The sequence below is a fragment of the Natator depressus genome, chromosome 6 (assembly GCF_965152275.1).
Source record: "Natator depressus isolate rNatDep1 chromosome 6, rNatDep2.hap1, whole genome shotgun sequence".
NCBI classification, from domain to species: Eukaryota; Metazoa; Chordata; order Testudines; family Cheloniidae; genus Natator; species Natator depressus.
The window spans coordinates 14593924-14663524 of NC_134239.1; the positions used below are offsets into that span (position 1 = coordinate 14593924).

General features: G+C 50.8%; 3 protein-coding genes and 1 long non-coding RNA gene across 7 annotated transcripts; 2 read left to right on the forward strand and 2 right to left on the reverse strand.

Annotated features, from left to right (window-relative positions):
• The first annotated feature begins 829 nt into the window (after positions 1-829).
• LOC141988677 (MLX-interacting protein-like) lies at positions 830-46557 on the forward strand. 3 transcript variants are annotated; one of them, XM_074954561.1, is made up of 17 exons: positions 830-1344; positions 23561-23667; positions 24109-24191; positions 25623-25736; positions 26492-26533; positions 27894-28056; positions 28522-28617; positions 30479-30516; positions 30889-31351; positions 31884-31927; positions 32217-32304; positions 43383-43459; positions 43837-43953; positions 44323-44450; positions 44912-45035; positions 45480-45609; positions 46289-46557. In XM_074954561.1, exons 1-17 carry the CDS (start codon positions 1028-1030, stop codon positions 46408-46410), a joined length of 2253 nt encoding a protein of 750 aa, XP_074810662.1. In that variant the 5' UTR covers positions 830-1027; the 3' UTR covers positions 46411-46557. The 3 variants fall into 3 exon arrangements, with proteins under 3 accessions (XP_074810662.1, XP_074810663.1, XP_074810664.1); XM_074954562.1 differs by having other exon boundaries at positions 25647-25736; XM_074954563.1 differs by lacking the exons at positions 45480-45609; positions 46289-46557 and having other exon boundaries at positions 44328-44450.
• Positions 1374-13331, reverse strand: LOC141988357 (uncharacterized). The gene is made up of 3 exons (XM_074954140.1): positions 12665-13331; positions 11924-12077; positions 1374-1395 (listed from the first exon to the last, which is right to left on the reverse strand). Exons 1-3 carry the CDS (start codon positions 13248-13250, stop codon positions 1374-1376), a joined length of 762 nt encoding a protein of 253 aa, XP_074810241.1. The 5' UTR covers positions 13251-13331.
• A 2853-nt stretch (positions 46558-49410) lies between the features above and the next one.
• On the reverse strand, positions 49411-55091 carry POLD4 (DNA polymerase delta 4, accessory subunit). Of its 2 annotated transcripts, none has more exons than XM_074954564.1 (5): positions 55002-55091; positions 54330-54534; positions 52526-52633; positions 50783-50894; positions 49411-49576 (listed from the first exon to the last, which is right to left on the reverse strand). In XM_074954564.1, the coding sequence occupies exons 2-5, from the start codon at positions 54523-54525 to the stop codon at positions 49552-49554; spliced, it is 441 nt and encodes a 146-aa protein (XP_074810665.1). In that variant the 5' UTR covers positions 54526-54534; positions 55002-55091; the 3' UTR covers positions 49411-49551. The 2 variants fall into 2 exon arrangements, with proteins under 2 accessions (XP_074810665.1, XP_074810667.1); XM_074954566.1 differs by lacking the exon at positions 55002-55091 and adding an exon at positions 54880-54916.
• On the forward strand, positions 51310-57133 carry LOC141988679 (uncharacterized). Its single transcript, XR_012639807.1, has 3 exons — positions 51310-51512; positions 52910-53097; positions 56837-57133. It is a non-coding gene; the product is annotated as an uncharacterized LOC141988679 (long non-coding RNA).
• Positions 57134-69601: the final 12468 nt, after the last annotated feature.

Sequence of the window (69601 nt, forward strand, 5' to 3'; positions counted from 1 at the left end):
GCCCCTCCTGGCTAGTCAAGGCTGTGGCCCCACTGAAAGCACTCAGGTTTTGGGAGGTGGTCCCGAGTGCCTGAACCCCACTAGCAGGCATGTGCAGATGAGCAGAATGTGGGTGGGGAGAAACCGCTAGGCCAAGTGCTCCTGGCCTGGGATTTTGAGGGAGTCAAGTCACTGCCTATTTGGAAGCTAAGGGTCAGATTGGAGGGAGGGGAATAGTGTGTATGTGGGGGGTCTATTCAAGCTCCACCCACAACTCCAAGCTCCACCCAGTATCCCAGTGTAGCTTGGTCCTCAGCAGTGAAATAATTAACACTGTCACTGTCATTAGGTTCCAGAGCTAACGCTCCATGAACTCTGTCCCTCTTAACTCCCTGCACAAAGGGGCCTGACTCAGGGGTTCTGGGTGGGGGAAGCCTCTTCCATCCCCTAAATCCACTAACCCAGGGGCATGGTGCTGAGTGGACCCTATGCCAGGGCCCCTTGCACGGAGCTGTGGGGCGTGGAAAGGGGCTTTGGGCAGACTGGCCCCTCTCCCCAGCTCCACTGCGTCCCACAGCCTGCAGGGCTCAGGCACACAGAACCCCTTCCCTCCGCCTGCGGCCACAAAACTACACCTCCCGCAGCCCGAGCGCGCCGCCTGCCGCCTGCCAGCACCTCCCACCGGCCGCGGGGCAGCTCGGGAAATGTAGTTCTATTCGACGGCGTCTGGGCTCAGGCGCCATGTTGTGTCTGCCCGGACGAGCAATCAGTGCGTGGGAGAGTGTGACGGAACTACAATTCCCATCGTGCCCTGCGCAGAGGGGGAGCTGCTGCTCATGCGCACGAGGTTTCTTCCTTGTTGCTATGGGAGCCTGGAGCTGGGGCCTGGCCCAGCTACAGCTTGCGCTCCACCTCCTGCCAGTGACCAATTTTTTGGGAAGGATTAAGCCCCCACCAACAGTCTGGTTGCCTTGGCAACAGGGGCGTGGTGCTTTCGTGATTGTGGCATTGCCAGGTTGTTGCTAGGGGCGTGCCCTGGTTGCCCAGGATGTCGCGACCCCAGGTCATCCACAGTGGCCACTTCATGGTGTCGGAGCCGCATGCTGACCCCGAGCTGGACCCGGGGGGCAGGACTGCGATGGGGAGCATGGCGGAGCGGGTGGGGGCTGTGGAGCTGGGGGCTAGTGGCCGGAGGGAGGGGGCTGGGGCAGGCAAGGGGACCGCAGTGCCCGGGGACGCCTACGACTTTGACACAGTCAACGCCTGCACGTGCCGGACCTACCGCTATGGCCCTCGTAGCAGCAGTGCCCTCAGCATCGACGCCTCTCTCACCAAGCTCTTTGAGTGCATGACGCTCGCCTACAGGTGAGAGGGTGGAAAAACGAACCCTGGTGCTAGTGCCCCGGGGTGTGGATCCTGCTCGGGAGGGCTGGGGGTGTGAATCATGGTATTAGTGCCCCGGGGCACAGATCCCACTGTGGGCAGGAGCTGAGAGGGTGAGTTCTCACTGTAGTGCCTCATAGCCTGGATCCCAGTGGGGAGGGGGGGCTGGGAGTGTGAATCTCCAGTAGGAGTAGCAAGGTTATTTTACCTCTGTATTTGACATGGGTGTGACCTTCTGGAATCCTGTGTCCAGTTCTGGGGTCCACAATTCAAGAAGGATGTTGATTAATTGGAGAGCGTTCAGAGAAGAGTCACAAGTATGATTAAAATATTAGAAAACATGCCATATAGTGAGAGACTCAAGGTGTTCAGTCTGTTTAGCTTAACAAAGAAAAGGTTAATTGGTGAGTTGATTATTGTCTATAAGTACCTACATGGGGAACAAATATTTAATAATGGGCTCTTCAATCTAGCAGAGAAAGGTAGAACATGATCTAGTGGCTAGATGTTGAAGCTAGACAAATTCAGACTGGAAATAAGGTCTGAATTTTTGCCTGTGAGAATAATTAACCACTGGAACAATTTACCAAGGCTAGTGGTGGATTTTCCATCGCTGGCAATTTATAAATCAAGATTGGATGTTTTTCTAAGAGCTCTGCTCTAGGAGTGATTTTTGGGGCAGTTCTCTGGCCTATATTAAACAGGAGATCAGACTAGAATGATCTGGCCTTGGAATCTATGAATCTATACACAGGAAGCCATTTGTAAGCGTGACACTTCCTCACTGCTCTAACCTTTGCTCTCTTCATCATGCTAGTGCTGTAATTTCCTGCTCCAGGCCTCTGTGGTTTGTATACACTCAATACATCAGCTTTGCATTAGTATCTGCACTGGCTTGCGTATGTGGCAGCACATGGCATTGTACTGAAGAAGGGCTGCCTTTGCTCTGCCATTGTCAGATCAGGGAGTGGGAAAGAGCATCTCTTTCACGGGGCTGTATAGGTGGTTGCACAATGCTTGGATAAGTCAGACAGCATTTGTAGGCCCCTGAGAGGGAAGGAAATCTTTGGTGCAGATGCAAACAGTTCTGTCTGCTAGATTTCTTCAGGGCACCCCATGCTGAGCCTGACTGTACATTTCCACCCTTTCAAAGCTTTTGCTTTAAGTTTAAGCTTAACTCTGAATTTGCTGCAATCGCTATGCTTGGCTTGTGGTTTTTTTATACTACAATATTCCTTATAGGGTGTTTGTTAAGTTACCACTGGAAACCCTCAACCGTAACAGAGATTTTGGTCAGGAAATTTCCATAATTTTATAAATAAGCCTAAGGTACTCAGTGAGAAGCCAGGGGTGTTGATTTTGAAAATAGCAGTAATTTACAGTTAATTAACAGCCCTGAATCCCTCCTCCATCCTCCAGAGCCCGAAGTATTTGATTTTTGTGTACGGTGTCAGTGAAAATTTAGAGGACTGTTTAGCTGGATTATTCCAGGTTTCAGAGTAACAGCCGTGTTAGTCTGTATTCGCAAAAAGAAAAGGAGGACTTGTGGCACCTTAGAGACTAACCAATTTATTTGAGCATGAGCTTTCGTGAGCTACAGCTCACTTCATCGGATGCATACTGTGGAAATTGCAGAAGACATGTATATAATGTCTTCTGCAATTTCCACAGTATGCATCCGATGAAGTGAGCTGTAGCTCACGAAAGCTCATGCTCAAATAAATTGGTTAATCTCTAAGGTGCCACAAGTCCTCCTTTTCTTTTTGGATTATTTCAGTTTGCACTGAGAGCATAGGCACAGTTTGGGATCTGAGAGACAGGGAATGACTTTGCGGGTGTTAATTGACTGTGAATTACAGCTAATTGGCCAGTTAGCACCCCCTGTTTCTCCCTCCCACCCCCCAAAACATCTAAAGTATTTGGTCATGCCCTAAGATCCTCTGGATGGGAGGGCTGAAGGGTGGAATATCTCTCTGATCCACTACTTTTTAGCCACCCCACACAGACTCGCTGCCAGTCACATACTTCCCCCCACCCCCTACACAACGTAACCTACTGCCAGTCACATACCACCCCCGCACCTCCTCCACAGCCTAACCCAGTGCCAGACAAATAACACCCTGACCCCGTGCACAGCCTAATCCCACTGCCAGTCACAGTCCACCTCCATCCCCTACAGAGCCTAATCCACTGCCAGTCACATACCACCCGCACCCTCCTACACAGGCTAACGCACACTGAGTCACATACCACCCCCCATATCTCTAGATAGCCCAACCCACTGCCAGACACATACCACCCCATCCCATTACACTGCCTAACCTACTCCCAGTCACATACCACCCCCACTGCCTACACAGCCTAACCCACTGCCAGTCACATACCATCCCCACCCCCTACATTGCCTAACCCACTGCCAGTCACATACCACCCCCCACACGCTTCCCTAGCCCAACCCACTACCAGTCACATACCACCCCCACCCCCTACACAGACTAACCCACTGCCAGTCACATACCATCCCCCACACGCTTCCCCAGCCCAACCCACTGCCAGTCACATACCACCCCCACCCCCTACATGGCCTAACCCACTGCCAGTCACATACCATCCCCCACATGCTTCCCCAGCCCAACCCACTGCCAGTCACATACCACCCCCGCCCGCTAGACAGCCTAACCCACTGCCAGTCACATGCCACCCCCACACCCCTCCACAGCCTTACCCACTGCCATTTACTTTCCACCCTCCACATCCTAGCCCACTGCCAGTCATATATTACCCCCTACACAGGCTAACCCCCTGCCAGTCACATACCACGACCAACACTACCACACACAGACAACCTGAAGTCTGCATTCCTGGAGCTGTGAGAGTGTGGAGCTGGCCTGGAGAAGACAGGCTCCATGCCCTGGGAACTCTTACATAGTGCACTGTGGATCTGGTCAAGGGTTTAAGAGGAGGTGGAGGGGTTGGGAGAGAGAAACTTTACTCACCCAGGTCTCCTGCATGAAATTCAGGGAGGTGTCCTCTGGGCCATCTGTTCACTAGCTTCCCGAAGCCAGTAGGAGACCAATGGAGCAATCAGCATGCATGATGCCATTGCCTGAAGTTTTTCTTAACTTCTTGGGGTCCCAGCCACATATCTGTGAGCATCTGTGGCTCTCCTTCCCCACAAACCTCACTAGGGGGCATGGTGCCAGCTTCCTATTTACAGGTATGACAACTTGGAAAACTTCACAATGGAGTTCAGAAGCTTGGTGCCTCTCAGTTCGTCTCTACTGGGCTCATGTTACAATCCCCTGTGCTGTCCCATCCCCCCCCACTTCCTGGACCAGAGAGAGATCAAATCTAAAGCCATACAAGTGCTTTAAGAACAATCAGATGACTTTGATCAGCCTCTGATTTTTCCAGGCATCCTTTTGCCAGCTGCTTAGTGAATCCACTGCAGTTTGGGTGAGGGGAGCCTCATTTAGCTGGAACCCACTCCCCTAGCAGATTGAGAGCTAAAATTTCACTTACAGGGAATTTCCAGCTTGGGAAAGGAAGGTGGGTGAGGAAAGCTTGTCGGTGCCTGCTGTAGAGCAGCTCCCTGAATCCACCAGCCTCTGGCAAGCCTGCAATACCTTCCAGGCATCGGCAGGCCTCACTCTCTCTGCACAGGTTAGATTCACTGTTCCAAAAGGAATAATACACAGCGGCTTGTCAGATTCAACTCAGGATCTCCACTCTACATAACACACAGCACTTAGATATGGTGAAAACAAGAATAAGCTTATTATCATAGAATATCAGGGTTGGAAGGGACCTCAGGAGGTCATCTAGTCCAACCCCCTGCTCAAAGCAGGATCAATCCCCAGTTTTTGTCCCAGAACCCTAAATGGCCCCCTCAAGGATTGAACTCACAACCCTGGGTTTAGCAGGCCAATACTCAAACCACTGGGCTATCCCTCAAAGAACTGAGATTCATGTGACAGAGAGAGAATACTGGAAACAAACCGACTTATAAAACAAAGTCATAACACATTTTCTAGAGACTGATCTTAACTAACAAGGCGTTTCCCTATCTCCTACATGGTCACTTACCCCGGCGTTTTCAGCTAGTTTGGCTGAGACCCTTTCTCATAAAATCAAACTCACTGGTGGCTTGTCCTCACAGGTTGAAGCAATGCCAGGGTGTCTCTCTGTACCCCCAAATACATCCAATCAGACCTTCAATGTTCATCTGAAGATAGTGTTCCACCCTTGCTGTTCACCTTTTCCTGTTAATTTCCTGCTCAGATCTCCGTAAACTATGGATTAGCATTTTGTTCAGATTTTAAATGGACATTCATTGCCAATGATACAATCCTCAATTTGAAAACGACTAGTCAGGGTGAAATAAGCATTTCTTCCCTCCTGCCTGCCATGAGTATCTGGGTTACCTTTTGGTGAACTGTCTTAAGTCATAGACAACATAATTTTTAGTATATGTACATAGCTCTTCACATATTCTCTGTACATATATCTCACAAATGATTGGCAAGACCACTGTGACACAGGGTTTCATTAGAGACCTTATATGACATTCTTTTGATGAACCCAGGGGATCCCTGTATTCCTGGGTGCCCCTGTGCCCCCGACAGTTGGTATGAAGAAGTCTTTGGGTCACATCTCCCCACTTTCATTGATCCAGTAGGGTCAGCCAACTGCTGATCCATAGGCATCAGTGCAGAATCCTCTTGCCTGGACAATGTGTCTGCCACTGAATTTTCTCTACCTTTAAAGTAATTTTTATCTCTATACCTTTTGCATCATATAAATGTTGACAGGTTTCCACACACACCCCTTTTTGCTTTATGACCTACCCCCCTAGCTCTCATTTTTGGATGTGTGCATTTTTGGTGCGGTTGGCCATTTTGAAAAAAAGGCTTTAATTTTTTTTTAATTTAATTTGTCCTTAATGCATTAGAACAAGTGAAAATATAGCTTTGATGTCTTTTCCTCATTTTTAGAGGAAAAGATGTTTTTTTACACATTTAGTGCAATTCTCAATACTATCAAGTAAACAGGTATACAAAGTCTGAATGACAGATAGAGAAGTGTTAACTTGCATTTTGAGAGAAAAATAATTTTAACACCGTATATTTCTAAATAAAGACACTACATAATTTACAAAAATCTTAGTACAGTAATGACAGAATTCTCTCTCTCTCTCTGTATAACAGGCATTTTTAGAGAAAAATATTTTATAAGCAGTTAGTCAATTTTAAATAAAACCTTAAGGTCAAAGGAATAAAGGGAAAGCTTTATATAGAATAATGCATTTTTAGAGAAAAATATGGCTTTATGCATTTATTGTATTTTTAAAAGTCATTAAATAATTTACAAAATCTTAGTAACAACAGAATAAAGAAGTGTGTGTGTATATATAAAAACATACATTTTTAGAGGAAAATATTCTTTTTATGTTAGTGCATTTCTAAATAAAGTCATTAAATAATTGTACAAAGAGGAATAAAGGAGACGTATTAATACACATAAGCATACATTTTTAAAACAAATAATTGTATGCAGTTAGTACAATTCTAAATAAAGTTGATAAAACAATTGCACAGAAGTCAAAGTATTAGCGATAGAGAGAGAAACTATACCCAGATAGCTTGTTACATACTCCAAGGGACAGACATGAGATAACCAAGAAAGTTTTAAAACAGAATGAAAGGAAAGAAGATAGAGAAAAGCATCTCACCCCACAGACTGTTTCTGTCCAAATGGCACAAAAGTTCGTTGGCTGAGCCAATCAAAAGATATTCTTTAATCACGGGGTGTCTTAAGGAAACATATTGCATAAAATATTAAAATGCATCCCATTTTCCAGAAGCACGCTGAGCACAGCACTTTATGGATTTATCCACTGATATTTAATTGACCCGTATTTTCCTGTCATGGTGAACACAGTACTTTACTGGTTGTAACATATTAAAATGTAAATTAGAGGTAAAATACCAGTCAAAAGAGCATGCGTGTAGATTTCTTTTGCAATTAGCCATAAATTTAGCAATTAGCCTTATTTGGTTTGAACCCTGTACCAGGAATAAAATTTTCTCTTTCTTGGTAATGCCTTTAGCATTTGTCTTTAAAAAATGGAAGACTGAGCCTGTTGACTTAGAGGCCTCTTAAATTTTGTAAACTTTTTGAAGGGCTTATTAATAAATAAATAAATAAATAAATAAAGGGCAAACAACACACAAATACACAGCACCACTCACCCCTCCCTGCCACCTTGTTTCCCAAAAACAATTAAATATACAATGAAGCCAACTTGTGTACGATTTTATAGATAAACTTCTGTAAGCATACTCAAACCAGTTTTATATTTTATAGATAAGTCACCTTCCCACACACATTTTCATACTTGTTTTTTCAGCATTATTTTACACAAAATACACAGAGCCTAACGTAAAAGAAATTGAATGGTGTAAAATTGGTTAACTTTTAGTCAAAGATAAGAATGCTATTTCTCCCCCCACCGCAGCACAGAGCACTTAGGGTATGTCTACACTACAGAATAAGGTCGAATTTATAGAAGTCGGTTTTTTAGAAATCGGTTTTATATATTCGAGTGTGTGTGTCCCCACAGAAGTGCATTAACTCGGCGGAGTGCTTCCACAGTACCGAGGCTAGAGTCGACTTCCAGAGCGTTGCACTGTGGGTAGCTATCCCACAGTTCCCGCAGTCTCCGCTGCCCATTGGAATTCTGGGTTGAGATCCCAATGCCTGATGGGGCTGAAACATTGTCGCGGGTGGTTCTGGGTACATATCGTCAGTCCCCCCTTCCCTCCCTCCCTCCCTCCGTGAAAGCAAGGGCAGACAATCGTTTCGTGCCTTTTTTCCTGAGTTACCAGTGCGGACGCCATACCACCGCAAGCATGGAGCCCGCTCAGGTAACCGTCACCGTATGTCTCCTGGGTGCTGGCAGACGTGGCACGGCATTGCTACACAGTAGCAGCAACCCATTGCCTTGTGGCAGCAGACGGTACAATACGACTGGTAGCCGTCCTCGTCATGTCCGAGGTACTCCTGGTCGCCTGTGTGAGGTCGATCAGGAGCGCCTGGGCAGACATGGGCGCGGGACTAAATTTTTAGTGACTTGACCAGGTCATTCTCTTAAGTCCGGCAGTCAGTCCTATTGAACCGTCTTAGGGTGAGCAGGTAGGCAATATGTCCTTCTGCACCGTCTGCTGCCAGCCAAAGATGTAAAAGATAGATGGAGTGGATCAAAACAAGAAATAGACCAGATTTGTTTTATACTCATTTGCCTTCTCCCCTGTCTAGGGGACTCATTCCTCTAGGTCACACTGCAGTCACTCACAGAGAAGGTGCAGCGAGGTAAATCTAGCCATGTATCAATCAGAGGCCAGGCTAACCTCCTTGTTCCAATAAGAACAATAACTTAGGTGCACCATTTCTTATTGGAACCCTCCGTGAAGTCAACCCTGTAAGCCGTGTCCTCAGTCGCCCCTCCCTGCGTCAGAGCAACGGCAAACAATCGTGCATCTGAGTTGAGAGTGCTGTCCAGAGCAGTCACAGTGGAGCACTCTGATTGGGCTAAAACATTGTCGCGGGTGGTTCTGGGTACATATTGTCCGGTCCCCGTTCCCTCCCTCCCTCCGTGAAGGCAAGGGCAGACAATCGTTTCGCGCCTTTTTTCCTGAGTTACCTGTGCGGACGCCATACCACTGCAAGCATGGAGCCCGCTCAGGTAACCGTCACCGTATGTCTCCTGGGTGCTGGCAGACGCGGTACGGCATTGCTACACAGTAGCAGCAACCCATTGCCTTGTGGCAGCAGACGGTGCAGTATGACTGATAGCCGTCCTCGTCATGTCCAAGGTGCTCCTGGCCAAGTTGGCTGGGAGCGCCTGGGCAGACATGGGCGCAGAGACTAAATTTTTGGTGACTTGACCAGGTCATTCTCTTTAGTCCTGCAGTCAGTCGTATTGAACCGTCTAATGGTGAGCAGGCAGGCAATATGGATTGCTAGCAGTCGTATTGTACCATCTTCTGCCGGGCAGGCAAGAGATGACGATGGCTAGCAATCGTATTGTACCATCTTCTGCCAGGCAGGCAAGAGATGAGGATGGCTAGCAATCGTACTGTACCATCTTCTGCCAGGCAGGCAAGAGATGAGGATGGCTAGCAGTCGTACTGTACCATCTTCTGCCGAGCAGCCATGAGATGTGGATGGCTTGCAGTCCTTCTGCACCGTCTGCTGCCAGCCAAAGATGTAAAAGATAGATGGAGTGGATCAAAACAAGAAATAGACCAGATTTGTTTTGTACTCATTTGCCTTCTCCCCTGTCTAGGGGACTCATTCCTCTAGGTCACACTGCAGTCACTCACAGAGAAGGTGCAGCGAGGTAGATCTAGCCATGTATCAATCAGAGGCCAGGCTAACCTCCTTGTTCCAATAAGAACAATAACTTAGGTGCACCATTTCTTATTGGAACCCTCCATGAAGTCCTGCCTGAACTACTCCTTGATGTAAAGCCACCCCCTTTGTGGATTTTAGCCCCCTGAAGCCAACCCTGTAAGCCGTGTCGTCAGTCGCCCCTCCCTCCGTCAGAGCAACGGCAGACAATCATTCCGCGCCTTTTTTCTGTGCGGACACCATACCAAGGCAAGCATGGAGTCCGCTCAGCTCACTTTGGCAATTAGGAGCACATTAAACACCACACGCATTATCCAGCAGTATATGCAGCACCAGAACCTGGCAAAGCGCTACCGGGCGAGGAGGCGACGTCAGCGCGGTCACGTGAGTAATCAGGACATGGACACAGATTTCTCTGAAAGCATGGGCCCTGCCAATGCATGCATCATGGTGCTAATGGGGCAGGTTCATGCTGTGGAATGCCGATTCCGGGCTCGGGAAACAAGCACAGGCTGGTGGGACCGCATAGTGTTGCAGGTCTGGGGCGATTCCCAGTGGCTGCGAAACTTTCGCATGCGTAAGGGCACTTTCATGGAACTTTGTGACTTGCTTTCCCCTGCCCTGAAGCGCATGAATACCAAGATGAGAGCAGCCCTCACAGTTGAGAAGCGAGTGGCGATAGCCCTGTGGAAGCTTGCAGCTACTGGTCAGTTGGGAATCAATTTGGAGTGGGCAAATCTACTGTGGGGGCTGCTGTGATGCAAGTAGCCCACGCAATCAAAGATCTGCTGATATCAAGGGTAGTGACCCTGGGAAATGTGCAGGTCATAGTGGATGGCTTTGCTGCAATGGGATTCCCTAACTGTGGTGGGGCCATAGACGGAACCCATATCCCTATCTTGGCACCGGAGCACCAAGCCGGCGAGTACATAAACCGCAAGGGGTACTTTTCAATAGTGCTGCAAGCTCTGGTGGATCACAAGGGACGTTTCACCAACATCAACGTGGGATGGCCGGGAAAGGTACATGACGCTCGCATCTTCAGGAACTCTGGTCTGTTTCAAAAGCTTCAAGAAGGGACTTTATTCCCAGACCAGAAAATAACTGTTGGTGATGTTGAAATGCCTATATGTATCCTTGGGGACCCAGCCTACCCCTTAATGCCATGGCTCATGAAGCCGTACACAGGCAGCCTGGACAGTAGTCAGGAGCTGTTCAACTACAGGCTGAGCAAGTGCAGAATGGTGGTAGAATGTGCATTTGGACGTTTAAAGGCGCGCTGGCGCAGTTTACTGACTCGCTTAGACCTCAGCGAAACCAATATTCCCACTGTTATTACTGCTTGCTGTGTGCTCCACAATATCTGTGAGAGTAAGGGGGAGATGTTTATGGCGGGGTGGGAGGTTGAGGCAAATCGCCTGGCTGCTGGTTACGTGCAGCCAGACACCAGGGCGGTTAGAAGAGCACAGGAGGGCGCGGTACGCATCAGAGAGGCTTTGAAAACCAGTTTCATGACTGGCCAGGCTACGGTGTGAAAGTTCTGTTTGTTTCTCCTTGATGAAACCCCCCGCCCCTTGGTTCACTCTACTTCCCTGTAAGCTAACCACCCTCCCCTCCTCCCTTTGATCACCGCTTGCAGAGGCAATAAAGTCATTGTTGCTTCACATTCATGCATTCTTTATTCATTCATCACACAAATAGGGGGATGACTACCAAGGTAGCCCAGGAGGGGTGGTGGAGGAGGGAAGGAAAATGCCACACAGCACTTTAAAAGTTTACAACTTTAATATTTATTGAATGACAGCCTTCTTTTTTTTTGGGCAATCCTCTGTGGTGGAGTGGCTGGTTGGCCGGAGGACCCCACCGCGTTCTTGGGCATCTGGGTGTGGAGGCTATGGAACTTGGGGAGGAGGGCGGTTGGTTACACAGGGGCTGTAGTGGCAGTCTGTGCTCCAGCTGCCTTTGCTGCAGCTCAACCATACACTGGAGCATACTGGTTTGGTCCTCCAGCAGCCTCAGCATTGAATCCTGCCTCCTCTCATCACGCTGCCGCCACCTATCAGCTTCAGCCCTCTCTTCAGCCCGCCACTTACTCTCTTCAGCCCGCCACCTCTCCTCCTGGTCATTTTGTGCTTTCCTGCACTCTGACATTGTCTGCCTCCACGCATTCGTCTGTGCTCTGTCAGTGTGGGAGGACAGCATGAGCTCAGAGAACATTTCATCTCGAGTGCGTTTTTTTTTCTTTCTAATCTTCACTAGCCTCTGGGAAGGAGAAGATCCTGTGATCATTGAAACACATGCAGCTGGTGGAGAAAAAAAAGGGACAGCGGTATTTAAAAAGACACATTTTATAAAACACTGGCTACACTCTTTCAGGGTAAACCTTGCTGTTAACATTACATACATAGCACATGTGCTTTCGTTACAAGGTCGCATTTTGCCTCCCCCCACCGCGTGGCTACCCCCTCAACCCTCCCCCCTCCCTGTGGCTAACAGCGGGGAACATTTCTGTTCAGCCGCAGGCAAACAGCCCAGCAGGAATGGGCTCCTCTGAGTGTCCCCTGAAGAAAAGCACCCTATTTCAACCAGGTGACCATGGATTATATCTCACTCTCCTGAGGATAACACAGAGAGATAAAGAACGGATGTTGCTTGAACGCCAGCAAACATACACTGCAATGCTTTGTTGTACAATGATTCCCGAGTACGTGTTACTGGCCTGGAGTGGTAAAGTGTCCTACCATGAAGGACGCAATAAGTCTGCCCTCCCCAGAAATCTTTTGCAAAGGCTTTGGGAGTATATCCAGGAGAGCCGCGAATGCCAGGGCAAAGTAATCCTTTCAGATGCTTGCTTTTAAACCATGTATAGTATTTTAAAAGGTACACTCACCGGAGGTCCCTTCTCCGCCTGCTGGGTCCAGGAGGCAGCCTTGGGTGGGTTCAGGGGGTACTGGCTCCAGGTCCAGGGTGAGAAACAGTTCCTGGCTGTCGGGAAAACCGGTTTCTCCGCTTGCTTGCTGTGAGCTATCTACAACCTCGTCGTCATCATCATCATCTTCTTCGTCCCCAAAACCTGCTTTCGTATTGCCTCCATCTCCATTGAAGGAGTCAAACAACACGGCTGGGGTAGTGGTGGCTGAACCCCCTAAAATGGCATGCAGCTCATCATAGAAGCGGCATGTTTGGGGCTCTGACCCGGAGCGGCCGTTCGCCTCTCTGGTTTTCTGGTAGGCTTGCCTCAGCTCCTTCAGTTTCACGCGGCACTGCTTCGGGTCCCTGTTATGGCCTCTGTCCTTCATGCCCTGGGAGATTTTGACAAAGGTTTTGGCATTTCGAAAACTGGAACGGAGTTCTGATAGCACGGATTCCTCTCCCCATACAGCGATCAGATCCCGTACCTCCCGTTCGGTCCATGCTGGAGCTCTTTTGCGATTCTGAGACTCCATCATGGTCACCTCTGCTGATGAGCTCTGCATGGTCACCTGCAGCTTGCCACGCTGGCCAAACAGGAAATGAGATTCAAAAGTTCGCGGTTCTTTTCCTGTCTACCTGGCCAGTGCATCTGAGTTGAGAGTGCTGTCCAGAGCGGTCAAAATGGAGCACTCTGGGATAGCTCCCAGAGGCCAATACCGTCGAATTGTGTCCACAGTACCCCAAATTCGACCCGGCAAGGCCGATTTAAGCGCTAATCCACTTGTCAGGGGTGGAGTAAGGAAATCGATTTTAAGAGCCCTTTAATTCGAAATAAAGGGCTTCATCGTGTGGATGGGTGCAGGTTTACATCGATTTAATGCTGCTAAATTCGACCTAAAGTCCTAGTGTAGACCAGGGCGTAACCATCTACCCTTCCCTCCTCTTTCTCAAAACAATTAACATAGAATCATAGATTCAAACCAAATCAGAAACTGTTTTATAGATAAACTACCTTAAGCATAATTCCAGTTATGTTTGTTTTATAGGTAAGTCACACACATTCATACTTGTTTTTCAGCATTGTTTTAGACAACACACAGACAGAGCTAACTAACAGGAAATCTAATGGCGTTGACAAAATGAAGAACTCGTTTAAACTGTTTTATGTAAAAAGAGTTGATAACACTTCACTACTTTTTCCACAAACTATGCCTTTTTTGTTGTAACTCTTTCAGAATATATGGTATGGAATGTCGATTAAATAAATTGATTAAACTTGGATTTAATAATTAAAATAAAAGCAGAAACTGGGTATTAGGGAAAACTGTATTTTTGTATTTGAGAGGCAGTGGATACAAACAAAATATTCTTAAAATACCATGTATGTGACATGCCTTAGCAGTAAATATTTTGTATTATTAACTCATGTGACACATTTAGTAAAACAAACAAAATTAAAAGTCACAAAACACACCCACAGAGTAACCCATGTTAACTGTAACATGACAATACGGAGCATTAGGATAAGAGAGGTGGTCTGGATTTTGAGCGACATTTTAACAAATGTTTGAAATCTTTATTTATTGAAACAATTTTGTATCTGGTTTCAGAGTAGCAGCTGTGTTAGTCTGTATTTGCAAAAAGAAAAGGAGTATTTGTGGCACCTTAGAGACTAACAAATTTATTTGAGTATAAGCTTTCGTGAGCTACAGCTCACTTCATAGGTCACGAAAGCTTATGCTCAAATAATTTTGTATCTGTTCATTGTTAGTTGTTGTGCTTTAGCAAGGGTAAACACGTGTCATGCACAAACTCTTCCCAACCTCATGAGGCATTATGTTATCCCTTTTTAAAAAATTTCTAATTACTTTTCACAGTCAGAAAGAGTAAATAAATAACACATACAAAAGCCTCAGGAGGAATGAATATCCATACTAGGGCAAAACTGCGAGACTGGTCCTTTCTGACAGAGATGGAAAAACATTAGAACATAATCAATATCCTTGTCTTTACAGCCTTAGTGATATTTTATAGAATTACCTCAAAAGCAGCAAAAACTTTTGTTTGTTAGTACCCCAAGACACACATTGGGGCTCTAAAAGAATTGCAGTACCTAAACATGAAGCATAAAAAGACTGATGGTGAGAGGGAAGCCAATAGCTACACTGTGCAGCCACAGAGGTGCAAACTTCAAGTGTAAACTTTTTTTCTGATTGATAAAAAAGTCCTGTGATATAATCAAAATGCATCATTGTCTTCACTTTTGTAGCAATTTTTATAGAACTTTCTGCAAAACAAATACTTTTTTCCCCATTTTATTTATCACATTGAAGTAGCTCCAAATAATTAAATTTTCCTGCCCTTACACAAAACTCTGCATTGTATATACTCCTGGGGGAATTTTGTGCCAAAAAGTTAAAAATTATGTGCCAAAAAATTAATTCTGTGCACAATCACTCGTATGTACTTATGTTTTTATGCACAGTATTTTAACATTCAGCATATTTTATTTGTCAAAATAACACAATCTAATCATGCCAGTTTCAATTATTTTGGTAATTTATTTCAAAATACCTGTCAGCAAGTAAGATTCAAGAAATGTTTTTTGACAAATAAATTCCTTACTAGGCATATTAATACAGAACTCTGAGTAATAATTCATTTAAACTACAATACAGAAACATATTTCTCGCAGCCCTCAGAAACAGTGCAAAGGTTTGGGGGAATCAGGGATAATGGAGGAGCTGAGGGAGAGGGAAGTAATTGCTGGGAAGGAGCCTGGGAGTGAACATGGAGGTTGTTGGGTGTGGGTGGGAGAAGTATGGAACAGGTTTTTTTTTTTTTTTTTAGGGGAAAGGATTGTTAGGGAGTTGGGGAGCCTTCCCAGGCAGACCCTGGCTGATCCCTAGCCTCCCCCATTCAGTCAGGCACATCTTCTCCTGTCCCCATGTGTCCCTGCTTCCTCCTGTCCCCATGTGGTCCTGCACCTCCTCTCCCATTCAGCTCCTGGCTCAATATTGTCACCCCACTAGCTTCTGTGCCCCTGCCCCAGTCTATTCCCCCACTAGCCCTTCTGCATCCCCATCTGTGTGACCCCCCAGCAGCCCTGTGTGCCCCGTTCGGTCTGTCCCCTCATATCCCGTGCCTCCTCTCCTGGCCCTGCGGGCAGAGTGCTGGGAGGAAGGCAGCCTCTGCCCTGTCCCTCTCTGCGGCTGACTGCTCCAGCCTGTGAGTCAGTTGACTTCTCTTCTGGCGCCACATCAGCCCCTGGTGGGTGAAGGGTGTAATTGCAGCTTTCCTTCACCTCCCCATCAGAATCAATTATTCTGTGGGGAAAAATAATCTGCGGGGACATTAATTCTGCGCTTGCGCTTTGCTCTACGAATATGCATAGTGCCTTTAAAACTGTAGCCTCCATCAATCCCACCCCTGTCCCCACCCCACCTCTCAAAAACATTTTGCTTTTGTCTTAATCAAAGAGGAAGAGATATAGTGCAATAGAAATTACAGTGTTTAAAAGCTACACTGTCCCAAACTTTAAACAATGGTATTTGCTTGGGTTTAAAGTTTTGCCTAAATGAGATGCCCAATATATAGAAAACCCCAACAGAACAAAAACACCTCTAAAGGCAGTTTACAAAGATGGGACATAGGCCTATTAATAGGCTTATCACTTGTAAATTGTTAAGAAAGCTCCTGTCAGGGTTCCCTTCCCACTCTGAACTCTAGGGTACAGATGTGGGGACCCACATGAAAGATCCCCTAAGCTTATTTCTACCAGTTTAGGTTAAAAACTTCCCCAAGGCATAAATTCTTCCTTGTCCTTGGAACAGTATTGCTGCCACCACCAAGTGAGTTAGACAAAGATTTAGGAAAAGGACCACTTGGAGTTCCTGTTTCCCCAAAATATCCCCCCAAGCCCCTTTACCCCCTTTCCTGGGGAGGCTTGAGAGTAAACCAGGTGAGCACAGACCAGACCCTTGGGTTTTTAGGACATTAAAAACCCCAATCAGATTCTTAAAAACAGAACTTTTATTATAAAGAAAAAAAAGCAAAAGAAACACCTCTGTAAAATCAGGGTGGAAGATAATTTTACAGGGTAATAAGATTTAAAACACAGAGGATTCCTCTCGAGGCAAAACTTTAAAGTTACAAAAAACAGGAATAAACCTTCCTCTTAGCATAGGGAAAATTCACAAGCTAAAACGAAAGATACTCTAACACATTTCCTTGCTATTACTTACTATTTCTGTAATTTTAGATGTATCATTCAGTAGGAGCTGGACTACTTGCTTGGTCTCTCTCTTTGTCTCTGGAGAGAACAACAGAAACACAAAACAAAAACCTTCCCCAACAGATTTGAAAGTATCTTCTCCCCTTATTGGTCCTTTTGGTCAGGTGCCAACCAGGTTATCTGAGCTTCTTAACCCTTTACAGGTAAAGGAGGGATTTTGTGCTACCCTTAGCTGTATGTTTATGACAGCTCCAGATTCCAGTGTACATATAAAACCTCTCCACTAAGGATTTTTAGGCTTGGTCTGTGCCTAAAATTTAGGTTGATCTAGCTGTATTGCTCAGGGGTGTGAAAAAGTCACGCTCCTGAGGGCTTCTCTGTGTTTAAAATACTGCAGTGGCACAGCTGTTGCGCTTCAATGAAGATGATACCTATACCAACTGGGAGAGGTTCTCCCTGTTGATGTAGGTACTCTGCCTTTTCAAGAGGCAGTAGCTAGGAATTCTCCTGTTGACCTAGCACTGTCTACACCGGGGATTAGATCAGTTTAACTTCATTACTCAGGGATGTGTATTTTTCACACTCCTGAGCGACATAGTTATACCAATAATATTTATTATTATCACAGGTTCTTCCCTTCAGGCAGCTACACAGCGAATTGTTTTTGAGTATGGGATTCATGAGACACACAACAGATATAGATAAATGCTTTATTTAACATCCAAATAAGTCCATTCATTAATATAACCAAACAACATGAACCTCCAAACAGAGAGATAGCTTTTAGGATTATGAACAAACTCATATTCCTAAAATGGAGGAAAACAAAGATCGAAGGAATCATCGAGCACATCAGAGAACAGGTCCTGTTTCAGTTGACATCGTTTTGGGAAGCCCATCTACCCAAGGGCTTAGGGATCGAGTAGTCAATAGGCAGACCGTGAGCCAAATCTGGACTGCCAGACATTTATGAACGGACCCCAAAATATTTGTATTTACTTATTATCATCATTATTGTTGTTATTTTTTATTATTTTCTCTGGAGGTTGGATCCTGACTATATCTTGACCAAGAAATTTGGACCTTGACAAAAAAATAATTGACTACTGCTGGCTTAGGGTAAATCTTTAGATCTTTATACCCTTAAGTTATATAACCCACATGGATCTATGGCCATATGTGACCCTTTCCATGACCATAATAAACTTAAACCTGCCTTTTGTCCAGGTGTGGTGGTCTAGGTGACCATAATTAGGTTTCTGATGACTGACCCATTTTGCCGCTTAACATCATTATAATATAACTTTTAAGCAATATAGCAAACATTCAGGACAGGGTTGTAGGTCAACAATCTGTACATGCATTTCATCATGATATTGTTAACCACTGTGACACCAGCCTTTATTTGAGACCTCACATGACATTCTTTGGTGAATCAGAACACACATACCAGACAAAGGAGATTCTTGTAACACCTGTGTACTCCCTTTGTGCCCCATGCCAGTTGGCATGAAGAGATTCATGGCTCACACCTCTCCTCTTACATTGATGCAATAGGTTGGTTGGTTCAGAAGCCTCTTGTCTGGACAAATGAGTCTGCCACTATATTATCACTATTAAGACTGGACTTGTCTTTTAGACTGGGGTATAGGCCAGGCAATGATGGATTCCACTTCCAAGGGATCTGGTGAAATTTGACCCTCCTACCCAATGCCCCAAATGAGGGACTTTGACTGTTCGTATTTTGCATTTTGATACTTTCACAGTGAGACGTGCATTTCTGAGTTTCGTTAGCATGATTCCCAAGTGGTTTTTATGATCTGACACTCTTTCAGACTGCTCCCTGTGCTCCTCTCTCTTTCTTGTTCTTCTGCATTGCGAATCCTTCCCTCCACTCTTTTTGCCCTCTGCTGGGATCTAGCAAATGTGTTCTTCCTTGGAGGTTTGCCAGGTGTTTAGCACTGATAGCCCCTCTCTCTGCGAGGGCTGTGCAGTGCCAGGTGCTTGGAGAACAACCCCAGGGCACTGATCAAACTGGGATTCAAAATATAGTTTCTAATGCTTTCTCATGTTCTGCTGCTGCAGTAAAAACGCCTGCCTCGCAATCTCATAGAGTCATAGACTTTAAGGTCAGAAGGGACCATTATGATCATCTAGACTGACCTCCTGTACAACGCAGGCCACAGAATTTCACCCACCCACTCCTGTAATAAACCCCAAACCTATGTCTGAGCTATTGAAGTCCTCAAATCATGGTTTAAAGACTTCAAGGTGCGGAGAATCCTCCAGTAAGTGACCCATGCCCCACGCTGCAGAGGAAGGCAAAGAAACCCCAGAGCCTCTGCCAATCTGCCCTGGAGGAGAATTCCTTCCCGACACCAAATATGGCAATCAGCTAAACCCTGAGCATGTGGGCTAGACTCACTAGCCAGACACCCAGGAAAGAATTCTCTGTAGTAACTCGGATCCCATCCCATCATAGACCATTGGGCATATTTATCGCTAATAATCAAAGATCAATTAATTGCCAAAAATTAAGCTATCCTATCATACCATCCCCTCCATAAACTTATCAAGCTTAGTTTTGAAGCCAGATATGTCTTTTGCCCCCTCTGCTCCCCTTGGAAGGCTGGTTTCAGAGTAGCAGCCGTGTTAGTCTGTATTCACAAAAAGAAAAGGAGTATTTGTGGCACCTTAGAGACTAACAAATTTATTTGAGCATAAACTTTCGTGAGCTACAGCTCACTTCATCGGATGCATTCAGTGGAAAATACAGTGGGGAGATTTATATACATAGAGAACATGAAACAATGGGTGTTACCATACACACTGTAACCATAGTGATCACTTAAGGTGAGCTATTACCAGCAGGAGAGCAGGGGGGAAAAAACCTTTTGTAGTGATAATCAAGGTGGGCCATTTCCAGCAGTTGACAAGAACATCTGAGGAACGGTGGGGGTGGGGTGGATAAACATGGGGAAATAGTTTTACTTTGTGTAATGACCCATCCACTCCCAGTCTCTATTCAAGCCTAAGTTAATTGTATCCAGTTTGCAAATTAATTCCAATTCAGCAGTCTCTCGTTGGAGTCTGTTTTTGAAGTTTTTTTTGTTGAAGTATTGCCACTTTTAGGTCTGTAATCGAGTGACCAGAGAGACTGAAGTGTTCTCCGACTGGTTTTTGAATGTTATAATTCTTGACGTTTGATTTGTGTCCATTTATTCTTTTACGTAGAGACTGTCTGGTTTGGCCAATGTACATGGCAGAGGGGCATTGCTGGCCCATGATGGCATATATCACATTGGTAGATGCGCAGGTGAACGAGCCTCTGATAGTGTGGCTGATGTGATTAGGCCCTATGATGGTGTCCCCTGAATAGATATGTGGACACAGTTGGCAACGGGCTTTGTTGCAAGGATAGGTTCCTGGGTTAGTGGTTCTGTTGTGTGGTTGCTTCAGGCTGGGGGGGCTGTCTGTAAGCAAGGACTGGCCTGTCTCCCAAGATCTGTGAGAGTGATAGGTCGTCCTTCAGGATAGGTTGTAGATCCTTGATGATGCGTTGGAGAGGTTTTAGTTGGGGGCTGAAGGTGATGGCTAGTGGCGTTCTGTTATTTTCTTTGTTGTGCCTGTCCTGTAGTAGGTGACTTCTGGGTACTCTTCTGGCTCTGTCAATCTGTTTCTTCACTTCAGCAGGTGGGTACTGTAGTTGTAAGAATGCTTGATAGAGATCTTGTAGGTGTTTGTCTCTGTCTGAGGGGTTGGAGCAAATGTGGTTGTATCGTAGAGCTTGGCTGTAGACAATGGATCGCGTGGTGTGGTCTGGATGAAAGCTGGAGGCATGTAGGTAGGAATAGCGGTCAGTAGGTTTCCAGTATAGGAAACTTCACTCCTCTGTTGGTTAGAAACCTTCATCTAATTTCAAGTCTAAACTTCCTGATGGCCAGTTTATATCCATTTGTTCTTGTGTCCACATTGGTACCTCACTGACATACTCAAGTACTTGCTGAATTAAAAATCCTGGATTTGTCACTGAGCTCCATCAAAGTTTGCTGCCACCTTGAACCACATGACACTGGGGAGGAGATGGGGGTTGCCCCGGTCCACCAGGAGGGAGCATCAAGCAGCACTGGAAGGGGAGTGGGGACTGGCACGTTTGGGCCATGGATGTGGAATTCATTATTTCAGGACATAAACCCTTGCTAGCTTCAATTTTGTGGTGCTCATGCCATTTTGAGCATGTCAGGAATAAAGCCAAGCAGGCAGAGAACTAAGGATGCTGGCCAGGAATGGACACATCTGTCCTCCCGCAGAACATTGTCTGCCTAACATGGCAGTACCCAGCCAGTACCTGGATAGGAGGAGTTTACATCCCCCTATAGAGCCGGAACCTAGACAGATTATTGTAACACAGCACATAACCCTTAATGTTTGAGGCCCGTTCCGCATTGTCAAGCTGGATCTCAGGGGCTATCTCCAGCACTGGCTTTCCCTAGGTCTTTGGTTCAGCGCTTGGTGTGCCAAAGAGATCTTGGCTGTCTGGGGGAATCTCCTGAGGGTCCGTGATAGACAGGGTGCCTCTTGATGGCATGGGCAAACAATTCAGCATACAGGGGTTCCGCAGTGGGCACCCTGGCAAAAATCCAGTCCAGCTCCTCACAGTGAGTGCATGTCCTGGGAGGTCTTGGTTTTGCAATTCTGACGGAGCTCCTGGTGATGGGCCTTATCCCAAGAGTGCCCCTTCTCCTGCATATGCTGCCATAGCCACATAGATCTGCATTATGGTGATTCTTGGGTAGATGGAACTGGACATGCTCTCCATCCCATAGAAGTCCCGGACCTCTGGATGGCACCACACGGATCCATGGAGTGGTGTATGGGGTGAGCCGGGGTGTCTGATGGGGGATACTGACCTGTTCTGTACGGGATGTATGGAAGTACAGGGCATAGTTTGCTATAAGGGATTGGGGGATGTGAGCTTGCCACGAGCTGTGATCACAAAGGTGCATATTTGAGGGTATGCTGGTATTTAACCTAGGTGTGTGTGTGTGACATATGGTCAATATGTTCCTGGAGCAGTGGAGGGCATACAAGTCATAGAGTTTAAGGCCAGAAGGGACCATTAGATCATGTGAAGTAATGCATTAAGGGAGGGCTATCTGAAGCAGTGTAGATAATCCAAAATTGGGATGCATCCACACAAATCTTACAGCTCATTCTGGAATAGAGTTATGTCACTTCCAAAGCAGGGCTCTCCAGGGTCACTCCAGGAAACTTGTGGCAGTGAAATGTGGGCACTGAGGAAGGCTGAAGAGCAGCAGAAGGATGTTTTTGATTCTTGTTGTCTTCGTCAGCTGCTCCATATCAAGTGGCAGGGCAAGATTAGCAATAGGGAGATTCATAGTTGAACTGTCACCATCAGCGCAGGTTCAGGCTCAGTGGCTTTCTTGATACAGACATATTACTAGGATGGAAGACCAACAAATTATTAAGTGTGTTTACCAAGGAATGTCACTACATGGCCAGCGGTCACATGGACACCAAAAGGTTTGGTGGCACAGGAAGACTTCTGATGATGGACACAGACTGAACATACAGCTAGACTGTCTTATGGACCTAGGTAGAGACTGAGCTAGGTGGCATGCAATTTGCCTTTGTGGCTTACCCTTATGATGTGGATGATGATAACTTCCAGCACAGGATAAGACATCAGATAATGATGAAAAAAGAACTTGTGTGGTTGGATGCAAGGCAGTCTGTGCCAAAAAAAACTAGATCCATCAAAGAAACATCCCCACGTGGAGAAGCCCTGAGAGTCTTTGCATTTCTTAATGCCCTTCATCTCCTGGGGCATGTCTTCACTGCACAGTTAGCTCTGGGTGATTGGCACCCAGGTTGGCTTAGCCCAGGTGTCACGTCCTCACTGTTTCTGCACTTGCCTGTGTATGTCAGATTGAGTATCCCCTGGTTCTTTGTGCTGAGACACTCAGATTCTTTCCAAGTCAGATGTGTCAATTGCAGCAGAATTTGTCTGTCCTTGTGGGGAATTGTGGGAAGGCATTGGAGGACTATCAGCACTCAAATTATTTAGCCTGCATCCTCACTGCAAAGTGGGTGGGTTCCAGCCCAAATTATACCAGAGCCTGGGTTCTAACCTATTCCCATAGTTGGATCAGCTAGCCTGGGCTTGAAGCATCACCAAACGCAGGTCAGAGGTTTTCCTGTGTGTGGATGGGGAGAAATTGGGCTCTGTACGGGATCCATGGGGTGGTATACGGGATGAGCCAGGGTGTCTGGTGGGGGATACTGACCTGTTCTTTACAAGATCCATGGGTGGTGTATGGGGTGAGCGGGGGTGTCCGGTGTGAAATACGGACCTGCTCTGTAGGGGATCCATGGGGTGGTGTATGGGGTGAGCGGGGGTATCTGGTGGAGGATACTGACCTGCTCTGTAGGGGATCCATGGGGTGCCTGGTTGGTGGGATACTGACCTGCTCTGTACAGGATTCCTGACCCTTCTCCATCTCTGTTCTCTTCTGTCATTGGCTTGCTTCTCCCGTTAGGCTCTGCCCTTCCTTGCCCCCATCCCCCTCTCTCTGGACCTGCATCATTAAAGGATTTTATTCCTTTTGTTTTTCATAGTGGGAAAATCGTGTCCCCCAAATGGAAAACGTTTAAAGGTCTGAAGCTGCTGCCACGTGACAAAATTCGGCTCAATAATGCCATCTGGAGGGCATGGTACCTGCAGTGTGAGTGGGGGCTGGGGCTGCCCAGGGGCACACGGGGCTCTGGAGTCTCCCCAGAGTGGGCACAGTGCAGGCAGTGGTAGGGTGAGCTGACCAAGCAGAGCAGCCCATCATACCAGAGGGGCTGCTCAGTCTCCAGGGCTCTGAGCTGAGTGGGCGAGGCAACGCCACTTTCAGGGCACCAAGAACCTGCTTCACTAGACAGAGCACCACATAAGGAGCTTTCAGCCACTGCCCCACCCTAGAGGGGAAAGGTCCCATGTCCCATTCCCTCGCCCCACCCCCAAGACAGCCAGTCTCCCTGCCCTGGGGCCAGATCAGAGTTGGTGGGCCCCTCGAGGGGAAAGGCCCCATGTCCTATTGCATAATCCCCATGGGAGTGCTCCCTGGTCTGTGGCAGAGGAGGCTACAGCAAAGGCAACTGTTGTTTCTTGCCCCCTGCAGATGTGGAGAGGAGGAAGAACCCTGTGTGCAATTTTGTGACGCCGCTGGAGTGCAGTGACAGGGATGACCACCGCAAACCGGAAGTGAGTGAATGGGGATGAGGGGCAGGGCCGGTGCAACCACTAGGCAAACTAGGCTGTCGCCTAGGGCGCCAAGTGGTTGGGGGCGGCGGTGGAGCAGAGGTAAGCTGAGGCAAGGGGGCGCGGGGAGGGCCGCCTGCAGCAACTAACGGGGGCGGCGCACAGGGGAACCGCTCCCCGCCCCAGCTCACCTCTGCTCCGCCTCCTCCCCTGAGCACCGCCCCGCTCTGCTTCTCTCCCTCCCAGGCTTGCGCGCCAAACAGCTGATTGGCGCCCCAAGCCTGGGAGGCAGGAGAAGCGGCCACATGCTTGGGGAGGAGGCGGAGCAGAGATGAGCTGGGGTGGGGAGCTGCTGCACAAGGCTCCCTGGGCCTAGGGGAGGGAGGGAGGGGGCTGCGGGGAGCTGCCACGGGGGGGCTGCCCGGGTTGAGGGGAGGGAGGGGGCGGAGGGGATCTGCCGCAGGGGGGGTGCCTGAGGGCGGGCGGGGGGGGGGAGCTAGTGCAGGGGCGGTGGGCGGCACAAGGTGGAAGTTTTGCCTAGGGCGTGAAACCTCCTTGCACCGGCCCTGATGAGGGGCACTGCAAGGGGCTCCTCTCCTGCAAGAGACTTTATTGCACCAGTGACGCAGATTACTTCATAGGTCCTCCCTGCCCCCTCCCCCATGAGGGGTGCCCCTCGCTTACCCTGCCCCTCCCCTCTGAGAGGACTCTGACCAATAGTCCTAGGGTCACCTCTCCGCTCCACTCTCCCCAGATTGGGTCTTCATAAGGGCTCTCTGACATTTTTCCATCCAAACTACCTTTGGCAGAAGATGGGTTTTCCACTAATCAGAATTTTCCAAAAAAATTCTCTGCTTTGCAGGGAAATTCTGATTTTTTTCATTGAAAAATGAATGCCCAAAAATTAAAATGTGATTTGGCAGTGCTGCCGTGGTGCCTTGTAGGAATTGTCCCTCAGTGTCTTCCATTGGCTGGACTCCCCAGCTGGATTACATCTTCCATTATGTACCATGGGCCAGGGACTTCCATGATGCACAGACTCCTGTCTCCAAGAGGTCAGGTTGTGATGCATCATGGGAGTTGTGATTCGGTTTCCTCATGTCCCTAGTCTCCATTCTGGGCTGCGCTCCCCAGCGGGACTGCATCTCCCATGATGCACCGTGGTCAGGGATGCCCACAATGCACTGCTTCCTTTGCCAAGAGGGAAGATTGTGGTGTTCATGGGAAATGTAGTCCAACCAAGAAGGCCAGTTTATAAGGGAGAATGGAAGCACGGGGCAATCAAACTACAGCTCTCATGAGGCATGGCCATAGCATTTATTAATTGAAATATTTAATTTTATATCTGAGATTTTTTGGTTTTTGAATTTCTGCTGAAAAATCTGAATTTTCTGTGGAAACTCCCTCCCACCCCCATTTTCCGATTGACCCTAGCCCCACCCTGCCCTTGCCTTGCAGGCCGTGATAATGGAAGGGAAGTACTGGAAGCGCCAGATTGGAGTGGTCATTCGGGAGTATCACAAGTGGCGGACATACTTCTGCACACGGGTAAGACCCCACCACCACCACCCCTGCATTTCTGGTGTCCTCCCACTGCTCTGAACAGTGCCCTGCTCTGCTAGCAGGCCCAGAGGCCGCTGTCCTGTATGCCAAAGCAGATACAGCCCAGGCAGCAGTAGATGCTGTGGCCCCCAGACCTGCTCAGTCTTCAGCCTCTCTGCTGCCACTGCCATCGAGGGAAAAGTTGGCAGCAGTGGGGGCTGGGTTCTGTGGCGTGCCCATCAGGAGTAAAACTGAGCCCCCCTCCCTCTCGGGTGTAAAATGCTTTGAGATCTCTATGCCAAGTAAGGGGAAGAGGGCACTGAGCAGTCTCCAGGTAGAGAGAAACTGCCATTACTGCCCTGCAGTCTAGGGGTGACTCAATGCCCAACTCTGGGCTTCCCTGGAATCCATACTCCATCCATCCATCAGTCCCTTTCCCCATCCCTCCATTACTGGACAGCTGGCTGTCATCTCTGCCAGCAGCCACCCCTGCCTGCCCACAGCCCTCTGTAGATCTCCCCAGCTGCTATAATACTAAGTTGGTGGGACCCCCCGGCTCCTGCACGATTCCCCACTTCCCTCTCAGATCACCCAAATTTACCTCCGTGATTGAGAAAGCAAAGGCTGGCTCAGTGAAATCCCAGCCTGCTGGGGATGGGGAGTGAATGGGCAAACAGCCCCATGCCAGAGGACACGATGCCCTGGACTGGTGGGCAAGGACCATGTGTTGGTTTTAAAGCTCCTTTTTGTTTAATGTTTAGGTCCAGAAGAAGAAAGATAAACCTGAGTCTTTATCCACCCAGGTACAGATTCCTTGCTCTGTCCTTACAGCTTGCAGCACCTCCTGCTGGGAGAGGCTGGCACTGGAGTAGCCCGGAGTTCCCCCCATTCCCAGCACTCCTGCCCCGCTCCCTACAGCACCTCCTGCTGGGAGAAGCTGGGACTGAGGTAGCTGGGAGCTCTCCCCCACAGCCCGAGCTCCTGACCCTGTCTTGGTACATGGCATCGGCTGCAGAGCTAGGTGGGGGACCACGTGGGCCATGGCCTAGCCACGAGTGGCACTGCAACCTGGTGCATCAAACTCAGATTTGAAGGTGGTGGATGGACGGGTTCATAGGCCAGGGAGGTCAGGCTGGTGGAGGGGGGGACGGGGGAAGCACATGAGAAGGGAAGAGGAGTGGCAGGGGGACCAAATCTATGCTGCTGCCCCCATCCACTTTAAATGGCACTCCAAAGCCCCAGCGTAAGATGCATCTGCACGTGTGTTCCCCCTCTGTGGTCCTGCAAGGGCACCCACTCTCAGCTGCACGCTTCTCAGATGCCACCTCTCTTGGGTGGAGACATACATCTCCCTCGCCCTGCCTAGGACATTTCCAGGCTGTGCAGTTCCCTGACTGTGCTGTGATATCCTCCAGGAAAGCAGACTGTCTAAACAGACCAGCATCTGTGCTGGGCAATCTCATTAGAGACGAATAACAATGACATTGCTAGCAGTTACAAGTGATCACGTGGCTTTTCTGAGCAGGCACTTTTATTCTTAAGGTAAAAGCATTACAGAGAAAACATGAAAACAATAACACAAGTTACACACTGGTAATAAGCTTACCAGAGATCACCCCAACTCCAGCAAGGGCTCTGGCCGATGATCAGTCCTCCAGACCTCACCCAGGGATATTTCTGTGGTCACCAGTTCATAGCAGCTGTCAATCAGAACTAGCTCCCCCAGGAGTTAGGGAGTCCCTCCTTTATCCCCTTTGAAGAGACCATGAATGGGTATCAGCCAGGCAATGGGTTTCTCCCCAAGGCGCCACTTCAAAATGGTAACTCCACTAACTTGCATCCCCCCCACCCAAGTATTTCCTAGGAAACCCACTTAACTAAAAGATCAGTCTAGTCTAGCCCATCATTTTAGAGAGTCCTTTGAGCACGTGCCACTTCCCAGGGTTTGCATTAGTCCTGTCTCCCCCTTAAAGGAGTTACATCCTCCCACAGTAATCCGGACACAGCTTTAATAATACAACAACCTTCCAAGACACTTCACCTTAACTCAGCAAGGTTTGTTCAGGGTGCTGCCGATTATTGTCCCATCTGTCACAGGATCTGGGTCACCAGTTATCAGTCTGTGTCTCTCTCCTCCCCTCCCCCCCGCCCCCCCCCGGGCAGGGAGTGGCTCATGCTGCCTCCGGCGAGGGGCTTAGCAGTGAGGCCAAGGGCAGCTGCCCCATGGAGCTCGACCTGGACACCCTGGACAGCCTCATCTCTGACCTGGCCGACACCATCTTCTACAGCCGCAACCCGTATGTGGGGCCCAACCCCCGCAGCCTTGGTGAGCACTGATCAGTGTCCCTAACACAGGGGATTCCCCTCTCCATGCCCCATAGGCATTCCCCTCTCCAGGTCTCGGCCCCCTTTCCCCATCTCTCCATAGAAATTCTTGTCTCTGGATCTCTTCCCCTTACCAGAGGGATTCCCCTCTCTGGATCTCTGCCCTGCCCCCATGCTTCATAGGTGCTTCCTTCTCTCATTTGCATCCCCTGCCCCCCAAGTGCTAAAAGGGGGTGGTCCTGAGCTCTGACCCCCCTCACCCCTGTATCCCCCAGGCATTCCTGTCTCCGGATATCTGCCGCTCTCTCTATCTAGGGGTGTGAATGGGCCCCCCTAGAGTCCTCGTTTGCTGCCTGGCAGTCTAGTGCCTGAGGGGAGCGAGGTGGGTTGGGCAGGGCTCTGCTTTGGGCGGGATGGGAGCAGCTGGTGCTGTGTCTGATCCGCATCACCATACCATGTTCCCCAGCTCACCAAGGCAACGCAGACATGATTCAGCCCACCCTAACCCAGCTGCATCCTAACTTTGGAGAGGATTTCATGGACACCCTGGACCCCACTCATGGTAACTTGCACTGGCCACTGTGCACGGATCCCATCTGGGGTGAGGTTGGCTATCCCGGCGCACGGCGACGGGGGCGGGGGGGTTCCAAACACCATGCTGCCTGGTGATAGAGGGAATCCGCCCGGTGTCCCCTCCCGGGCGCCCTGGGTCAGACCAGGGGCGTCCCCTCCCGGGCGCCCTGGGTCAGACCAGGGGCGTCCCCTCCCGGGCGCCCTGGGTCAGACCAGGGGCGTCCCCTCCCCACCATGCTGGAGCACACTGTTAATCTGTTGCTGGGAGGAATTGGAAATCCCCACGGGCAGGTTGTGCAGCTGAGTGCTGTTCATGGCCTGGCCTGTGACCCACCCACTGCTAGCTCAGCTGGCTGCAGAGACGGCCCTTCCTCCCAGGCCCAGGCTTCTGCCACCTCACACGCTGCAGGCCAGGTGGAGATACCATTGTGGAGAGAGCCGCCCAGTATCTCACCTGAAACCTGCCCCTCATGGGGCGGGGCGTTGTACTCTCTACAGACTGGCCTCTGCAGAGGAAGCTTAAAACTATTCATTGCCCTGAAAGAGATGCCCCCTGCTCTCTCTGCCTTAGGGCAGCTATCCCAGCATGGGGCCTTTCTCCTCTAGTGGGTGCTGAGTTTGAGCCAGCCCCAGGACAGGGCACAGGCTGGCTCAGAGGGATGGGAAATGGGACACACAGGCCCTTTCCTCTCTAGGAGATTCCAGTTCCAATCCAGCTCCAGGGCGGGGGAGTGGCAGGCTTCGGGGGTGGGGAATGGGGTTTGGCCCTGCAGGCCTGGCATTGTCTGACGGGCTCATCAAAGGGAAGTGGCAGGGAGATTGTGAAGTGACTGTGGACAGAGAGCTGCCCCCGCAGCATGGGACACACCAGTGGAACTTCCTGCTGCAGGGCCTTTGCAGGACACCGGAGCTGTACGCCAAGGAGCCTTATCTCAGTCTTTCTCTGTCTCTCTCCCTGCACCTCGCTTGGACCCAACAGACAGCCCGGCCAGCTCTCCCTTGCGGGCTGCCAGCCCCAGCCTCCAGCGGCTCAGCTGTGCCTCCTCTGTCGCATCTAGTGCCTCTGACTCCCTGAAACTTCTCCTGTCTGTCGCTCATGTAGCCGCTGCCAAGAAAGTTTCAGAGCGGGTCCCCCACGTCTGTTCTTCCTGCTTCTGGTCCTGGGGCTGGGCCCAGATGCTGCCCAGGCTAGCTGGATGGCCACGCCCCAACTGCGAACGTCCCTGATGCCAAGGGGCAGCCAGCCGAGACTTTGGGTCCCTGCATGGACCCAGTGAAGTATTTCAGGTCAAATTGAAGCTGTGCATTCTGGGATATGTAGTGTCTCCAGGCCACCTCCCCATATTCAAGATGAGGTAATTGGGCCAGTGAGCCACCATTTCATCAAGGGGTTTGCCCAAACGCTCAGAACTACCATGCACACACCACACCAACCCACAGCTGTCACCCTAGTCACCACTGCTACGGCCCCAGCCACTGCACAGCAGGGAATCCTGTGTACCCTGCAGCCACACGGCTCTGCCGACGCCCCTCAATCCCAACCTGCAGCCCCCTGCTAGCCTAGCCCTGAGCTTCCGCCTACCCCCAGCTCTGCCGATGCCCCTCAGTCCTGACCCACAGCTCCCGCAATCCCAGCTCTGGGGTCCCCCAAGTCTGAGCTTTGTAGCTGCCATTTGTACCAAGTGTTGTGATGTAATTATAATCATTCCTATTATGGTTATTCTGCTCTGATTTATCCAGGTCCTTTGCATTTTCTCTCTCTCTCTTCCCCCTGCCCTCATCTCTCCACCCCCTTTCAGCCTTTCTTCTTTGTCACAAACAGTTCATGCTTTTTCTCTTTCCCTTCACAGATTTCTTTGCTGCCTGTCGCCCCCAGCCTGTGACCCAGGTGAGTAGCAAGTAGCAGCTGCCCTCTGACTGCTCAGCAATGCCCCCGCCCTCTGTCTGCAGAGATCAGCTGGCACCACATTGCAGCCTATGCTTTGCCTTCACTGCAAGGTCTATGACCTCCTCCCTGGTGTCACAGCACCCCTCCTCTGGGGAGGGCAGGGCTGGGTGGTGCAGACCCCTCCCTGGTGTCATAGCCTCCCCTTGCTGGGAGGGCAGGGCTGGGAAGAGCTGGCCCCTCCACCTGGCCTGCTGTCACAGGCCCCCTGCTAGAAGTTCAGGGCTGGGTGGTACAGGCCCCTCCTCCTGGCCTAGTGTTGCAAGCCCCCTGCTGAGGAAGGCAAGGCTGATTTTCTCTCCCTCTTTCCCCCAGGCCTCCACGCTGCTGCCAGCTGCTGCCCCACTGGTCTCTCTGTCCAGCACTTGTGACCCGGACGTGACCACCAGCACTAAGGAGCTGCCTCTCCACAGGAGCTCCCTCACCTCCCTTTCCTTCCCCCTGGATCTGGAGCCCCTCACACCCCTGAACGGGCACCAGACCTTCCTGCCGCTCTTCCCCACCTCCCCACTGCGGGTCAGCCCGCCCCCGCCCAGCCTTCCCACGCAGCACCCCCAGCCCACCCTTGTCTTCTCCGTCATCACCCACACGGCTGCCGAAAAGCCCCCTTCACCCACCCGACACCCTCCTTCGCCCGGGGGCACCTTTGCCATGCCTGCGTCTGGACCCCTGCCCAACGGGGCAAGGTCCCGGCAACTGCAGCACATTGCCCCAGCGCCCACTGCCACCCACCCCCCAGCAGTCCCCAGTGCCTTCCTTACCCGCCTGCTCGTAGCAGGTATGTGCTTGTGTGGGCAGCTCAGCCTGCCTGCCTGGCACTTGGGGAGGGGCTGTTGTGGTGGGATGAAGGGGAGTGGGTGTGGGGAGAGTGGGCACAGGGGCATTGCTTTTAGGGGCAGGCAGGTGGGGATGGGTGCGTGGGGCAGGGGAACTGGGCATGCCTGGGGGTGTTGCTGTCACAGGTCAGTGTGGAGGGAAATTGCTCGTGGGGGGCTGGGCACAAAGGGTTGCTGTCGGGGTGGGGGACCAGGCACTGAGGGGGGGGAGTTGGCAGGGGGCTGAACATAAGGGGTATTGCTGGTGTGGGGGTACAGGGGAGGGCTTTTGGGTGGGGGAGGAACAATGGATTTGCTGGTGGGAGGAGTGGGTGGGGGTGTCCACAGTACAGGGGAGCCTCTCCCCCCTCCCCCCCTCAGATGGCCATCGCAAGACCCAGGGCTGGAGAGACACTGCCCTGGGTGGCTACCTAGGAGCTGTGGTCTCTGTGGGTGAGCCTCACTCCTCCTCTACCCACTTTCTTTTCCCCCCAGGCCCATCGCCACAGCCCCTCACTCCAGCCAGGGACTCTTCCCAGGTAAGAGCACCTCCTGCTGGAGAGGGTGGGGGTGGGCAGTGCAGGCTCCTCCCCCTCTCTGGTGTCACAGCACCCCCTGCTGGGGAGGGCTGGGCTGGGCATCTATAAGCTCCTCCCCCTCCCTGACGTCACAGCACCTCCTGATGATGAGTCATACAATTTAAATCTACACAGGAATCACTCCGCTAACGCTTCTGGGTTTAGTGGTGCCCCACTCTCCCCCAGTGCTTGTGGCTGGGGCAGATTTCTGTCCTCCCTTGCTGACTCCCTCCTCGTCTCTCCCCTCTAGGTCTGCGCCCCCCTGGAGCTCCCTGCAGGTGTTCTGCTGATGGAGAATCCCATCCACCCTCGCTCTGTCACTGCCTCCTCCAGCACTGGTAAGATGGGGGGTGCTGCTGTCAGGCCCCTCATCACATGGGCTCTCGCTGTGGGTGCTTGGCTCTCGGGGGTGACGGGACAGGGGTGATGGGGCTGGGGAAGAGCATCAGGCTGGGGTGGGTATGAAGAGGGAAGGGGCAGGGTGGTGGTTGGCTCATAAGTATCTAGGGAGTGGGAACTTGGTGGGTTCATAGGTGGCTGAAGAGAGGGCGTGTTGAGGGGATAGCATGATGGGGGGCTGGCTGGGGGGACTGGGGGGATGACAAGGTCAGGGGCTGGCTGGGGGGACTTGGAGGGATGGCTGGGTGTACCTGGCTGGAGGATCTGGGGGGACCTGGGGTGATGGCAAGGTGGGGGCTAGCTGGAGACTCTGAGGGGACAGGAAGGTTGGCAGGCTGGCTGGGGGGACCTGAAGGGCTGGCAAGGTGGAGGCTGGCTGGGGGATCGGGGGGAATGGCAAAGTGGGGGACTGGCTGTGGGATCTGGAGTGATGGCAAGGTGTGGGGCTGGCTGTGGGATCTGGGGGGGTTGGCAAGGTTGGGGGCTGGACGGGGGATCTGGGGTGATGACAAGGTGGGAGCTGGCTGGGGGATCTGGGGGGCTGGCTGGGGGGGGCTGGCTGGGGCACCTGTTTGTGTGTGGAGGGGGTTGGCTCCGGGGAATGGGGTGACTAGGGGGTGGCTCACCCTGCATTTCCTGCTGGTGTGGGGCCCGGGCTGTCCAAATTTGGGGATGCCAGCTCAGTGGCACCAATGGGTGATCACACCCAAGAAAGCCAGGTCTGTGGGCCAGACGCTGGTTTGGCCCCAGGCTGGCACTGCCTGGGGCTGATCTGGAATGTGCCATTCTGGGGACGAGGTGGGGAGCCTGCAGTTTTAGGCTCCTCCCTATGGCGAGGGTGGCACTGGGGAGGGTTCACGGCATCACTGATCTGGGGGTGGATCCTGGGAGTGTGGGGCCTAGAGCCTTCTCTCCTCCACATGAACAGACCTAGAAGGGGACTGGGAGCTGAACCCACTTGGGCAGTGTCTGACAGGTTCCCTCAATAGCACGTGCCCAGAAGTGCTGGGGTGGGATGGCTCACCCACGGTGCCCTACTGGGCTCCGGGGAGCAGCATCAGGATCTTGCCCACACGAGTGACCTGAATCATAGAATATCAGGGTTGGAAGGGACCTCAGGAGGTCATCTAGTCCAATCCCCTGCTCAAGGCAGGACCAATCCCCAACTAAATCATCCCCACCAGGTCTTTGTCAAGCCTGACCTTAAAAACCTCTAAGGGTATGTCTACACTATGAAATTAGGTCGAATTTATAGAAGTCGTTTTTTTAGAAATCGTTTTTTATATAGTTGATTGTGTGTGTGCCCACACAAAATGCTCTAAGTGCATTAAATGCATTAACTTGGCAGAGTGCTTCCACAGTACCGAGGCTAGTGTCGACTTCCGGAGCGTTGCACTGTGGGTAGCTATCCCACAGTTCCCGCAGTCTCCGCCACCCATTGGAATTCTGGGTTGAGATCCCAATGCCTAATGGGGCAAAAACATTGTCGCTGGTGGTTCTGGGTACATGTCATCAGGCCCTCCCTCCCTCCCTCCGTGAAAGCAATGGCAGACAATCGTTTCGTGCCTTTTTTCCTGTGCAGACTCCATACCACGGCAAGCATGGAGCCTGCTCAACTCACTGTCACCATACGTCTCCTGGGTGCTGGCAGACACGGTACTGCATTGCTACACAGCAGCAGCCCATTGCCTTGTGGCAGCAGACGGTGCAATAGGCCTGATGACCATCGTCATCATGTCCGAGGTGCTCCTGGCCATCTCGGTAAGGTCGGTCAGGAGCGCCTGGGCAGATATGGGCGCAGGGACTAAAATAGGAGTGACTCGACCAGGTCAGTCTCTTTAGTCCTGCCAGCAGTCCTATTGCACCGTCTTCTGCCAAGCAGGCAGGAGATGAGGATGGCTAGAAGTCCTATTGCACCATCTTCTGCTGAGCAGCCAGGAGATGGGGATGGCTAGCAGTCCTACTGCACTGTCTGCTGCCAGCCAAAGATGTAAAAGATAGATGGAGTGGATCAAAACAAGAAATACACCAGATTTGTTTTGTATTCATTTGTTCCCCCCTCCCTCCCTCCGTGAAATCAACGGCCAACAATCATTTTGGTGAGGTCTGTCAGGGGCACCTTGAAAAGTTGAATGGGGATTCAGTCCTGCCTGAAATAGCAGGGGGAAGGATAGCTCAGTGGGTTGAGCATTGGGTTGAGCATTGGCCTGCTCAGGGGTTTTGAGTTCAATCCTTGAGGGGGCCATTCTGTGTGACAGTTGTTTTTGTTTCTCCTTGATGTAAAGCCATCCCCTTTGTTGATTTTAATTCCCTGTAAGCCAACCCTGTAAGCCATGTCGTCAGTCACCCCTCCCTCCGTCAGAGCAATGGCAGACAATCGTTCCGTGCCTTTTTTCTGTGCAGACGCCATACCATGGAGCCCGCTCAGATCACTTTGGCAATTAGGAGCACATTAAACACCACGCGCATTATCCAGCAGTATATGCAGCACCAGAACCTGGCAAAGCAAAACCGGACAAGTAGGCGACGTCAGCACAGTGACGAGAGTGAGGAGGACATGGACACAGACTTCTCTCAAAGCACGGGCCCTGGCAATGTGCGCATCATGGTGCTAATGGGGCAGGTTCATGCGGTGGAACGCCGATTCTGGGCCCGGGAAACAAGCACAGACTGGTGGGACCGCATAGTGTTGCAGGTCTGGGACGATTCCCAGTGGCTGCGAAACTTTCGCATGCGTAAGGGCACTTTCATGGAACTTTGTGACTTGCTTTCCCCTGCCCTGAAGCGCAAGAATACCAAGATGAGAGCAGCCCTCACAGTTGGGAAGTGAGTGGCAATAGCCCTGAGGAAGCTTGCAATGCCAGATAGCTACCGGTCAGTCGGGAATCAATTTGGAGTGGGCAAATCTACTGTGGGAGCTGCTGTGATGCAAGTAGCCCACGCAATCAAAGATCTGCTGATATCAAGGGTAGTGACCCTGGGAAATGTGCAGGTCATACTAGATGGCTTTGCTGCAATGGGATTCCCTAACTGTGGTGGGGCCATAGACGGAACTCATATCCCTATCTTGGCACTGGAGCACCAAGCTGGCGAGTACATAAACCGCAAGGAGTACTTTTCAGTAGTGCTGCAAGCACTGGTGGATCACAAGGGATGTATCACCAACATCTACGTGGGATGGCCGGGAAAGATACATGACGCTCGCATCTTCAGGAACTATGGTCTGTTTCAAAAGCTGCAGGAAGGGACTTTCTTCCCAGACTAGAAAATAACTGTTGGGGATGTTGAAATGCCTGTAGTTCTCCTTGGGGACCCATCCTACCGCTTAATGCCATGGCTCATGAAGCCGTACACAGGCAGCCTGGACAGAAGTCAGGAGCTGTTCAACTTCAGGCTGAGCAAATGCACAATGGTGGTAGAATGTGCATTTGGACGTTTAAAAGTGCGCTGGCACAGTTTACTGACTCGGTTAGGCCTCAGCGAAACCAATATTCTCACTGTTATTACTGCTTGCTGTGCGCTGCACAATATCTGTGAGAGTAAGCGGGAGACGTTTATGGCAGTGTGAGAGGTTGAGGCAAATCGCCTGGCCGCTGGTTACGCGCAGCCAGACCCCAGGGCGATTAGAAGAGCACAGGAGGGTGCGGTGCGCATCAGAGAAGCTTTGAAAACCAGTTTCATGACTGGCCAGGCTACAGTGTGAAAGTTCTGTTTGTTTCTCCTTGATGAACCACCCCTCCGCCCCCCAGCCCCTTGGTTCACTCTACTTCCCTGTAAGCTAATCACCCTCCCCTCCTCCCTTCGATCACAGCTTGCAGAGGCAATAAAGTCATTGTTGCTTCACATTCATGCATTCTTTATTAATTCATCACACAAATAGGGGGATAACTGCCATGGTAGCCCTGGAGGGGGGAAGGACAAGGCCACGCAGCACTTTAAAAGTTTAAAACTTATTGAATGCCAGCCTTCTGTTGCTTGGGAAATCCTCTGGGGTGGAGTGGCTGGGTGGCTGGAGGCCCCCCACCGTGTTCTTGGGCATCTGGATGAGGAGGCTGTGGAACTTGGGGAGGAGGGCGGTTGGTTACACAGGGGCTGTAGTGGCAGTCTGAGCTCCTGCTGCCTTTCCTGCAGTTCAACCATACGCTGGAGCATATTTGTTTGATCCTCCAGCAGCCTCAGCATTGAATCCTGCCTCCTCTCATCACGCTGCCGCCACCTATCAGCTTCAGCCCTCTCTTCAGCCCACCACTTACCCTCTTCAGCCCGTCACCTCTCCTCCTGGTCATTTTGTGCTTTCCTGCACTCTGACATTGTCTGCCTCCACGCATTCGTCTGTGCTCTGTCAGTGTGGGAGGACAGCATGAGCTCAGAGAACATTTCATCGCACGTGTGTTTTTTTCACCCTCTAATCTTTGCTAGCCTCTGGGAAGGAGAAGATCTTGTGATCCTTGAAACACATGCAGCTGGTGGAGAAAAAAAAAGGGACAGTAGTATTTAAAAAGACACATGTTATAGAACAATGGGTACACTCTTTCATGGTAAATCTTGCTGTTAATATTACATACATAGCACATGTGCTTTCGTTACAAGGTCGCATTTTGCCTCCCCCGACCATGTGGCTAACCCCTCCCCCCTCCCCTATCCCCGTGACTAACAGCGGGGAACCATTCTGTTCAGCTACAGGCAAACAGCCCAGCAGGAACGGGCACCTCTGAATATCCCCTTAAGAAAAGCACCCTATTTCAACAGGTGACCATGAATGATATCACTCTCCTGAGGATAACAGAGAGATAAAGAACGGATGTTGTTTGAAAGCCAGCGAACATATGCTGCAATGCTTTGTTCTGCAGTGATTCTCGACTACGTGCTACTGGCCTGGTGTGGTAAAGTGTCCTACCATGGTGGACGGAATAAGGCTGCCCTTCCCAGAAACCTTTTGCAAAGGCTTTGGGAGTACATCCAAGAAAGCTTTATGGAGATGTCCCTGGAGGATTTCCGCTCCATCCCCAGACACGTGAACAGACTTTTCCAGTAGTTGTACTGGCCGCGAATGCCAGGGCAAATTAATCATTAAACAAGCTTGCTTTTAAACCATGTATACTAGTTAAAAAGATACGCTCACCAGAGGTCCCTTCTCTGCCTGGCGGGTCCGGAAGGCAGCCTTGGGTGGGTTCGGGGGGTACTGGCTCCAGGTCCAGGGTGAGAAACAGTTCCTGGCTGTTGGGAAAACTGGTTTCTCCGCTTGCTTGCTGTGAGCTATCTACAACCTCATCATCATCATCTTCCTCATCCCCAAAACCTGCTTCCATGTTGCCTCCATCTCCATTGAAGGAATCAACACGGTTGGGGTAGTGGTGGCTGAACCCCCTAAAATGGCATGCAGCTCATCATAGAAGCAGCATGTTTGGGGCTCTGACCCAGAGCGGCCGTTTTCCTCTCTGGTTTTCTGGTGGGCTTGCCTCAGCTCCTTAAGTTTCACGCGGCACTGCTTTGGGTCCCTGTTATGGCCTCTGTGCTTCATGCCCTGGGAGATTTTGGCTAATGTTTTGGCATTTCGAAAACTGGAACGGAGTTCTGATAGCACGGATTCCTCTCCCCATACAGCAATCAGATCCCGTACCTCCCGTTCAGTCCATGTTGGAGCTCTTTTGCAATTCTGGGACGCCATCATGGTCACCTCTGCAGATGAGCTCTGCACTCACCTGCAGCTTGCCACGCTGGCCAAACAGGAAATCAAATTCAAAAGTTCGCGGGCCTTTTCCTGTCTACCTGGCCAGTGCATCTGAGTTGAGAGTGCTGTCCAGAGCGGTCACAATGGCGCACTCTGGGATAGCTCCTGGAGGCCAATACCATCTAATTGCATCCACAGTACCCCAAATTCGACCCGGCAAGGCCGATTTCAGTGCTAATCCCCTTGTCAGGGGTGGAGTAAAGAAATAGATTTTAAGAGTCCTTTAAGTTGAAAAAAGGGCTTCATCGTGTGGATGGACGCAGGGTTAAATTGATTTAACGCTGCTAAATTCGACCTCAACTCCAAGTGTAGACCACGGCTAAGGAAGGAAATTCCACCACCTCTCTAGATAACCCATTCCAGTGCTTCACCACCGTCCTAATGAAAATGTTTTTCCTAATATCCAACCTAAACCTCCCCCACTACAACTTGAAACCATTACTCCTTGTTCTGTCATCTGGTGCCACTGAGAACAGTCTAGATCCATCCTCATTGGAACCCCCTTTCAGGTAGTTGAAAGCAGCTATCAAATCCCCCCTCATTCTCTTCTGCAGACTAAATAATCCCAGTTCCCTCAGCCTCTCCTCATAAATCATGTGCGCCAGCCCCCTAATAATTTTTAACAACTCTGCACTTGTCCTTGTTGAACCTCATCAGATTTCTTTTGGCCCAATCCTCCAATTTGTTTAGGTCCCTCTGTATCCTATCCCTCCCCTCCAGCGTATCTACCTCTCCTCCCAGTTTAGTGTCATCTGCAAACTTGCTGAGGGTGCAATCCACACCATCCTCCAGATCATTTATGAAGATATTGAACACAACCGGCCCCAGGACCGACCCTTGGGGCACTCCACTTGATACCGGCTGCCAACTAGACATGGAGCCATTGATCACTACCCGTTGAGCCCGATAATCTAGCCAGCTTTCTATCCACCTTATAGTCCATTCATCCAGCCCATACTTCTTTAACTTGCTGGCAAGAATACTGTGGGAGACCGTGTCAAAAGCTTTGCTAAAGTCAAGGAACAACACGTCCACTACTTTCCCTTCATCCACAGAGCCAGTTATCTCGTCATAGAAGGCAATTAGATTAGTCAAGCATGCCTTGCCCTTGGTGAATCCATGCTGACTGTTCCTGATCACTTTCCTCTCCTCTAAGTGCTTCAGAATTGATTCCTTGAGGACCTGCTCCATGATTTTTCCAGGGACTGAGGTGAGGCTGACTGGCCTGTAGTTCCCAGGATCCTCCTTCTTCCCTTTTTTAAAGATGGGCACTACATTAGCCTTTTTCCAGTCGTCCGGGACTTCCCCCGATCGCCATGAGTTTTCAAAGATAATGGCCAATGGCTCTGCAATCACAGCCGCCAACTCCTTTAGTACTCTTGGATGCAACGCATCCGGCCCCATGGACTTGTGCACTTCCAGCTTTTCTAAATAGTCCCGAACAACTTCTTTCTCCACAGAGGGCTGGTCACCTCCTCCCCATGCTGTGCTGCCCAGTGCAGCAGTCTGGGAGCTGACCTTGTTTGTGAAGACAGAGGCAAAAAAAGCACTGAGTACATTAGCTTTTTCCACATCCTCTTTCACTAGGTTGCCTCTCTCATTCAATAAGGGGCCCACACTTTCCTTGATTTTCTTCTTGTTGCTAACATACCTGAAGAAATCCTTCTTGTTACTCTTAACATCTCTTGCTAGCTGCAACTCCAGGTGTGATTTGCCCTTCCTGATTTCACTCCTGCATCCCTGAGCAATATTTTTATACTCTTCCCTGGTCATTTGTCCAATCTTCCACTTCTTGTAAGCTTCTTTTTTATATTTAAGATCAGCAAGGATTTCACTGTTAAGCCAAGCTGGTTGCCTGCCATATTTACTATTCTTTCTACACATCGGGATGGTTTGTCCCTGCAACCTCAATAAGGATTCTTTAAAATACAGCCAGCTCTCCTGGACTCCTTTCCCCCTCATGTTATTTTCCCAGGGGATTTTGCCCATCAGTTCCCTGAGGAAGTCAAAGTCTGCTTTTCTGAAGTCCAGGGTCTGTATTCTGCTGCTTTCCTTTCTTCCTTGTGTCAGGATCCTGAACTCGACCATCTTATGGTCACTGCCTCCCAGGTTCCAATCCACTTTTGCTTCCCCTACTAATTCTTCCCGGTTTGTGAGCAGCAGGTCAAGAAGAGCTCTGCCCCTAGTTGGTTCCTCCAGTACTCCAGATGAGGCCTCACCAATGCGAAATAGAGGGGAACGATCACGTCCCTCGATCTGCTGGCAATGCTCCTACTTATACAGCCCAAAATGCCGTTTGCCTTCTTGGCAAAAAGGGCACACTGTTGACTCATATCCAGCTTCTCGTCCACTGTAACCCCTAGGTCCTTTTCTGCAGAACTGCTGCCTCACCGCTTAATCCCTAGTCTGTAGCAGTGCATGGGATTCTTCTGTCCTAAATGCAGGACTCTGCACTTGTCCTTGTTGAACCTCATCAGATTTCTTTTGGTCCAATCCTTTAATTTGTTGAGGTCCCTCTGTATCCTATCCCTACCCTCCAGCGTATCTGCCTCTCCTCCGAGTTTGGTATCATCTGCCCTAGATGTTTCCCTGTCTCCTTTGGGAAGTGGATTGGATTGAAAAATTTGTGGATCTATAGGTGGAGGAGGCCTGGAATTACTTCATGTCAAGTTGCAGAAACTATCAGAAGCCTGCATCCCAGGAAAGGGGAAAAAATTCATAGGCAGGAGTTGTCGACCAAGCTGGATGAGCAAGCATCTCAGAGAGGTGATTAAGAAAAAGCAGAAAGCCTACAAGGAGTGGAAGATGGGAGGAATTAGCAAGGAAAGCTACCTTACTGAGGTCAGAATATGTAGGGATAAAGTGAGAAAGGCCAAAAGCCATGTAGAGTTGGATCTTGCAAAGGGAATTAAAAGCAATAGTAAAAGGTTCTATAGCCATATAAATAAGAAGAAAAGAAAGGAAGAAGTGGGACTGCTTAACACTGAGGATGGAGTGGAGGTGAAGGATAATTTAGGCATGGCCCAATATCTAAATAAATACTTTGCCTCAGTCTTTAATGAGGCTAATGAGGATCTTAGGGATAATGGTAGGACGATACATGGGAATGAGGATATGGAGGTAGATATTACCACATCCGAAGTAGAAGCCAAACTCGAACAGCTTAATGGGACTAAATTGGGGGGCCTGGATAATCTTCATCCAAGAATATTAAAGGAACTGGTACATGAAATTGCAAGCCCGTTAGCAAGAATTTTTAATGAATCTGTAAACTCAGGGGTTGTACCGTATGACTGGAGAATTGCTAACATAGTTCCTATTTTTAAGAAAGGTAAAAAAATGATCCAGGTAACTACAGGCCTGTTAGTTTGACATCTGTAGTATGCAAGGTCTTGGAAAAAATGTTGAAGGATAAAGTAGTTAAGGACATTGAGGTCAGTGGTAATTGGGACAAAAGACAGCATGGCTTTACAAAAGGTAGATAGTGTCAAACCAACCTGATCTCCTTCTTTGAGAAGGTAACAGATTCTTTAGACAAAGGGAATGCAGTAGATCTAATTTACCTCAATTTCAGTAAGGCATTTGATGTGGTTCCACATGGAGAATTATTAGCTAAATTGAAAAAGATGGGGGTCAATATGAACATTGAAAGGTGGGTAAGGAACTGGTTAAAGGGGAGACTTCAGTGGGTCACACTGAAAGGTGAACTGTCAGACTGGAAGGAGGTTATTAGTGGAGTTCCTCAGGGATCGGTTTTGGGACCAATCTTATTTAATCTTTTTATTACTGACCTTGGCACAAAAAGTGGGAATGTGCTAATAAAGTCTGCGGATGACACAAAGCTGGGAGGTATTGCCAATACAGAGAAGGACCGGGATATCATACAGGAAGATCTGGATGACCTTTTCAACTGGAGTAATAGTAATAGGATGAAATTTAATAGTGAAAAGTGCAAGGTCATACATTTAGGGATTAATAACAAGAATTTCTGTTATAAACTGGGAATGCATGACTTGGAAGTAACAGAGGAGGAGAAGGGCCTCGGAGTACTGGTCGATCACAGGATGACTATGAGCCGCCAATGTGATATGGCAGTCAAAAAAGCTAATGCGGTCTTGGGATGCATCAGGCGAGGTATTTCCAGTAGATATACGGAGGTGTTAGTACTGTTATACAAGGCACTGGTGAGACCTCATCTGGAATATTGTGTGCAGTTCTGGTCTCCCATGTTTAAGAAGCATGAATTCAAACTGGAACAGGTACAGAGAAGGGCTACTAGGATGATCCGAGGAGTGGAAAACCTGTCTTATGAAAAAAGAAAAGGAGTACTCGTGGCACTTTAGAGACTAACAAATTTATTTGAGCATAAGCTTTCGTGAGCTACAGCTACAGGATACATCTGATGAAGTGATCTATAACTCATGAAAGCTTATGCTCAAATAAATTTGTTAGTCTCTAATGTGCCACAAGTACTCATTTTCTTTTTGCGAATACAGACTAACACGGCTGCTACTCTGAAAACTGTCTTATGAAAGGAGACTCAATGAGCTTGGCTTGTTTAGCCTAACTAAAAGAAGGCTGAGAGGAGATATGACTGCTGTCTATAAATATATCAGAAGGATAAATACCATGGAGGGAGCATTATTATTTAAGCTCAGTACCAATGTGGACACAAGAGCAGATGAATATAAACTGGCCATCAGGAAGTTTAGACTTGAAATTAGACAAAGGTTTCTAGCCATCAGAGGAGTGAAGTTCTGGAACAGCCTTCCAAGGGAAGCAGAGGGGGCAAATGACATATCTGGCTTCAAGACAAATCTTGATAAGTTTATGGAGGAGATGATATGATGGGATAGCCTAATTTTGGCAATTAATTGATCTTCAACTACTAGCGGTAGATATGCCCAAGGGCCTGTGATGGGATGTTAGATGGGGTGGGATCTGAGTTACTACAGAGAATTCTTTCCTGGGCGTCTGGTGGTGTGTCTTGCCCACATGCTCAGGGTTTAGCTGATCGCCCTATTTGGGGTCAGGAAGGAATTTTCCCCCAGGGCAGATTGGCAGAGGCCCTGGGGAGTTTTCGCCTGCCTCTGCAGCGTGGGGCAGGAGGATTCTCTGCACCTTGAAGTCTTTAAACCATGATTTAAGGACTTCAGTAGCTCTGACATAAGTTAGGGGTTTGTTACAGGAGTTGGTGGGTGAGATTCCATGGCCTGCGTTGTGCAGGAGGTCAGACTAGATGATCATAATGGTCCCTTCTGACCTTAAAGTCTATGATTCCCCCAGATGCCAAGTCCGAAGACAGAGCTGAGCGCCTTGGACCCCACACTTTCCACCAGCCCTGCAGCCTCCCCAGCACCAAGGTAACATGGGCCCTTGCCAAACCACCCACACCTGGGCCCCTCCCTGGTGAGCGGGGCGGCAGGGAGACTTTCCAGTGAAAGCCAGGGGTGCTGCGGGGAGCAGGGTAAGGGCTCAGTAGAGGGCCCTGTCCCTCACTGTCAGTGTTAACTCCAGTGTGGCACTAGTGGGTGCTGTGCTGCCTGAAGTGGGGTGGGGGACTTGGTAGGGGGGTGCTTTCCCCTCATAGTGCCGATCCCAGTGCCGCAGCGGGTGCCATGTGTGAGGTGGATAGGCATGACTGCCCCTTCTGTTAGCTCCTGGCTCTGCGCTGTTGGAGAGGGATCAGCCCTGATTCCTGGGGCGGGGCTCACAGCCTAGTTTTGATTGGATCCTGCAGGGCAACCAAAGAGCTGGCTTTACCTCTGCCGACCACGCCCGGCGCATGAACATCAGCTGTGCCTTCAACACCCTTGCCAGCCTGGTGCTGCCGGGCTTGGCCCAGCCCAGTGTTAAGGTACATGCCACGTGGTGCCCCTAGCCATGCCTGCTATCCAGCCCTCCGATCCCACTTCGCGGCCCGGTTCTCCCCAGCAGGGGGTGCTAGAACCCCTGGCTCCACTTTGCTGTGCCTGCCCAGTCCCTCATCCATCCCTCTCTCTCTGTCTGTGCCTCACCCTTGTCCTTCCCCCCTTCTCTGCTCATCCCTGGTCCTCGTCCCTCCCTCCCCATCTCCCCTTCTGCTTGTCCCTTGCTCCCTGTACCCTCTATGTCCATCCCTGCCCTTCATCCCTCTCTGCCCGACCTAGTCCCTCGTCTGTCCCACCCCATCTCCCTTTCTGCCCGTCGGTGGCTGCTGTGTCTCATGCTCGCCTGTTTCCCCCAGCTCAGCAAGGCCATGCTGCTGCAGAGAAGCGTGGTGTATGTAGGGTGGCTGCAGCAGGAGCGCCGGCAGGTGCAGGAGACGGCCCGGCGCCTGCGGGGTGAGATTGAGGAGCTGAGCGTTGCCATTGGGTGAGTGCGGGATGAGGGCGGGGTTGATTGTTGTCATTGGGTGAGTGCAGGAAGTGGATGGGACCTATGGGGTGAGATTGAAGAGCTGAGTACTGCCTTTGGGTAAGTGCAGGGAGGGGGCAGAACCTGATCACCGCCTTTGGGTAAGTGCAGGGAGCTGGCGAGGCCTGAGGAATGAGATTGAGGGGTTGAGCTCTGTCATTGGGTGAATGCAGATAAGGGGCGGGATCTGTGGGGTGAAATCGAGGGGCTGAGCAGTGCCACTGAGTGAGTGCAGAGAGGGGGTGGGGCTTGCAGGGTGAGATTGAGCAGCTTGAGTGTTGCCATTGGGTGAGTGCAGGGGGAGGGGGCAGGGCCTGTGGGGTGAGGTCAAGGAGCTGAGCGCTGCCTTTGGGTGAGTGCAGGGACGAGGTGGGGCTGTGCCCTGGACTAGTTTTACCTTCTCCCCCATCTCACCCCAGGGAGTTCCAGCGCCAGCTGCCCCCCAGCAGGATCCCAGTTGCCCCTCTGTGCTCAGACCCCACAGCCCAGCTGTATGACGACTATGTGCGCCAGCGCACCCTGCAGAACTGGCGCTTCTGGCTCGTATCCACTGGCATGATTGTGTCCAGGGCATAGGGTGACCAGACAGCAATTGTGAAAAATCGGGACGGGGGTGAGGGGGTAATAGGAGCCTATATAAGAAAAAGACCCAAAAATCAGGACTGTCCCTATAAAATCAGGACATCTGGTCATCCTACCAGGGCATCCTGGGGGGCAGGGACACCACAGGGCCCTGGCTGGGAGGGGGCAGGGATGGCTCTTCCCAGGGCAGAGTGGAGGGGTCTCTGGGGGTGGGTCAGGACAGGACAGGGGCTTTGGGGCCAATAGCAATCCCTGAAGAGTTGGGGTGTTCCTTCCTGGGTTAGGGAGGGCAGGACAGAGCAGATGGCCCTACAGGTGGTGGGTGGGGGGCTAAGCCAGCCCTTCTTGGTCCCCTCAGTTAGCTCCGGGGCAGGGGGATTCTCCTTAACTCCCCTCTGCCCACAGTTCAGCATGCTCATCAAGCCACTATTTGAGAGCTACAGGGTGACGGTGACCACCCGCAGTGCCAAGGAGTTCTGCCAGTCAGTGCTGGGCTGGCTGGAGCAGCACTGCGCCCTGCCTATGCTGCGCCCCGGTACGTCCCCACACCCCCAGCAGATCGGGGGAAGGGCCCACTCCAGGGAAAAGGGATTCCAGCCTCTTAAGGAGCTTCTGTGATCCCCTCGGCCTCCAGGAAAACCCCGTCTCCTGAGTTAGGGCCCCCTGAGCTCCAAGAGATGGGCACTTATTCATCCTGCCTGCCTGACGGGGGTGTCCTTATCCACAGGGCACACAGAGGAGATTTAGTAACCCATGTCAGAGCCAATCAGTGGTGGAGATGGGGATAGAACCCAGAAGTCCTGGCTCCTAGACACCCCTCTGCTGTAACCACTAGACCCCACTCCCCTTCCACAGCTGGGACTAGAACCCAGGAGTCCTGGCTCCCAGCTTCCCTCCCCACTCTACCCATTAGACACCACTCCTCTAGCCCAAGCCTTTCTGAATCAGATCCCTACAGTTGGGGTCCAAACCCTAAATCAGGTTGGCTCCGGAATCACTGGTTGCTTTGGAATGTGCCTGGCCTGGATTCAGTATCACCCCCAATCCCCAGTCACCCCCAGGCATTCCTTCACAACCTGATCACTGGGCAGGGCTTTCTGAGCCACCTCCTCTGCCTAGCCTGCCAAACCCAGCTCAGGGTCTTCGGGCTGATAGGATGTGGGTGGGCGGTTTCCATCTGGAGCTAGTGCTAATTTCTCCCTCCCCCACCCCAGCTATCTCCAGCTCCCTCCTACAGCTCAGCAAGCTCACAGCCATCCTCACCCAGCCCTCACGCCTCCCCGAGCAGGCCCTGCAGGCCGTCTGCCGCCCCCCGCACGGCAAGGGCCACAGCTAGTGGGTCCCACTGTGCCGCGCGAGGACATCCCGATGCCGCCTACCTGCGGAGAAGAGAGGATGGCAAGGACTCTGATATCTTCGCCTCCTGGGTGGTGCTCCACCCCACCATGGGCCCAGAAGCGCCTGGACGGACATGCGGGGGCTACAGCGGGCCCTCTGTAACAGCCCTAGATGGGGGAGGCTGGAATTGGGGGGCTCATAGCTGGGCATCACTAGAGTGGGGATCGCTTTAGCCCCCATTGACATGGGAATGGGGTGGCTCAGAGCAGGATCCCCTGCAGCACCCATAGAGAGGGGGATCTCTCAGAGCTGGGGATTCCCCTATACACCTCCAGTAAAGGGGAGCTGGAAGGATGAGTAGAGGGTTCCCTTTAGCACCCCCACATGGGGGCAGGGGGATGCTGGCAGGTCATGGCTCTGTTTGGACAGCGATAGCAGGAGCTGTATTAAACCCCCAGCATGTGGGACTGGCCAGTGTCTCAGATCTCTCCTTGCAGGGGAAAATGGGGGGGAATGGACAAGCAGGGAGCAGCTGGAGACACCTGCCCTCCCCTGCTCGCCTGCCAGAAGGCACTAAAGTGCTGCTAAGGAAGTGGGCCAGCCAGGGGTCTGCCAGTGATTAACCCGGGCTCTCCCTTTAGTCTCAGCCAGCCCCTGCCCTAGGAACTGTCAATGTCTATGGGGTGGGGCCCAGCTACTGCATCCTACCTGCTCTCCTCACCCCCAGTGTCTCAACCCTGCTCCTGGGCCCCCAGGCAGCAGCAGTCACCTGCCAGAGCAAAGCCCCACCCCTGCCCCCTTCAGAACCATTAGCCCCAGGTGGAGGTTTGATAGGCCCCCAGGCCTGGGGGAGGAGAGCATACAAGGAACTAATCTCAATGATTGACTTGTGATAGCTGCCCTGCCTCATGGGAATGTGGCTCCCAGCAGGAGGCACTGCAGGGAGTGGGGCAGGAGCACTGGCTGTGGGGGGGAAGCTCCTGGCTACACCAGTCCCAGCCTGTCCCAGCAGAGGGCACTGCAGGGTGTGGCAGGTAGCACCAGGCAGTGCTAATGGGCCTGGCCTGGCCCCAGGAGGATGGGTTGCTCTGGTTTCCTTGCATGTCTCTCTGGGGTTTCCCCTGCCCTTTGCTGACACAACCACTCTGGTCAGAGATTCAGGCCCACCGAGGTGCTGTAGCTGCTGGCTACCCACATGGGCCCATAGGCCAGCAACTACCCAGCTCTGAGCCCTGGGCACTAGGGCAACAGCTCCCTGCTGGGGTTGGCAATATCCCCAAACCCTGCCGCCCTCCAGGGCTCCCTTGTTGCTGAGCCCACCACTCTGGGGTGCTGGGTCCTTCTACTCCCCTTCCCCCTCACCCAGCTCTGAAGCGCCTTCCTCCCCCACCCCCACCTAACCCCATGATTCTTGCTTGATGGCAGTGCCTAGGGGACTGGCAGGCCTGGGGAGGCAGACCTGGGGTGGAAGGGGGGGGGGAAGCCTGCTCCCTGTCTGTTTCCCTGTGATGCAGAGGGCAGAGGTTGGGGAGAGGGTACATGGTGAATGTTTAACCCCAAAAAGCCCAGCCTGCTCTAGCTTCAGCCCAGCTCAGCCCATGGAGCTGCCCTGGGCAAGGCCAAGAGCCAGCAGCCATCCCCCAGGCCTGCTGGCACAGGGGGCCCTCCATGTGCTACACCCTGCAGGCACAGTCCAGGGCCCCAGAAGGGAAAGCCTCTGTTTCCCATTCCCCAGAGCCAGCCCGTCGCCCACTCTGCATAGAATATCAGAGTTGGAAGGGACCTCAGGAGGACATCTAGTCCAACCCCCTGCTCAAAGCAGGACCAGTCCCCAATTTTTGCCCCAGATCCATAAATGGCCCCCGCAAGGATTGAACTCACAACCCTGGGTTTAGCAGGCCAATGCTCAAACCACTGAGCTATCCCTCCCCCCGTCACTGGATGACAATGCTCTTTGTGTACTGTGAGGTATGGGCTGCTCCAAGTAGCCTGGGCTGATGAGTGCTTCTTCCCTGGGGGTTCCTGCTGGCCTGTGTGTGGGGCAGGGGTTCATGCACTGAGGCTCACTTGCCCCTGTAGCTGCTGGGTGGGCTGTCACTCCTATAGGGCCAGGCCCCAGGCCATGACTTGGTTGTGCTCCAGGCCCACAAAGGCTCCCACAAGACACCACAGTGTGGTTCTAGACTCACAGGCGGTAGAGCTGAACAGCTGTGTGCTGGAACTCACCCACACAGGAAAATGTTCTAGACCAGACAGGTGCACTGATGTTCTGGAGCTGGTGCCTTGGATAGAGAAAAATCTGCTTCTGGAACTGATTAGCAACAGCTCAAAGTCAGCTAGGCAAGCCTGGTGCCAAATGGATCTAGAATATGTGCATTAGCAAGATGGTGTTACAGAGCAGATGGCATAGCCAAATGGTTCTAGACCACATGCCTTACTTGGTCACACCATCGCTCTAGAACATGCACTGTGGGCCTAGATTGCACATGCCCTAGCTGGCTGCGACTGCTTCTCAAATACATGCCATGGTTCTAATTGCACAAGCTAGACAACACAAGGTGAGTGAACATTAGGAGACACCATGGTTCCAACATGGCAGCACTAGTTGTATACTAGGAGGCTCTACAGCACAACGCTAGCTAGACATAAGGGTCAAGACCAGATGCAAACTTCAGTGTTTTGGAGCAGAGATAACAAGAGGGCTCCAAAGGTGGCTGCTTGGCCTGTCCATCTCTAGAGGGACTCTGTATGCATTGAAGTCAGCTGTTTCCCCACAATGCCCACACTTTTCAGAAGAGACACATGGCTCTCCTGCACCTGCCTTGCCCTAGGCTGTAGAATTCACCAGGCCTCAGAGGTTCTCAAACAGGCCCTTTAATCTGGAATACGGCCCTCTCGAGCTGATGGGACAAAGCACGGCTTGGTCTTGGGTTGTCAGGACCTGGGCTTGCCCATCCAATGTCAGCCCTGGGCACCCCATACTGCAATGACCAGGGGACCCTCTCCCCTCCCCCTCCCCTCCCCCCATACAAGCACAGAGCTATTTTCCAATCAGGAACCAGAGTAAAGTGCTGTGGAGTCCAAGCGGCAGCATGATTCCCCCTTCCTCGCTGTATGGCAAGGCCAGTCCTGCCTCATCTCAGAGTGGGTAGTCATGCCAGAGGCTGCAGAGGAAGGCAGAGAGAATGTGGTTACTCCCCAGGGTCCCTGGCTCTGCATCCCACCCCTCCCACTCCCTCCACTGGGCCCAGCCAGGGCTGGAAGGTCCGGAATGCAGCTGGTTCCACGCAGCGCTGCTGTGGTGGGTCTGCAGGAGACAATTTTACGGTTGACTTAGGGAAATGATGCGGCTGGGTCCCACAACTACTGGCTTTCAGGGATGGCCAGCCTGCAGCCTGGGGAAGGGGGGCCCAGATCTTTCACTCTCCCCTCAAACCCGTTCATTTCTTCCTTCTCTTTGCCTAGCCCTCAGAGCCAAGGGCTCTGAGCCCCAAGGCAGGGCTGGGAGGGGGTAGGCACTGGCTGGGAGAACTTCCAAGAAACCCCAAGGGCTGCATGGAGCAGGGCTCAGCTGTGGCACTCTCCCCTCGTAGTCACTGCTGGCACGAATGCTCTAGTGCCGCACTAGGGGGTGCTGTGCTGTAGGGGGCAGGGTGAGGGGCTCAGTCAGGGGGCTCTCTTCTCACAGTCAGTGCGGACACCAACTGTATTGACCTTTGAATCACCCTCAATAGGTATCAGGATTAATGCCCCACATAGGAGAACTGCCCCAACACTCCTATGTGGGAGCTGTGGGTCTAGGCTCTCTGCAGACTCCGGCAGGTGTCACTGCAGGAGGAGCGTTGCTTCATAACTGCGAGGGAAGAGGGTTCATTTTTCCACTGGGAGTTGGGGGGAGGAAGCAGATCCTGAGCCTGCAAAGGGGTGTGGAGATGCCCTAGATCTGCAATGATCATTTGTGGAGCCCTCTTGTTCCTCAGATCTATGCACAAAGCTCCTTCCAAGCCAAACTGCTGGGAGCAAAGGGGGTGGGAGCTGAGTTCCAGCTGATGCACCCAGGAGACTGATCATGTTTCCCCTCACACACATGCAGCAGGGCTCATTTAAGGGAGATTTACTACAATTTCCACAGTATGCATCCGATGAAGTGAGCTGTAGCTCACGAAAGCTCATGCTCAAATAAATTGGTTAGTCTCTAAGGTGCCACAAGTACTCCTTTTCTTTTTGCGAATACAGACTAACACGGCTGTTACTCTGAAACCTATCCCAGGGTATTGACGCTGCTGGGCAGCAGCTGGGAAAGCACCACACACACACACATCTGCAGATGCCCTGCAGCCCCCTGGGAAGGGGCTGGGCCCCAAACCAACCAGTGCATGAAGCTCACGTCTCCCTCATGCTCCAGCAGTGTCTCCCGCACTGTGACAGGGGGGCTCAGCCCCAGGGACTCAGCCCGCTCCCATCGCTGCAGCCGGGTGATCCCTGCCAGCAAGAGAGTGAAAGGTTAATGGGGGGGTAGGGTGGCAGGAGGGCGCAGACAGCTGAAGGCCCAGGTGCCCTGCGCATTGTCCCAGGCACTGCACAGAGCCCGACCAAGATCAGGGCCCCCATTGTGCCAGGTGCTGCACAGATCCTTCCCTATAGAGCTTCATTTTAAAATGGCAGAACAGGCTCAGCCCTGAGCAGGGAGGATGGGAGTGCTGCCCCCTCAATTTTGATCGGGGGGCCAGCCCTGAGAAAATGGGGGGGAAGCTGTAGCTCCTCTCCTCCCCCCAGGGATCGCCAGTCAACCGAACCAAAAAGAGGAAACTTGGTGTTTGGGTGCTGCCATGAAAGGCCTGGCCCATGTCCACGGGGGGGTCTGGAAAGACAACGGGCACCCCAAGGACTGAGCACCTGACACCTCCTTCCCGGCAGGCGGAGCCCAGGAACTCAGCATGGCTCTGGCATCGGACTGACGGGCCAGGCAGCTGGGCTAAGAGCCAGACTTTGGGGAGCCAGAGCCAAACGGGATTCCACCACAGCTTGACTGGGCGCTCAGCTCTGTGACCTTTGCTTCTCTGTGCTGCCGTGAGGACTCCCTGTGCCGCATGCCAGCAGGTTAACAAACCCTGCCCTAGTTGGAAAAGCTGCCCCATGTCACTGGCTGGGGTGCCTGGGGCCCTGGAGAGGGGGACAGTCTCTGACCAGGCATCTGGCTCAGTTGGACTTGCTGGGCAGAGTTCATGGTGCAAAGCAGGAGCCCAGAACCCAGCGTCTCGGAGGCGCTAAGGCCTTGAGGAAGCTTGGGACCCCTTGGGGGTCAGGCACATTGACAGGGGTCCTCCAACAGACTATTTCAAAGCTGGGGTGTAGTGCTCATCCTGTGGATCTGTGACAGAAGGGATGTGGGGCCTTCCCCTATAGGGGGTGCTGGCTCTGTTCAGGCTGGTTGGCCCAGGAGGGCAGAGAATAGGACACCAGCTCCAATCCAGCCCAACCCCAGAGTTCAGGCCCCCAGTGCTGTTTAGCAGCAGTGGGCCAGGTGGCGTGGCATTCATTTCCCACTGGCCCAGGCTCCCATCATCATGTCCCCCAGTATATGGCCTCGTTGGCCACCTGGGGATGGGGAAGGAAGCAGCCCCAGTGCGCAAGGCACAGCGTGACTAGGATGATCCAGGGGCTTCCCCCCATGCTGCCCCAAAAGGGGCCAAGCAGTGAGCTGGCCTGGCAACCCCTCAGCAGGAGCTGGCTGGCCTCTTGGGGAGGCCCTGTGTGGTCCTCACTGCAGTGGGGTCAGGGCACAGTTCTGTCAGTGCAGGGATAGGGGGCCAAGCAATCATGAATGTGTGGGGGGAGGGAAGGAGGTGGGGCTATCATCAATGTGGGGGGTAAAGGGGCAGGGCTGTCATTGTTGTGGAGGGGAAAGGGTAGGGACACACATCGGTTCAGGATGGAGCGGGGTGGGGCTCATCAGTACAGGATGGAAGGGGTGGGGCTCTCACCAGTTCAGGGGGTGGGGCTGTCACCGGTGTGGGGGGAGAAGGGGGCAAGGCTCTCACCTGTGTGGCACAGGGAGAGCTCATTAGTGGCGGGCTCTCACTGGTTCAGGATGGAGGGGGCGGGGCTCTCACCAGTGCAGGGTCCATACTCCCAGCTGAGGTCGAACTGTTTGAGCATCTCCAGCTGGGCCGGGTGCAGGGAGCCACCTGGGGGGACATCAGCTGGGACCGGCACTGCCTCTGAGCAGCAGATGGGAACAGACAGACAGATCAGCATTGCTGTGGAAACAGGCCCACGCCCACCAGCACTCCCCCCCCCCCCCCACAACACAGTCCAAGCCAGGAAATCCCCGGGCCCAGCAGTTCCCCCCAGGGCCAAGTCAGAGGGGTCATGGCTTGAGAACACAGGCCAGTAACTGCGGCTGGCCCAGCTCCCAGTGGCCAGGGGGAGATGGAGTGGCAATGGTTATTATGGGTCTGTCCATGGCTCCAGGTCTGTCCATCTCCCCCGCCCAGATGCTTGGCTCTCCCACAACCCGGATGGTGGGGTATGTTGCAGCGACAACGTCGCCCCTCCCCAGGACTGAACCCAGCTCCAGCTCTGAGAGCACAGCCCACTCGGTCTGAGTCACCGAGCCACCCCAAGCTGGAAGGCTGAAACAGGCTCCAGTCTGCACCCCTGGCTTGACCACTTTGGGATGACAGTGAGTAGCATGGGAACAAAGCAGAGAGTACTCACACCCCCAACCCCTGAGACAGATCTGCCCCTTCATCCCCCACACTGAGACTGCTCCGCTGCTGTACCCCCGCAATGTACCCTGAGACAGCTCTGCCCCCTGCACTCCTCCAGCCCTGAGACAGCGCCACCCCTTTGCACCTCCCAAAACAGCTCCGCCCCCCCCCATACCCTGCAGCTATTGAAGCTGTTCTGCTGAGGGTAACCGGGTGTCCAGTTCTCGACTGGAACACTGAGTTGAAAAGGGGTCCTGGCAGCTCCAGTCAGCACCACTGACCAGGCCATTAACTGTCTGGTTGGTGGCGCCATGCAACGGGGCTGGCAAGCTCCCTGTTAGCCTCTGTGCCATGTGGCTTCCGGAAGCAGCAGCATGTCCCCCCCTCCAACTCCTACACGTAGGGGCAACCAGGGGGCTCTGCACACTGTCCCTGTGCCGAGTGCCACCCCCACAGCTCCCTTTGGTTGGGAACTGCAGCCAATGGGAGCTGTGGGGGTGGTGCCTGAGGAAAGGGCAGCGCGCAGAGACACCTGGCCTTGCCTCTGTATAGGAGCCAGAGGGGAAACATGCTGCTGCTTCCAGGAGCTGCTTGAGGTGAGCGCTGCCCAGAGCCTGCACCCCCGACCCCCTTCCGGGCCCCAACTTCCTACCCCACCCCTGATCCTCTGAACCCCTCGGTCCCAGCCCAGAGCACCCCCTGCATACCAAATTCCTCATCCCCAGCCCCACCCCAAAGCCCACATCACCAGCCGGAGCCCTCATCCTGTGCACCCCAACCTCCTGCCCCAACCTGGAGCCCCTTCCCATACTCCAAACCCCTCGGCTCCACCCCCCCAGCCCACAGCCCTCTCCTGCACCCCAAACCCCTCATCCCTGGCCCCACCCCAGAGCCCACACCCCCCAGCTGGAGCCCTAACCCCCTCTCGCATGCCAACCCACTGCCTCAGCCTGGAGCCCCCTCCCACACCCTCAACTCATTTCTGGCCCCACCCTGAGCCCTCACCCCCAAGCCAGTCCAGTGAAAATGAGTCAGTGAGGGTGGGGAGAGGGGGATGGAGTGAGCAGGGGTGGGGCCTCGGTGGAGGGGCAGGGCAAGGTTGTTTGGTTTTGTGCGAGTGGACAGTTGACAACCCTAGTTCTGCATCCCCCAGCTTGAGATGGCTCTACACCCACCCCCAAGCCGCTTCCAATCCCTGCTCTACCTGCATCCCGAGATCCGGCTGTGCCATCCAGGGCCCCAGCTTTGCCAGGCTGGGGTATGAGCCCATCTTCTGGGGGCCCTGCCCCTCCATGGGCCAGGCATTCACTTGGCTGTAGGGTCCCCTCCTTGGTGTCAGGGTCCCGCTGCTGCCTCTTCACCACCTGAAAGGAGTCGGTGATAAGCCGCTTCCTGCCCATGGCTCCCAGCTGCAGTGGGGAGGGGGAAAGTTGGTCAGTGGAGAAAGAGGGCTGGGCCCTGGGGCAGCTCCCAAGAAAAGCCTGAGGGAGATGCCCCATGGTGGCAAAACTAATGACCATTACACTTAACTACCCCGAGCTACACTCTGCTCTAACCCCTAGACCCCGCTCCCCTCCCAAAGCCAGGCTAGAACCCAGGAGTCCTGCCAGGCCAGGCCAGCCCCCTCCCCGGTAACCCCTAGACCCCGCTCCCCTCCCAGAGCCAGGCGAGAACCCAGGAGTCCTGCCAGGCCAGGCCAGCCCCCTCCCCTGTAACCCCTAGACCCCGCTCCCCTCCCAGAGCCAGGCGAGAACCCAGGAGTCCTGCCAGGCCAGTCTCAAACCAGAGCCCCGCCCCCTCCGTCCGCAGGGAGGGGCTGCGGGCTCCCCTTCCTGCGCTCCCAGCTCTGGGGAGGGGGGACGGGACGATACGATACCGTGGCCGCCTTCCCCGGGCAGCGGCTGCGATCGGCGCCAGGACCCGTCACCCGAGAGCCCAGCGGGGGTCCTGAGGCCCCGCCCCCCAAGGGGCCCCACCTTCCAGACCGGCAGCCAATGGGGCCGCTGCTTTCCCTTCGCCTTAAAAGGGCAAGCACAGCGCCGCGCGGGGAGGGAGAGTGTGGGGGAAGTGGCGGAGCTGCGGGGCACGGGGTAGGGATGGCCGGGCTGAAAAGACGCGGGCACACAGCAGAGATGGGAGCAAAGGGGGGAAGGGATGGGGAACATGGGGGCACACACAGCAGGGATAGAGAGTTGTGGGGGCTCACACAGAAGGGATGGGGCATAGGGCAGGGTGGGCATGACCTTCCCTCCCCCCCATCTCAAGGCAGGGAACGGACCCCAAGCAATCCCCTCAGGAGAGGAGAGGGACTCATGTAGGCCAGTGAATTGGGGCTGGGATAATCTTCCCACCTCCCCAACCCAGTGAGCAGGGTGAATGGTTCAGCAGGGACCCCCTACTTCCCCGTGAACAGTTTAGGGGGAGAAGGCCAGGACCAGACCCCTCCCTCAGTTTGATCTCTAAAATTGAGGGGGATACATGGGGGCCCTGGGTATGGGGAAGAGGGGAGCATGGCAGGGTCTCACTTGGGTGTAGGGGATGCTGGATATGGGGGGGGAGGAGAGGAGTACAGTACAGTGGGATCTCAGGTGCAGGGGGAGGGAAAAATTGGGTCTCACTCTGGCAGTTGAGGATATGGCGGGGGGAAGGGAGCACACTACAGTCTCCAATGCAAGGAGTATGGGGCGGTGGTAGCATGGCAGGGTCTCATTCTGGGGCTGTTGGACTGAGCAGGTGCCTGTCTGGTGGGGGAGGGGGACTAGAGAGGTCCTTGGGGTCCAGGGGGAAGGCAGGAGAGACTCATCACTAACTGGTCTGGGGACAGGTGCCTGATATAATCAGGTGCAACAGTGATGGGCATGCTGTGGGAGGGAGGATGGAGACAGTTTAGGTTCCCTGTTTATGCTGATGTGCTGCTGATTCTTCCCCAAGGACAGGACAGGGAGAAATGGAAACACAGCAGGGCTCTGGTTTTGCTGGGGTACCATCCTGGAGTCCAGTCAGGGGTAGGAGCCTCACTGCATCAGGTGCTGCACAGACACAGATGGTGCCTGCCTTTGGCAGCCAGCCCTGTGGCTAGCACTAGAGAGCGCAGAGTGGGACCATATCCATGGGGATCCCCTGGCCTGCCTGCCTCAGCTCTGTTCCTGGCCTTGCCCCACAGGACCCTGCTACTGCTGGGGAGATGGGAACCCTGGCTAGTCACAGGGCAGAGTTAAGTTTGTTGGGTGGGGGGAGGAAGAGTGTGATGATCTCTATCCCTACTCCTTTTCCAAGATTGATACATTTTGTGCAAAGCACATTGTGTAAGGTATCATTTGAAAACTCATGATTTGCCGATCATTACTGTCCTGATAAATATGTGAGGCAATACTAGTACATAAGATTGCACTATATGATCTTACCAAGACATGTTCCAAAATGTTCTGGAGGGCAGTCGCAAACAAGTTCTCCAAGACAAAAGGCTAGCCAATGCCTCAGCCATGTGTCAACTAGATCAAATGGATCGCCCCCTAATTCAGTGGCTACTCTTCAGCAGGAGAGAGGGTGTGAGAAAAAAATTTAAAAAAAAAAATCTACATTTTAACAAAGAAGCAGCTTCAGGTTCCTGGCCACACAGACTCTGCCTCCTGAACATCAGCTCGAGATAATTACTGTGCAAGGGAAAGGGCAGATGCCCCAAATCATCTCTCCCTTACTCTCTACCCACAGCCTCATCAACACCAGAAGAGCAAAAGAAGCAGCAGTGGACTCGGGTTGGTGGGAGGGAAGATCCTGACTGAAAGGTTTTGTCCAGTAAGACTGCTGGAACCTGTTGTGAGAGATACCTTTGCTTTGTATTCACTTCATTTGTTAAGTTAGCTGTTACAACAAAATAAAAGGCAAAACACAAGTAACAAAATCTGACTTTTATGCGTCATTACTTGTAGTTACTTAAAATACATCTTTCTGTAGTTAAGATGTTTTGTTGTTTTATCTAGATCAGTGTGTTTGGATTGAAGTGTTGGGATAACAAGATTTGTGCACATCATTTTCTATTCATAAATGGACGTTATATGAGCTTGTTTTGTCCAGGAGGGTGCTGGGCACATGTCTGGGACTGGGAGTTTGATGATGTTGCCCTGTTGTGTAATTTGTAAATGACTAGCTATACCACTCATGTAGTATAGGTGGGAGTGATTTACATGTTGGAGGCTGTGAGAGAGCAGTCCAGGAGCGGTTGCTCTCACAGCAAAGCAGTGTAAAAGGCACCTCAGGCTAGAGAATTCAGGGGACACAGCTGTACATCAGTACCCTTCATAATGACTGTAACGGAGCACACACTCACCACTGCAGCACCTCCTGCTCGTTGCGCTGAGAATTGGCTCTGTCCAGCTGTGGAGCACCCTCTGCAGGTGGTGTCTCACCCATCATCTGCCCTGCTGTGCTGTCTGGGACTCGTGTTGCTCCCTGGCTTGCGGCATCCTCTTCTGGACACAGCCCTCCGGCCATGCCCCATTTAGTTCTCTCTCCTTCTGGGGGTATCAGCACCCTTCAGTCTGCACCTGCCCTCGTGGCCAACTGCAGCCCCAAAGTCTAGCCCTTTGCCTCAGGGGCTAGCCACAGTCCATATCAGGCCATGCTCCTCCACAGCCAGGTGCAGTATAAGGTGTGTGTGTTGGGGCGGACATGACACAGGCCCACCCACTACTCTGGGTCCCGGCCATGTCCTGCCTTTCTACTGCTCATGCTCCCTGGGCCACTTCCCTTTGGCCCTTGCACCTTCTCAGCCCTTTCTTTCAGGGGTCTCAGCCTGGCAGGTACCAGGCTGGAGCTTTTGCTCTGCTCCCCTGAGCCTGCCCAGCATTGCTCTAGCTAAGGTGCTATCCCTAGAAGCCAGTCCTTCTTCCTTGCTTATCAGAGAGAAACTACTGTCACCACTGCTTTGCAGCCTTTATATAGGGCCCAGCCTGGCCCTAATTGGCTGCCTTTCTGCCCTTCTCTGATTGGCCAGGTTCAGCACAGGCTCTCGCCAGCCTGCTTTAACCCCTCCTCTGCCAAAGTGGGGCAACTGCCCCACTACAATGTCATAATGGTATAGTTGGTAGGATCTATGCACAGATAGTTATTTTAAATGAAGTGTATACGTTAAGCACTGGTACAGTGATTTTAAGAGCATCTCAAGTATGGTGGCTGGAAATGGTCAAAGAGAGGTTACTGTTTGTTGTTTTCTGTTTGCTTATTTGGGGTGAGGGAAATAGAAACAGGAAAGCATAAAAATGAACACCAGTGAAACAACTGCAAAGTTAGATCTGGTCAGACTGAAGGCAGAAGAGAGAGAGAACACAAATTCCAAAAGTGGCAGGTAGAAAGGAGACTGAAAGAAGCAGTTGGAAAGAAGCTGAAGGAGACAGAGGCAGCTGCTGCATGGTAAGCTGAAGAAGCCTCCCATAGGAGTGCCATGGAGCCAAAGCATCAAGAAACTGAAGCCCAGAAGTGAACCGAAGAGGGAAAGGAAATACAATCTGGAACTGTTAGAAAAGCATGGAAAGATCCTGGAGTCACCAACATCTCTCTCCACTTAAGGAACTCTCAGCTGGGACAAGTTGTGCTGTTACAAGAGTGTGGACTTCAAGTAACCTGTACTTGATACAACCGCAGCCATTTTGTGTACTCAGCTATGATTAGTTAAAAATGAGAACACTACATAGTTAGAAATAATGTGGTTGTTGCCTAAGTAAAGCAGACAAATAGCTGTACAGCTGCACCTTTGTACAAATTTATTTAATTTTTTTTTAAAGAGTGTAAATAACTTACCTTGGATCTGTGTATCTTACTGTTATGACTAGGAGTTACTTTGCTGATAAATAACATTATGAGGTGCGGAGTGGGTTTTTTGTTTTGTTTTTTGCTGTTGCTAGGAAAATGTTAGCCTAGTAGAGGTTACTATAAGTTATAAATATGTACTTTGTTTTGAGTAACTTAAAAACATTAGTTGAAAAGTGTGCAATCTGGAGCAATTCAAGGAAGATTTCTAAGACCTAGCAGACTGACATCTTACTCCCCAGCAGCTGGAAGGATGGCTGGTCACCGGAAACCTGCCGCTGAACACTTGATACCACATCAGACTCTGGGTAACCATATCTGGGGTGCTCTAGACTATGGCACTTGCATATGTGTGTGTGCTTGAGCCTTAATAAAAAAGGAGCTTTAAGTGAAAGCACTCTTGTTTGTACCAATCATTTATCAGAGGGAGGTTCTGTGTCCCCATTGATTTAATTCCTGAAACTGCTTGGAAGACAAAAATTAGTTACCAGAGTATCATGTTCAAATAAGTCCTAATAACAAATTTGGTGAGCCAGCCAGGAATGGTGGAGAGGAAGGGGACGATCGGTACAAAGTTTGTTGCAACAGGGACTAGAGGGACTTGTCGCAACCTGTAATTCCCATGTTGTATCCGTAAATTGACTCACAGACTACAATCCATTACTAGGACACAAGCTGGTAGCCTGATCTAATAAAAAAAATATTTCAGAAGAAAAGGGAACATCTGAAAAAATGGAAACGTTGGAAATAATTTTGGGTAACAGCTTGACAAATTTTGTATAGGAAAATAGTAATAGTCTTTGGAAGCCTGGAGCCTTCACCAGCCCTGGGGCATTCCTGCAGCTCTGTAAGCAAATGGTTGCAATAATAGTAAATAAAAAACTAGATCAGTTAAAGGCAAAAGTAAAGGAGTTAGAAAAGAAAGCAGATAGCCTAAAGGCAGTCAGATACCCTTAGGGCTATGACTCTGAGTCAGGCAGCACAGAGAGTGGCAATGCAGAAGGAAATGTGTAGTAGTAAAAAAAGTGAGTGAAAGCCTGGAGCAGGAAGTATATGAATTGAAAAGGCAGACAGAGGAAAGCAAGGCAGTGGTTACAGCCTTATTAAAGGACTCCCATAATAAGACTCAGGCAGACCATGGGGAATGCAAGAGACACATTTGTGCCCTTAAAGCAGAGTTGGGAGGCAAAGGGGAATAGTGGCTGTGATAAAGGGGGCTCATAGTCTGGGGGGAAATAGGGTGGGGGGACCCTGCTTTGTATCTTCTTTGTTATAACTATGAAAGGGAAGATTAATGATTTTCCCCTGGGCCCTTTTGGGCAGTACCCATATGGCCCTTTGCTCCAGATACTAGAAGGCTGCGGAAGCCCCTGCCCATAACCCCAATAGTAAACACCACGGTCAGCAAAATTGGTCCCCAAGAGTGTAGCCAAGGATGAAAGGAATGGGTAAAGATCAGGCCTTTCTCCCCTGACGAGGTTAGGGCCACAGGGAAAATCGGTAGGTCTGCCAAACCAGAGTACAGCCTTGGGATAGCTGATGAGGATAGCTGATACCCCCGGTCTCACTCTGGCAGATGTAGTGGCCTTGGCCAGAAAATGTATGACCCACAAGGACTTTGCAAAAAGAAAAGGAGTACTTGTGGCACCTTAGAGACTAAAAAATTTATCTGAGCATAAGCTTTTGTGAGTTACAGCTCACTTCATCGGATGCATGTTGTGGAAAATACAGTGGGGAGATTTTATATACACAGAGAACATAAAACAATGTGTGTTACCATACACACTGTAACGAGAGTGATAAGATAAGGTGAGCAGCAGGAGAGCCGGGGGGGGGAACCTTTTGTAGTGATAATCAAGGTGGGCCATTTCCAGTAGTGGACAAGAACGTGTGAGGAACAGTTTGGGGGGGGGAAAATAAACATGGGGACCCGCATGGCCCCACAGTATGCCAACATTTTTATGGCTGTCTTAGAACAACTCTTCCTCAGCTCTCGTCCCCAAATGCCCCTACTCTACTTGCGCTACATTGATGACATCTTCATCATCTGGAAAAGAAGCCCTTGAGGAATTCCACCATGATTTCAATAATTTCCATCCCACCATCAATCGCAGCCTGGACCAGTCCACACAAGAGATCCACTTCCTGGACACTACAGTGCTAATAAGTGATGGTCACATAAACACCACCCTATACCGGAAACCTACTGACCGCTATGCTTACCTACATGCCTCCAGCTTTCATCCAGATCACACCACACGATCCATTGTCTATAGCCAAGCTCTACGATACAACCGAATTTGCTCCAACCCCTCAGACAGAGACAAATACCTACAAGATCTCTATCAAGCATTCTTACAACTCCAATACCCACCTGCTGAAGTGAAGAAACAGATTGACAGAGCCAGAAGAGTACCCAGAAGTTACCTGCTACAGGACAGGCCCAACAAAGAAAATAACAGAACGCCACTAGCCATCACCTTCAGCCCCCAACTAAAACCTCTCCAACGCATCATCAAGGATCTACAACGTATCCTGAAGGACGACCCATCACTCTCACAGATCTTGGGAGGCAGGCCAGTCCTTGCTTACAGACAGCCCCCCAACCTGAAGCAAATACTCACCAGCAACCACACACCACGCAACAGAACCACTAACCCAGGAACCTATCCTTGCAACAAAGCCCGTTGCCAACTGTGCCCACATATCTATTCAGGGGACACCATCACAGGGCCTAATAACATCAGCCACACTATCAGAGGCTCGTTCACCTGCACATCCACCAATGTGATATATGCCATCATGTGCCAGCAATGCCCCTCTGCCATGTACATTGGTCAAACTGGACAGTCTCTACGTAAAAGAATAAATGGACACAAATCAGACGTCAAGAATTATAACATTTAAAAACCAGTTGGAGAACACTTCAATCTCTCTGGTCACTCGATTACAGACCTAAAAGTGAAAAGAAAAGGAGTACTTGTGGCACCTTAGAGACTAACCTAAAAGTGGCAATTCTTCAACAAAAAAACTTCAAAAACAGACTCCAACGAGAGACTGCTGAATTGGAATTAATTTGCAAATTGGATACAATTAACTTAGGCTTGAATAAAGACTGGGAGTGGATGTGTCATTACACATAGTAAAACTATTTCCCCATGTTTATTCCCTCCCCCCCCCCCCCCGACAGTTCCTCACACGTTCTTGTCAACTGCTGGAAATGGCCCACCTTGATTATCACTACAAAAGTTTCCCACTCCCCCCCGGCCCCCGCTCTCCTGCTGGTAATAGCTCACCTAACCTGAACTCTCTCGTTACAGTTTGTATGGTAACACCCATTGTTTTACTTTCTCTGTCTATATAAAATCTCCCCACTGTATTTTCCACTACATGCATCCAATGAAGTGAGCTGTAGCTCACAAAAGCTTATGCTCAAATAAATTGGTTAGTCTCTAACATGCCACAAGTACTCCTTTTCTTTTTGCGGATACAGACTAACACGGCTGCTACTCTGAAACCTGTCATTAAGCAAAGGACTTTGCAGGCTCCCTTTATGCTATCCAAGTAGGAATCTTAAAAATTAATGCTTTAAAAGAATTGAAAGTGCTGATTGACTTCACTGACAGGGTTCTATGGAAGATGCTCCCGACACACCCTGAGAACTGGTGGAGATTTTAGCTCACAGCCCTTAAGGCATCTGAAGAACTGAAGTGGCCTAAATAGAAGTTCTTGTAATTGCAAAAAAATACTGGAGGGTAAGAGCTAACAAAATAAAGAAATGGGTTGCCTCCCCAAACTTCCTGTGAAAGTTGACGGGGCATGAAGGAAAGACCCCGAGTCTGAGTGCGCCACCCATTGTCTCCCTATAGGGAGGCTGGTCACCTCTTGTTTGTCCAATAGTGGCACATTTGGACACCGATGGGTGGGAAAGGTTCAGAGTTTATGTAAGATTTAAAGAAGAGGTGTTAAAATACAATTTATTGGTAGAGTCAGGTGCCCCTTATGTCCTACCCCAGAAGCAGTACAGGTATTAAAAAAGGCAAGTCAGCCTCTCCCCTCCAAAAAACCAAACAAACCACACCACAATAGGCTCTTAAGCCAAGGGGTCCTAGTAAAATAATCAAACCCCAAGCAATCCAAAATTAATAAATTTGCTAAACACCGAATAGGTGCTTGAAGCACAGTTAAAAGCCCCAAAGCCCCCAGTTTGGTAAAAATCTACTTGGCCTCAAATGAGTCTAAGTTAGTGCTGTTGTTTAAATGTATATTAGTACCTCCCACTATATAGGAAGGGAAAAAGTTTTGTTGTGCTTTGTATTTCAAATTATTAATAGTGCAAATATTAAAAATAATGCACACCTGTGTGCTGTTTCGCTGGCATTCAGGTCACAGGCCTATTCCTCTGGTAATATAAGTCAGGAATACATCTGCAGCATGGGGAAACAATTCATGAATAATTGTAAAATGTAAAATAAACAATGCAAAAAAAATAAAAAGTCAATTGGAAAACCCCAGGAAGCAGGAAACAATGCTGCCAATGTTTTCTCAGCATGTTTCGTCACTGGGACAAAATGAATGCCGCCACCTCCCTCACCCCTCCAGACTTTCCAAGAGCGGATTTCATGTTGTTAATAAAAAATACTAATGCTGTCAAGCAATTAAAAAATTAATCGTGATTAGTTGCACAATTAAAAATGTAATCATGATTAATCGCACTGTTAAATGATAATAGGATATCATTTATTTAAATATTTTTGGATGTTTTCTACATTTTCAAAAATATTGATTTCAGTTAGAACACAGAATATAAAGTGTACAGTGCTCACTTTATATTTTTGATTACAAATATTTGCCCTGTAAAAAACAAAAGAAATATTATATTTCAATTCACCTAATACAAGTACTGTAGTGCAATCTCTTTATCATGAAAGTTGAACTTACAAATGTAGAATTATGCACTCAAAAATAAAACAATGTAAAACTTTAGAGCCTACAAGTCCACTCAGTCCTACTTCAACCAATCACTCAGACAAACAAGTTTGGTTACAATTTGCAGGAGATGCTGCTGCCTGCTTCTTGTTTACAATGTCACCTGAAAGTGAGACCAGACACTCACAGGGCACTGTTGTACTTGTCGTCGCAAGATATTTACATGCCAGTTGTGCTAAAGATTCAGATGTCCCTTCATGCTTAAACCACCATTCCAGAGGACATGCGTCCATGCTGATGACGGGTTCTACTGAATAACGATCCAAAGCAGTGCAGACCGACACATGTTCATTTTCATCCTCTGAGTCAGATGCCACCAGCAGAAGGCTGATTTTCATTTTTGGTGGTTTGGGTTCTGTAGTTTCCGCATCTGAGTGTTGCTCTTTTAAGACATCTGAAAGCATGCTCCACACCTCGTCCCCCTCAGATTTTGGAAGGCAGTTCAGATTCTTAAACCTAGGTTTGAGTGTTATATCTATCTTTAGAAATCTCACATTGGTATCTTCTTTGCATTTCGTTAAATCTGCAGCAAAAGTGTTCTTAAAATGAACAACACGTGCTGGGTCATCATCCGAGACTGCTACAACATGAAATATATGGCAGAATGTGGGTAAAACAGAACAGGAGACATACAATTCTCCCCTAAGGAGTTCAGTCACAGATGTAGTTAACACATTATTTTTTTAACGAGTGACTTCAGTATGGAAGCATGTCCTCTGGAATGGTGGCCGAAGCATGAAAGGGCATATGAATGTTTAGCAGATCTGTCACGTAAATACCTTGCAATGCCAGCTACAAAAGTGCCATGCTGACGCCTGTTCTCACTTTCAGGTGACATTGTAAATAAGAAGCGGGCAGTATTATTTCCCGTAAATGTAAACACACTTGTTTGTCTTAGTGGTTGGCTGTAAAAGAAGTAGGACCGAGTGGACTTGTAGGCTATAAAGTTTTACACTGTTTTGTTTTTGAGTGCAGTTATGTAACAAAACAAATCTACATTTGTAAGTTGCACTTTCATGATAAAGAGATTGCACTACAGTACTTGTATGAGGTGAATTGAAAAATACTATTTCTTTTGTTTATCATTTTTACAGTGCATATATTTGTAACAAAAATAGTAATATAAAGTGAGCACGGTACTTTGTATTCTGTGTTGTAATTGAAATCAATATATTTGAAAATGTAGCAAAACATCCAAAAATATTTAATAAATTTCAATTGTTTAACAGTGAGACTAAAACTGCAATTAATCGCGATTAATTTTTTAATCATAATTAACTTTTGAGTTAATCACGTGAGTTAACTGTGATTAATCGACAGCCCTACTAAATATATATTTTTAAAAAGCAAGGCTTCGGGTAGTAACACCAGGAGGGGAGTGGGAAGTTACTTTGCCCTGCACTTCAAAAGCCCCAAGTCCCCCAAAAATCTACAATTTAAAAATAACGAGAATCATTATTCTATAAATCCATTTGCAAATAAATTTATAGTTGTGTATGTAGGTAATAACTGTGCATATTTTAGAAATTAGTGCCTGTTGCTTATAATTAAGCCAGTGCTAGTGTCCCGTTATTGGGGGAAAGGGGTATATTGGGGTCCCTGGATGTTGCTATTTATTAAACAACCAAGAAATCTCCCAGGGCTTAGTTTGATCCCTGGGAAATCTTGGATTTTTAGTTTAAAAAGGTACAATGAGGCTCCTGTGTCAGTATTTTGTCATTGTCACTTCCACTGGTTATCAGTGGGAACTTGGCCTGTATTTGTCCTTGCAGGTGAGGCTCCCTGAAGATAATTGGAGGGTGGGAGAAATGTCCCCTTTGCCCTCTTGGTAGCGCCAAGCCTGCCCCTATCTAAATTGTACCATCCAAATCCCGATGCATCCGATGAAGTGAGCTGTAGCTCACGAAAGCGTATGCTCAAATAAATTGGTTAGTCTCAAAGGTGCCACAAGTCCTCCTTTTCTTTTTGCGAATACAGACTAACACGGCTGTTACTCTGAAACTCCATATCTGGCCTCTCAGTCCTCGTCCTCAAAGGAAACCTGCATGATGCCTTCCGAAGGTGAGCCTGGGAGCTTAGAGTCATAATGCTGCTAGACACGGACTCATGGACTGAACAGAGACACTGGATTTATGGCTCGTTACAACAATCTGGAAACTACCAAGCCTCCTGTGTCCTGCAGACCTGTTAACTGCCAACTTCACCGTGACTGGTCGCTTGCAATGTGCTCACTCCACCCTGTATGTGCCTGCGATGCTCTGTGGACCTTTCCCAGATCGGAAGAAGAGCTCCGTGGCGCTTGCAAGCTTGTCTCCCCAACAGAAGTTGTTCAATCAAAGATACTAGCTCACTCACCTTGTATACCCTTGATTTATCCATCTCAGTGCAAAGGTCCCAGTTCTCCCCCTCCAGGGAGGAGGGACACGCCCCACGCTAAAGCAGTCACACTGGAGATATACAAGCCAGACACAGGGTGTGTGGGGAAACTGAAGTAGAAGGAGACCGGGGACATGTCCACGGTCACATGGTAGGTTAGAAGCAAAGCTGGGAATAGAATGTTTTTCTGTGTTTGGGGCATGAATTCCCTAGCTGCCTATGCTTGAGCCGAGTTGGTGTTTATTCTTTGCTGGCTCAGGCCTGTCTGCAGGATGCTGGGAGTCCACAAATACTTTCACCACAGATGGATGTTCCAGGGCACTCTGCTTGGAAGCAGCTTCATGTCATCCTGCGTGACAAGAGAACAGTTCAGCAGCTGAAACAGAAATGGAGGGCTCCTGTCCTGTTCCCTACAGCGCCCCCTGCTGGCAGAGGCTGGGACTGGCATATCCTGGTGTGCATTGCCCTGTGTGTGTTAGTCCCACTCCGCTTACCCCAATGCTCTCACCCCTCCCGGCCCACAGAAGGAGCTCGATCATGCCTTGCAACTGCAGGGATGTGGCTGTCCCAGCTCCTGGTCAGGCACAGACTCTGTTAATGGCTCATTCGCTCAGGGATAAGAGGCCGGAGCTGCCTACAAGGGAGAGACCCGGGGACAGGACTAGCTGCTACCAGCCAGGGACCTCACTGCCCCAAGGGCACCGAGTCCCTCCAACTTCTCTGGGGATGCCCATTATCCCAGCACAGAGACTGCCCAGGTATGTGGGAGCTACTGGGACCACCTTCGCCCTGTACATGCCAGCCCTGGCATGGCTGGGGCCACAAACAGAGATTGTTATTGTAGGGTCTGTAGTGATCACAGAGGCTGCACCCAGACTGGTTTGTTATTGTAGGAGCTTGACTCACAAACACAGCTTAGCAAATTGTGGGGAAAACATGTTGTGAAGATTTGTTGCCCCTCACAAGAGAAATTAGACTTAGTTGAGGTCCTGACCTGCAACTCCTTGTGCTCTGGGAACATCTAAGCGCCAATTGTGCAAATTCTCATCAAAACTGCAAGGAAGTGCTGATACTTAGGGGGAGAGGAAAATCCACAGGAAGTCCTACACTGAGAATACAACCATTGGTGCCATAGCATGAACAACATGTATACACGTTGGGTTTGTTATTGGGGTCTCTGGTGGGCACAGGTGTTGTAACCAGACTGGTTTGTTATTGTAGGGTCTATCCACAGCATTTGTTATTTTGGCAGGGCTGGAATGTTGCAGACATCCCTTGTGTCACCAGGAAGGTGTGTGCAGAGGGAGTGTAGGGGGGAAGGTCACAGGAACTGATAGGTCTCTCACACAGGGCATCCCGTGCCATCCTGGCTGGAATTTGCCGAGGGCCCATCCCCACCAGCGATGCTGATCCTGAGCTGCTCCTCCAAGCTGCGGCTGCTGGAGGGGACACTATGGAGGGCCCTGCCCAATACATTGCCAGTGACACGGACCCATCTTTTTTCCCACTTGCCACTTCCTGGGATGGGGATGGGAGCAGAGCAGAAAGTTCTCTCTCCCCAGGGTGAAGGGGTGGCGATTGGGCTGGTTGGGGGAAATCCCCAACCTCTGGGTCAAGGGCTAGCTGGGGGGGGCAGGCCCCTCCCCCCAGGTGCTGGCTGCTCTCCCAGCCGCCCCCTCCACTCGCATCTCCTGTCTCCCAAAGTCAAACCCAGCAAATTTCTGCTGCTCATTCAACGTAGCCAGCAAGCTCCGCCGTGCCAGCCAGTCAGAGATCTGGGTAGCTCTGCCTCCCTTCATGGCTCCAGGCCTCAAATATATTGGGGGGGGGCATCACCAGCCCCTTAGAGGTTTTTAAGGTCAGGCTTGACAAAGCCCTGGCTGGGATGATTTAGTTGGGGACTGGTCCTGCTTTGAGCAGGGGGTTGGACTAGATGACCTCCTGAGGTCCCTTCCAACCCTGATATTCTATGATTCTATGATTCTATGTCTGGGGATGGAGCGGAAATCCTCTTGGGACATCTCCATGAAGCTCTCCTGGAGGTACTCTAAAAGTCTTTGCATAAGGTTTCTGGGGAGAGCAGCCTTATTCTGTCCTCCATGGTAGGATACTTTATCACGCCATGCTAGTAGCAAGTAATCTGGTATCATTGCATGACAAAGCCTGGTAGCGTATGGTCCCGGTGTTTGCTGGCATTCAACCAACATCCGTTCTTTATCTCTCTGTGTTATCCTCAGGAGAGTGATATCGTTCATGGTAACCTGGTTGAAATAGGGGAATTTAATTAAGGGGACATTCAGAGGTGCCCGTTCCTACTGGGCTGTTTGCCTGTGGCTGAACAGAAATGTTCCCTGCAGTTAGCCATGCGGTGTTGGGGGGAGGCCATTGGTGCTGAGCTGTTCGCGTTTGGCTAGCAGGGATCTTCCCTGATACCAGCCACGCGGTGGTGTGAGGGGTAAAGCAATCATCCCAGAGAATTGGATGGGGGGGGGGTTAGTTTGGTTTCTGCTGCTGCACATTAACAGGAAAACTGCAGCACTAAATGGCCAACTCAATGTGCTTTGCTTGGTAGGGGAGAGGAGGGCACTGCTGTTATGAAGGTTGGAGAAGCCGAAAGACTATGGCTTACCATGGCCGCCTGCAAGCCGAATTCTGTTGCCCGGCACTGCATGTGTGATCTCTAACACCAAAGCCGCAGGCACTCAATATAAGATGCAAAATGCAACCTTGTACCAAAATCACATGTGCTATGTAATATGAATAGTGTTGTTCACCGTGAAAGAGTATAGCCATTGTTCTGTAAAATGTATCTTTTTAAATACTTCACTCCCTTTTTTTCCTCCAGCAGCTGCAAATGTTTCAAGCCTCCCTCCTCCATCCCAAAGGCTATCTCAGATAAGGTGGCAAAAAAAACACACGCACGATGACATGTTCTCTGAGCTCATGCAGTCGTCCCGCACTGACAGAGCTCAGCAGAATGTGTGGAGGGACACAATAGCAGAGTACAGGAAAGTGGCCGATGAACGTGAGGAGAGGTGGTGGCAGGAAGGTCAGAGGCAGCATGGGGCAATGCTGGGGCTACTGCGGGATCAAACGGACATGCTCCGGCGTCTGGTGGAAGTTCATGAATGGCAGCAGGATCATAGACTGCCACTGCAGCCCCTGTTTAACCACCTTCCCTTCTCCCCAAGTTCCATAACCTCCTCATCCAGATGCCCAAGAACACGGGGTGGGGGAGGCTCCGGGCACCCAATCACTCCACCCCAGTGGACAGCCCAAGCAACAGAAGGATGTCATTCAAGAAGT

Bases quoted from the DNA above. Each gene is read 5' to 3' on its own strand.
- LOC141988677 (XM_074954561.1), top strand. From the start codon at position 1,028: ATGTCGCGACCCCAGGTCATCCACAGTGGCCACTTCATGGTGTCGGAG. The intron at 1,345-23,560 runs GTGAGAGGGTGG...TGTTTTTCATAG, and splicing joins TGCATGACGCTCGCCTACAG to TGGGAAAATCGTGTCCCCCA. The intron at 23,668-24,108 runs GTGAGTGGGGGC...TGCCCCCTGCAG, and splicing joins GAGGGCATGGTACCTGCAGT to ATGTGGAGAGGAGGAAGAAC.
- LOC141988357 (XM_074954140.1), bottom strand. From the start codon at position 13,250: ATGCAGAGCTCATCAGCAGAGGTGACCATGATGGAGTCTCAGAATCGC. The intron at 12,078-12,664 runs GTGAGTGTACCT...TTTCTCCACCAG, and splicing joins AGGCGGAGAAGGGACCTCCG to CTGCATGTGTTTCAATGATC. The intron at 1,396-11,923 runs GTCAGAGTGCAG...CCTCCCGAGCAG, and splicing joins AATGCGTGGAGGCAGACAAT to GATCCACACCCCGGGGCACT.
- POLD4 (XM_074954564.1), bottom strand. From the start codon at position 54,525: ATGGGCAGGAAGCGGCTTATCACCGACTCCTTTCAGGTGGTGAAGAGG. The intron at 52,634-54,329 runs GTAGAGCAGGGA...TCTGCTGCTCAG, and splicing joins AGCCGGATCTCGGGATGCAG to AGGCAGTGCCGGTCCCAGCT. The intron at 49,577-50,782 runs GTTGGTTTGGGG...CTTCCTCTGCAG, and splicing joins GACGTGAGCTTCATGCACTG to CCTCTGGCATGACTACCCAC.